The sequence below is a fragment of the Gossypium arboreum genome, chromosome 5, assembly GCF_025698485.1.
Source record: "Gossypium arboreum isolate Shixiya-1 chromosome 5, ASM2569848v2, whole genome shotgun sequence".
Lineage (NCBI taxonomy): Eukaryota > Viridiplantae > Streptophyta > Magnoliopsida > Malvales > Malvaceae > Gossypium > Gossypium arboreum.
Window position 1 is genome coordinate 26,604,317 of NC_069074.1, and position 60,948 is coordinate 26,665,264.

General features: G+C 32.5%; 5 protein-coding genes, 1 long non-coding RNA gene and 1 other non-coding gene across 7 annotated transcripts; 4 read left to right on the top strand and 3 right to left on the bottom strand.

Moving 5' to 3' along the window:
- The first annotated feature begins 21,973 nt into the window (after positions 1-21,973).
- Positions 21,974-22,080, top strand: LOC128293520 (small nucleolar RNA R71). The gene has a single exon (XR_008283701.1). It is a non-coding gene; the product is annotated as a small nucleolar RNA R71 (small nucleolar RNA).
- An 11,540-nt stretch (positions 22,081-33,620) lies between these two features.
- LOC108465949 (transcription factor MYB93-like) lies at positions 33,621-35,031 on the bottom strand. Its single transcript, XM_017766327.2, has 3 exons — positions 34,825-35,031; positions 34,595-34,724; positions 33,621-34,492 (listed from the first exon to the last, which is right to left on the bottom strand). The coding sequence occupies exons 1-3, from the start codon at positions 34,955-34,957 to the stop codon at positions 33,778-33,780; spliced, it is 978 nt and encodes a 325-aa protein (XP_017621816.2). The 5' UTR covers positions 34,958-35,031; the 3' UTR covers positions 33,621-33,777.
- Positions 35,032-39,763: 4,732 nt separating this feature from the next.
- LOC108481915 (protein WHAT'S THIS FACTOR 1 homolog, chloroplastic-like) lies at positions 39,764-41,305 on the top strand. The gene has a single exon (XM_017784989.2). It carries the CDS (start codon positions 40,057-40,059, stop codon positions 41,200-41,202), a length of 1,146 nt encoding a protein of 381 aa, XP_017640478.1. The 5' UTR covers positions 39,764-40,056; the 3' UTR covers positions 41,203-41,305.
- Positions 41,306-41,781: 476 nt separating this feature from the next.
- Positions 41,782-44,356, top strand: LOC108484444 (signal peptidase complex-like protein DTM1). Its single transcript, XM_017788233.2, has 2 exons — positions 41,782-42,353; positions 44,003-44,356. Exons 1-2 carry the CDS (start codon positions 41,917-41,919, stop codon positions 44,088-44,090), a joined length of 525 nt encoding a protein of 174 aa, XP_017643722.2. The 5' UTR covers positions 41,782-41,916; the 3' UTR covers positions 44,091-44,356.
- Positions 44,357-44,795: 439 nt separating this feature from the next.
- Positions 44,796-45,388, top strand: LOC108481216 (multifunctional methyltransferase subunit TRM112 homolog A). The gene has a single exon (XM_017784381.2). It carries the CDS (start codon positions 44,898-44,900, stop codon positions 45,270-45,272), a length of 375 nt encoding a protein of 124 aa, XP_017639870.1. The 5' UTR covers positions 44,796-44,897; the 3' UTR covers positions 45,273-45,388.
- A 320-nt stretch (positions 45,389-45,708) lies between these two features.
- On the bottom strand, positions 45,709-46,156 carry LOC128293069 (uncharacterized). Its single transcript, XR_008283107.1, has 2 exons — positions 46,029-46,156; positions 45,709-45,948 (listed from the first exon to the last, which is right to left on the bottom strand). It is a non-coding gene; the product is annotated as an uncharacterized LOC128293069 (long non-coding RNA).
- Positions 46,157-47,314: 1,158 nt separating this feature from the next.
- LOC108457519 (uncharacterized) lies at positions 47,315-50,014 on the bottom strand. The gene is made up of 6 exons (XM_017756647.2): positions 49,748-50,014; positions 49,410-49,552; positions 49,267-49,340; positions 48,477-48,612; positions 48,073-48,354; positions 47,315-47,793 (listed from the first exon to the last, which is right to left on the bottom strand). Exons 2-6 carry the CDS (start codon positions 49,527-49,529, stop codon positions 47,548-47,550), a joined length of 858 nt encoding a protein of 285 aa, XP_017612136.1. The 5' UTR covers positions 49,530-49,552; positions 49,748-50,014; the 3' UTR covers positions 47,315-47,547.
- Between the last annotated feature and the right edge of the window lie 10,934 nt (positions 50,015-60,948).

Sequence of the window (60,948 nt, forward strand, 5' to 3'; positions counted from 1 at the left end):
TAACATATGCAAGCCCATTTGGGAGACTACTCAACCCACCAACCACTACACTCCACCCGTACCAGCCATACACTCCATGTGGGAATAGCTCAACCCACCCAAATTTAACACTCCTGATTCTTGCCTTTTGCTCGATTAACGATAAATTGAGGCAAAGCCTCCAAGATCGTGGACAAGCCACTTTCAGTACTTCCTCCGTCAATATCCCAATCCCATGCATCGATAATAACAACATGGCATGCGAGAATTAACAACATCAAACATGCATTTAGGTCAATTTAACCCTAGGGTATTTGGTAATTTATCTACTAGGGTAAAACTATAAATTTTCCACTTTTAAAGGTATTTCAGTAATTTATCTATTTTAGGGTTTTTCATGCATATTCCTACTTTTCATGTACTAACAGAATCACGCATCGAGGGTTCTTACCGAATTGGGCCGCTGGCCCATCATTCCAATTTTGGCCCATTAAGCCCAAAAATATCGAGGGCACGTAAATCATGCACTTTGCGGTCCAAACATTGCAGCTTACCAAAAACATTAATCGATTTACCTCACGAGCATTCGCACACTTTCAAAAATCTACAAAATACCGGTTTTCGGCATTTCGACTTTTCGCTTTTGCCGATCTAGACTAAGAAAGAGGGTGTTAGTTACATACCTGTTTGCGACGATATGCTGACGAAATCCACACACGAACCGCCTACAATTGGATTACTAACACGTTAATCTAACTATTCAAATACAAACTACGTATTAACCCCTTACAATATTTAGCCAACCACACCTACTAATCATAGTAAGCTTATAAGAAATCAATAAGCAACTCATTAACAAATTTTTGTCAATGTTTACCACATAATCATAATTTCACTGCAAGCTATCTTCCTGAGCAACAGTCACTAAATTATTTATAACTGGAGCTACGAAAATCCAAATCAAGTTCTGTTAATTTTCCCTGAAAATAGACTCATATATCTTCTATCCATAAAATTTTCAGAATTTTTGGTTTAGCCAATCAATACCAGATTTTTCTCAAAGTTTCCCATGTTTCACTGTTTGACTAATCTGACCACTCTTCATTACGAATCAAATTTCTCATTGTACAGAATTCAAAATATGTTCTTGTTTATTTCATTAGAAACTAGACTCAATAAGCTTTAATTACATAATTTATTCAGCTTCTAATTCATCTCCCACAATTTATGGTGATTTTCCAAAGTCACGTTATTGCTGCCGTCCCAAGCAGATTTATTACCAAATCACTCCTTCATACATCTATCTTGCATGCATGTTATTTAAACATATATATCACCAATCAATCATCACATATCTATGATTTTTACTTAAGCATAATCTCCATTTCATCATTTTAAAGCACAACATGTTAGCCAATTTTTCCCTTTAGCATCTAAGGCACATGCATGCTCATTTGTTTGGCTCAACTTCACATATCTTCCATTTTTCATTAAAAGAACATGAAACAACAACCATTTCCTTCATTTTAATTCATGACCAAATGCTCACAACACAACCAAAAATCAAAATATACTTCAAGAGTTAAGGTAGAATCAAGAAGAACTCATGAACCTCAAAATAGAAGCAAGGTACCAAGAACTTACCTTCAATTTTCCTCCTCCTAATGACCGAATACTCAAGAGTTTTCTCCTCTCCTTTCTCTTCTCTAACTTTCAGCTATGATGAACAAAGATAGACAAAACTTTGTTCTTTTCACCCCTTTTTCTTTTAATAAAACTTCATATTTCATCCATTTAATTCTTTAATACAAAAGACATGAAATTCTTATTATGAAACATTTACCTAACCCATTATCATGAAACATTTACCTAACCCATTATCATGGAACATTTATCTAACCTATTATCAATTTGTATCAATTTGTACCATAAATTATGGATATCAAGTGCACATTTTATCTACAACAACATGATGGCTGGCCACTTCATGTAAAATGGGAGGTTTGTCATGCAAATCCTCCTATTTTGCACTCCTATTTATTTGGCCACTTCAATTTAGCCTATAGCATTTTCAAACATTTTCACATAGGTCCTATTTCATAATTTCGCTCCCTTTTTCTTATGGAACAAAAATTAACTAAAATTACCGGGTTCTATCTTAAGCTTGGGCCTTCTAGAGGCCCACTAACATAATTAAACCTATGCCAACATTCACAGGATTCCCGAAAATTGGGGCGTTACACTTTTCTTTGTTTGTTTTTTTTGTTTTATTTAAAGTAAATCAAATCAAAATAGAGAAATAAAATAAAATAAAAAATGAAAATACAAGAAATCGCCTTTTTTTCGACTTTAAGTTTATGTTTTCTATTGATATTGTGTCTGGAAAAAATACAAGATGACTATTGTGGTTTTTATAACCCGATTACACAAACTGTTGGTTTTTATTTTTGTTTGTTTCTTCGTTGTCTTGTCTTTGTTGTCTTTTGCGTTTTTGCGTGTTGGCTTTTCTTTGCAGGTGTCAGAGGCGTGCGATGGTAGGTGACAGATGAGCCTCGAACAGTGGTGGCGTGTGGCGGAGTGGCAGTAGCGCCAGGGCTAGGTGCTAAGGTGCGGCACAACTTGGATTAGGGGAGTTAGGATTTTCTGTTCTATTTAAAGTTTTGAGCCAGTTGGCCCTTTAGGGTTCTCTAATTATTGGGTCATTTGGGCTTATATTTTTTTAGGTTTTATTTTATATACTAGGCCAGACCAAATATTACAACAATCATAGAATAAAATTCAAAGATTTTATATGTGCATTCTCACCTATAAATAACATGCATGCACCTACTCTGAATTTTAATAAAATTCATAGCATTGCCAATAATATATGATCTATTTAGTAGAGGTAATACTCACGTGATATATTAATTAATATTAATGTATCATTTAATTTTAAAATAATAATTGTTTGGTAAATTTGAAATTTTATACACTTAAGTGATTTTTTGTTTCGAGTTGGGAGATAAATAAAACACACTTTGAAGTGGTATTTAAATATCATTTGTATTAACACTTTTTTTTATTTTTTTTCCAATAATACCCTCATCTAAAATTCAAAAGTACACATTTTTTTATTGTTGAATACTAAAGACAATTCTACTGATCTTCTGCTCCCTTCTACTACCATTGTTGTCAAACAAAGGTAAAAAAATTTGTTCAAATTTCATCATTTGTGAGGCGAGATCAAATATATTTATGAATGCCAAGAGTTTTTAATCATAAATTTTCATTGTTTATAACCCATTATCAGTTTTTTTTTTCATATTTCCTCTATAAACAAGTGTTAAGGTCTTCAATTCTCAATTACTGGTATGTATTCTATAATCCACTCTTAATTTAGTTAAAAGTTAACCATTTCCACACGAATGCTATATATATATATATTAAATTTAAAGTATATATTTTAAATCTGTGTTTTCTTAATTTCACATGTAAAAACTTCATAGATTACAGATCTAACTAATCTCATTTTTAGCCTACTACTTATATTACTGTTGCCTTGGTTGGACCATTAGCATCTCATTAAGTTGTAAATTGTTATGAATCTATCTAATCCTCCAATTGTTTGATAAATAATATTGTATGTTGTTAAACAATCGTAGGTATTTCATAAAGAATGCCTTATTTGAGTATTAATGTTCAAAGAAGTAAGAATGGATGTTTTAAGTTGATTGAGTCTAGGAATCAAAGGAGAATGATACTAGTTGTGTTAAGTCATTGGATTAAGATGAAAACACTAATAAGTTGTTACTTTGTTAACTTAATCATGAAAAAAAAAAGCTTAACTTCTTATAGGTCTAAAATTAAGTTCTACACTTTGGATTTTTTCAAGAAGCAAGAAGAAATTAGAGATTTTGCCCATGGTGATGAGCACACATGTATTGGTGAATTAACAATGTCTATAATTGACTTTTGTAAGTTGTGTGAGTTATTACAAATAAAAGAGGGGTTAAGGGACATGAAAAACTTCTTGGTCGATGAGCAAGTAGCAATTTTCCTAATCATACTTTCTCATCACATTAAGAATAGAACTTGTACTGACATGTTTCAAAGGTTGGGTGAGACAGTGAGTAGGTATTTCAAAAAAGTCCTTGTTAGTATCATTAAACCCTTGTTGAATTGTAGAATTTTATTTCAACTAAAAAAACAAACTCCTAATCTAAGTAGGAATACAGGGGGCCACAACCCTAGTTAATAATACTAAGATTTGTCATCCCACCCTTTTACATAAAGGGCTTTTGGGTCTCTTCCATATCAAATCCAATTACAAGTACCTCTTAAGCTTTTAACTCAATACTTTATAATTCGATCCAACCTGATATTTATTTTTCTATATCCCAAAATAAACTTTAATATATTTCTAATTAAATATTTTCTCAACCTAATTCTAATTCCATTAAAATCATTAAGACTTTACCGTAAAAGAATCTATTAGAAAATATATTTAGTATTTCTTCATTCAACGATTCACAATAACCAAATGATTTATTTCTATTTTCGAACTTTATTTAATTCAAAAACATAAATTTATCTTCAGTCATTTTCATTTTCATTTCGGAAAAACTACATTCATGTCCAAACAATTTTAATGAACTAAAAAATATTTATTTATTTTATATTTTCTTACATGGCCAACATATCCTTTCTTTGATATATGAAATGTATCACAAATAAAATAAAGTGAAATCATAAAATCAATCGAGTATATGAAATTTATCATTATTTTTATGAAATATATATATATATATATATGTTTGTATGTACGTATGCATGTATAAAGTGATAAAAGACTTTCCGAGGAATATTCACTTTCAAATTATCGTAGATATAAAATTCATAAAAGTTAAATGATAAAAAATTTATTTTTATTTACTTACATATAGAGGTGTGCATGGGCCGGGCCCAACTAAAAATTTAGGCCCGTTTGCTGGCCCCGGGCTCGACCCGACCCAAAAAATGGGCCTAAAATGTTGCCTAAGCCCGACCCGAATAAAAATGTTAAAACCCGGCCTGCCCATATTAATTTTTATATTATTTTTATATAATTTTAAAATATATATAAACTATCAAAATACTAAAACATCAAAATAAATATTTCTCAACATATTGAAAATAAATTTTAAAAATATGTATACTTAAATAACACTAAAATAGATTCAACTTAACAAGCAAATACTTCTAAAATAATAACAAAATTAATGATGTGTTTAAAATAATAAAATAAATTAACAATAAAATAAATTTTATACAATATCCAAACAATAACAACAAAATAGTAAAATAGTAGCAAAATAGGGAGAAAACAATAAGGAAATAATATTAAAAAAATAGATTTTTTGTCATGTAGTGAATTCGAGTGGGGCTGGGCTGGACCCGGGCCCGGGCCAAAAATGCCTTACCCGAGGCCCTACCCGTTTTTTAAACGGGCATAATTTTTTTGCCCAAGCCCATTTTTCGAGCATATATTTTTGCCCAAACCCTCCCAAATTTCGGGTGAGCCTTCAGGCTAGGCCAGGTTGCCCGGCCCATGCACACCTCTACTTACATATAATATTAAAATTAAATTAGCTATATATATTAAATGATAAAAATTAAAATCAATATAATAAAAAATTAAATTATTAATTTGGGTTTTAATATTAGTGGGTATTGGGTTTAATGGGTTTTGGCTTTAAAAGTATTAAGTTTTAATGGGTATTTGGGTTTAAGATTTAAATTTGAGCTTGGGTATGTACATGGGTTATGGGCTTATGGCCTTAATCGGTTTATTCAATATAAAATGTCAAAACCGAAAATCGTTACCAAGTATTTCGGTTTAGTATTTTTTTGCACACCCTTAGCAATTTACATACATGTTACTAGGTTGGGAAGGGTCGGCTGCTAACGGTAGAGTTTTTCGAGATGCTTTGAGTAGGAGGAATGGTTTAAAAAGGCTTACCGATATGTGTTTCTTAGGGTATGATGATAATGAGACTTCATATAAGGCAGACCAACTTTAAGCAAATTTTTTTATTTAAAATGTAACTTTTAGACATTTTGTTTTATAAATCCTTTTAGGTTGTTATCACCTTGGTGATGCAAGTTACATACTGTCAAAAGGGTTTTTAGCCCTCTGTAGAGGGCAACAGTATTACCTAAATAAATGGAGGCGTCACTATCAACCTACCACTCCTGAAAAGTTGTTTAATATGAAGCATGCTTCCGCAACGAAATGTAATTGAAAGGTGCTTTGGTCTTTTAAAGATGATATGGAGTATACTTAGGAGCCCCTTCTTTCTATCCCATTAGGACAAATAGTCGAATTACCTTAGCATGCTACTTGTTGTGCAATTATATTCGGAAGGAAATGTCATATGACTTTTTAGAATGTAATGATGAAGCTTCATGTCGTAAGGAAGTTAGGGATGATGCTAATTAAGCATTAGTTTCTGTAATTGAGCCTACAAATGAGTGGAGCATGTGGAGCAAACAACTTGCTATGGAGATGTTTAATGATTGAAGGGCTACTCTATTAAAGAGGCGAAGTAATAGAAAATTAAGTTGAATTTAATGTTAGGAATGTGCAACAAATATAGAACTAAGTGTTTTTTATACATGAACTAAGTTTGGTTGTCTATGTACAAACTATATTTTTATAAATATTTTATTTATACTTTCATGTAGTTTGTGCATTTATTTTTATGAGATATCTTTATGTTTCTATATTTTTCATTTTAGCTACACTTGATTTAATAGCAATTATAATATATTATGTTAATCCAATTTGACATATATATAAATATATATAGAAAGAAAGAGAGAGAATGGCAGGTCCAGAGGTGATTCAAATGTGAGAATTCAAGTAGCAAGTCTATTTAGAGACACTAGACAGGTAAATAGGATAGAATTTTGGTACAATGTCTTATTGAATTGTACCATATAGGCCGCCACAATGTTGTTTGTGGCTTTGGACAAGGGTATTTACCTATATTTGAGAAAGTTATTATAACACCTCCTAACCCTAAACCGTCGCTGGAACAAGGTTACGGGACATTACTAGACCTTTCAAACAATTTACGAACAATATACAAATACTTATTAGAAGTGAATCAGGACCAATTTGGGTGCTCGTAAAAATTTTCGTGAAATTCTAAAATTTTTCCTAAGTACAGGGCTCACATGCCTGTGTGCCAGGCTGTGTGGACTCAAATAACCCCTTTACAATAACATAACTAACCCTGCAAATTTTAAATCACAATCAATTCAAACCAATATCACAACTAATTCAATTTTAATATACAAATGCATTTAAAACATATGAAGACATTATGATAATCTATTCACTAAACATTCACAAGCAACATTAAAATTAGTTTAGAAATTTCATTCTATTCCATTTCAAAGTTTATTATCATTTGTGCCATTTTGTCTTCTTATCATTTCATATGACCATTCAAAACAACATATGTTATCTTTTACAACCAAATCCACCATAACAAAAATACATAACCTAGGTACATACCACATTTACCAAAAAGAAATATACATCACCAAGTTTCTGAGGTCGGGATCGGCTCTGGATGCTGGACCGGAACGTTTGGCTTCTACTAACCTGCACACAGAAACAACGGTACGCTGAGTATGGTTATACTTAATGGTATTACTATAATTCAAATTATTAAAGTAAAGTAACAAATAAACATATCAAATTATATAACAATTAATTCATAAATAAACTATTTCATATTTAACTTTCACTTTTTAACAATAGCAACTCAATTTGGCTATTCATCAATTTGATATCAAATAACATCTCATTTGAATATCAATCACTTCATGAACCTTTGATTCCTTCATTTCCTTTTCATTTCTTAATTTCAATTCACATTTCATTTTATAAACAAAATCATTCATTTCCATTCAATTTTCCTATTTCATTTATTTACTCCTATTAACAAGACTCGGACTTTACGGATATACAGATCCAACCAAACACTCCAGTATGGCACCCAATGCCTCATCGAATAGTTCGAAGCAAATAATTGACACCCAGTGTCTCATCGGCCAAGCCGAAGTAAGTTGGTACCCAGTACCTCATCATATCTATCCGAAGTAATATAATGACACCTAGTGTCTCATTGACTCAAGGTCGAAGTATCCCTGAACACTTCCAATCCTATGGCATGCCAACTTTATCCGACTTAGCCCAACTAGTTAATAGGGTTTCCATTCACTTTTTAATTTCAAATTCAGTTTAAATTCAATCACCATTCAATTCAAATTCACTTTTCCACTTTCTAGTCAATATTCTATTTAATGCCAATACATATTTATCATTCAATTCAATTTCCATTCGATTCAATAATAACACTTACCTCATAATTCACTTACCATACGCATAATTTAAATTTAACATTTGATAATAAATAGCTTGAATTATAGTAATACAAACCGGATATTTTTTCGCAATCCTCGTCCACTTTTTCCTTCCCTTTCTTCATAGATGTCTCCGGTGTAACGTTGGCTACGAAAAGTTAAATCAATTTAAAATTATTAATATAACACTATATCACATCAAATACTTAAATTTCCTATTCAATTTTTACCTTAATTCCACTTTAGTCCTAACTATATTCATCCATTTTTCTATTTCAATTTATACTATATTTTTACTCAAATTTCAACTAAACTTAAACTTAACTATCTAATTTTCATCATAAAACCCAAATTTTGAATTTCTTGCAATTTACTCCCTAATACTCAAAATTTATAATTTATTTCACAATTTAATCCTTTATCCAATTCCAACTAAAAATTCTATCAACTAACTCCTAATTCATCAATTTGTTCAACATGAACTATGTCTAAAAATCTTATATCTTTCAAAATTTTAACATAAATCCAACAATACTTTGTTCTAAGACTCCAAAAACATCAAAATTATAAGAAAAAGGAACTAAATTGACTTACCAAATTAAGCTTGAAGCTTTAGAACCCATATTCCTTTTTTTTTTCTTTTCTCTTTTCTTTATTTCTATTTTGTTTCTATTCTGTTCTTTCCTTCCTTTTTGTTTCACTTACTTTATTTTATTTATTGTATTTTTTATTATTTAATTAACATAATATTATAATAATATTGTCGAAACCATTTTTTGAAAAAGGGTCGACTTGATTTTGAAAATGAAAAAATGGGAGTCGCCACCAATCCTTTTTATGAGGTGTGATCGGATTACCTCGTGATCGTTTTAATGTTTGATTTACTAAAACAACATTTTTTTATTACAAAATTTAGAAAACGGGCTCAGGGGTCGTTTATGTACGAGGAAGAGTTAGCACCCTCGTAACACCCAAAATTGGTACCTAGTTGATTAATTGGTCTCTTAGTGTCGAAAGTAGAAAACCTGGAGAGAGTTTTAAAATACGATTCCTCTTTGTATTAATGTTAATTTTACAAAAATGCTTAGATAAATTGAAATAGATATTAAAGACCTTCTTATCTCGAAGTAATGACATATCTAGTAAGTTAGGACATGACATTTTAAACCCTCGAGAATAAGCTTGTTTTTAACTTTCAAAACTCATGTATTTTAATTTTAAAAGGATATTCAGTTATTTTTAGATCAAACGAGAAAAATCGAAACCTTGTAAGTTAGGGCATGATCTCTCGGATCTCCTAATACTAAATATTGCCTTTATTATTATTATTTTTTTAGAAATTCTTATCTCAAGGTAACAAGATGTCACATCCAGTAAGTTAGGAAACAACACCTCGAATTCTCGAGAATAAGCTTTTATATTTAAAACTCATGTATTTGATTCTAAAAGGATATTCCACTAATTAGGTTAAACGAGGAAAAATCGAAACCCAATACGTTATGGCACGACTTCTCGAATTTTCAAATACAGAACATTGCCTAAAAAAAATTCCTTTTTTATGTATAGCGCAAAAGTAACGTAGCACTTAAATTTTAATTTATTTGGGTATGGTGTAAAACGGACAAGCATGTTTGAATGTAATACCTAGCACAAATATTGGCATGACATAAAATAATGGATAACAAGTGAATACATCAATAGAACGGAAATATTATACTAGTAAATGATGATAATGGACTACGATGATAGAATAAATAAAAATAACAATTCAATGATAATAATAACAATAATTATAATAATAACTATCATAATTAATATAAATAATAAGAAGAAGAAGGAAAGCAATATATGTAGTAAAGAGAACGAAAATAATCCAATTTTTTAAAAATATATATAAAGGGTAATAAATAATAAAATAATAATAGATAATAAAATTGTAATAATAATAAAAGTATAAATAAAATAAATAACAAAAGAAAGTAAAAATTAAAAAGAAATAAAAGAACGATAATCAAATCAATACAAGAATTAAAATAAAATATAAACGAGTAATATATATATTAATAAATAAATGAACAAACGAATAAGTAAAATAAAAGAATAATGAATATATATAAACAAATAAATGAATAAATAAACAAACTAAAAAAGGGCTTAATTGACATTAAAATAAAATTAAAAGGTATAAAATGCAAATAATAAAAAAATAGGCTGATAAGGACAAGAATATAATGCGTTGAAACTAGCAGGGACTAAATGGGAAAATATCCCTGATCCTTATACGGATTAAATTAAAAATGAAATAAAATTAAATGGGCAAATTTAAAAAGGAATTAAGACCAAACTAAAAGGCGCGTAAAGGAACGAGGACTAAATGAGAAATTATCCTTGTTCTCCAAAACGCACAGCTTTAGTAAAGACTAAAATGAAATAAAAGCAAAATTATCGGGCCAAATTAAAAGGAAAAAAAAACAAAAAGGATCTAATTGAAACAGGCAAAAAAAAGCGGAAGGGCCGAATGAGCAAATATCTCTTCCTCTTAAAAACGCGCGGATCCTCAATTCGAAGCGAGTCGGGTCTCGGGTCCCTTCTCCCAAACAACGTTGTTTGGAGTTTTAAAGGGGTTGAGCAAAACGGCGTGTTTTGCCAGCCTATATAAGTCATATTTTTTAATAAAAAAAAATCATTTCCTCCTTTTCTCAAAAAAAAAACAAGAAAAGCTCTCCTCCCTATTCTCTCAAACTCTCCCCTTTTGGCCTAGCTCCGGTCACACCGTCCGCCGTCGTCGACCCCCGCGCACGATGGCCGAAGCCCAAAAGGTAACTTTTTCTCTTTCTTTTTTTATATAACTGACCTATATATAAAATAGTTTTAAAAAAGAAAATATAAAAATATAGGTATATGTATATGTAGTTTAGAAGAAAAAATAAAGGAAAAAAATAAAAGGATGATAACCTTCTAATATTCGAATCAATCTCCTCTTTTTTTTTTTTAGAAAAATCTCCCCCTTTTACATTGGTGTTTCGTTCTTTTATAGCCGAAAGTGTCACAAATATAATATGTTTTTGCTTTTCTTTGTTACTGTTTCCTTTGCTATTTTTCTGTTGCTTTTGGTTTTCTTTCGCAGACCTGCTAGGAGTCAACGGGGGGCTACTTTGGCTATTCTGGTGTAAGAGCCACAGACGAGCCAGGGATGGTCAGGCCTCGGGCATTGAACGTGCTGGCGAGACACGTGGGGAGCAGCGCAAGATTGCTAGGGTTTTTGACCCTTTTTCTCTTTTGCCGAAAATGTTCAGTTTTTGGGACATTTTGGGCTTGTTTTAGTTTGGGTCAGATATGTTTTCGTTTTGGGCTGTTTAGGGTTTGGGCTTGTTTAAAAAATTGGACTGTAATAGACTGTTTAATGTCTATTGGGCCCAGGCTAAAATTGGGCTCTACAGCTGCCCTTTTTTACTCATTGTCATGTAACGATAATGGAGTAAAGACTTTTAAGAATGACCAATTTGCCCCTTCTTGCCGAATCTCGACTTATTTGATGCTTCTTTTCTTCAAGTAGCTTCATTCCAATCCACAATATCTTTAGGGGTATATGCAATACCCCTCACCTGTATTCGACGCCGGGATAAGGTTCGAGGCATTACCGAGGATTAACACTTGTAACACACTATTTGGGTCGCAAATTTTCTCTCAAATTTAAAACCTTTCAACCACGAATATCGCATCCCTTATATAGGCTTTCGAGGCCTATAACATACCTAGAGGCAGTGCGGAACAAATTCGGGCACGTTCGGTAAACCTTGGGCTCCTCAAAAAAATTTTCCTTGTCTTAAAGTGTCACACGCCCGTGTGGCTTAGGCACGCCCATGCCCTTAGTCCGTGGGCAACACTGACTTTTAAACACGGTCATGGCACACACCTGTGTGGCCTGCTCGTGTACAATATTGACTTTAGGACACGGCTATGGCATACGCCCGTGTGGCCTACCTGTGTCCTATACTAACTTAAAATTTTAAGTGCAGGGGACACACGGCTATAGTACACACCCATAGGAGGGAGCCGTGTGTCACACACGGCCTAGAAATACGCCCATGTGTCTAACCGTGTAGACTCTAATAGGCTATTTTCCAAGCCTTTAGTCACTCCTTTCTACTACTTAGGCTTAGTGGCTACCAAATTCAAAGTAAAACATAATTATACACTTGTAGATGAACTTGACAGAGCTTGCTGTATAGAAACCTCATATCATTGGTTTCATACGTGAAAGGTTATTTCCCATTTTATACTTATGGGTTTTCATGTTATTGTAACGCATTTAAAATTTGGCTCGTTTTTATAAGAACATAAACATGCAAAGATTTATGGGTCATAGCCTACTTCAATTAAGCCAATTTTTATGGCCATATACAAAGAGATAAACATATTTTTACATGCCTTCATTTGGCAAAGCAAATGACACATATAACAAAATACTCAAAAATCCTATACATGCCATTGAACAAAATAGAAATGTCTTTATACTAAAGCTTGTCTAGTTGATAGTGTGTTGACTCTCCAATCGTCTTCCAATCCTTATGAGTCATCTAGCTCTGTGAGACAAGGAAAAAGAGAGGGGTAAGCATTTACATGCTTAGTAAGCTTGAATAACAGGAAAGTAAACTTACCAAATAATTAACATGCATCCATGATCGATGAGGAAACCAAAAAATATGAAATGGTTCCCTATTACATGCACTCAATCAATGGATTAGTAACATAATCAAGCATCATGTAATTTAACTAAATGAGCTCATCATTCAACATCTCATTCACATTTACATCCCATGTTAATTTCGTGGGTTTCTAGGAAATCTCGATGGAATACCCATTATCCGTCAATTCATACGAATGATCATTTTAGATATGCACTCTCGCGAACCTCACACCTTATGGCGGGATTACCAGTCCAGGGTAAATCCCCCATTTTATGAACTCATAAAGTGATGTCGGGATTACCAGTCCAGGCTAAATCCCTTATAACAACAAACACCGTTAATGAGCTCGGGTCTAAATCACCAGTCCAGGCTAAATTCAGACCCTAATCGGATTATCCGTCTGAGCTAAATCCATAATGCACACATATTCTTCGGGAGGTTTGATCATTCAAAGGAACACTCGTTCGGGCTAGATCCTTTTTATAATTGAGATCAACGGATTACCCGTCTGGGCTAAATCCTTTCTGTAATACATGCAGGATCTCAAATCACATATAATTACGGATTACCCATCGAATTCCCTTTTTCAACCTCAACTGAGACTTTTAACAACAATTCTTTATCAAGAATGCATTTCATGAATATTCATACTATCAAGAAATGAATTTATCATACATTCATAAATCATACAATTATGCATACTACAAGTTTACTTGTGTTATCCAAACTTGGTATTCGTTTCGATGTCGTGTTTCGGGTATTTTGAAACCTTTTGTTTTCCTCGATCGACCTCCAGAGTTTGTTCCTCGGGGCCTATAACAATAAAAATAGATTATTAACACTCGACATTATACATTTCAAGTTTAAATTCCACCCCCGGTCGAAATGAACGTTTTGCCCCTAACCTTTCACATTTTTACGATTTAGTCCCTAGGCTCGTATAATGAAACGCATGCAATTTCTACCTTACTCAAGCCTAGGCGAACACTTTTCCCTCTTATGGTAGCCCATATTTTCCATTATTTTCTCATTTCTACACACATTTTACAACATTTGCAAAATGGTCCCTATAAGGGTTTTTCATGAAAATCACCTAGGAAAAGTTGTTTAACACACATCAAACTTTCATATTCCTCCATAAAACATCAAAATACAAGTAACTCATGCATGGGTAAATTTTTAAACATGAACCCTAGCATGAAATATGGGTAGAAATGAAGAGAGCAAGTTACCGGGATTTCAAAAATACAAAAAATATTAGAAACGGGGCTTGGATGCACTTACAATTGAGCTTGGAAAGCTTGAAACCCTAGCTATGGTGACCCTTGAAGTTTCGGTTGGATGAAGGAGAAAATGAGCTGATTTTGGTTCATTTTTCCCGTTTTATTTCATTAAAATGACAAATGACCAAAATGCCTTTAAGCCCTTTCTTTAAAATTTCATCCATGTAAGCCTATTTTTGTCCAAAAATTTAAAAATTGGGTAAATTGCTTTCCAAGACCTTCTAATTTGTAATCTAAATCAATTTCATGCAAATTGCTTCTAGAATCCAAGTTTTGCAATTTTTTCAATTTAGTCCCTAATTTTCCAAGAAACGCATATTCTAAATGATCTGGTAGTTGTTTTAATTCCAATTTAGTAGGTTCTTCAATAGAGGGCTTTAATTTTAATTTATTGTTTACCTCAATACCCTGATCGTGAGTTCTCATAGGCATTAGCTTGCTATTCATCTAACTCGTTCAGCTACATCAATCTCTTTTCACCTGCGAGTTTAGGATCAAAGTTCAGAAATTTTATAGCTCAGAATGCTTTATGTTCTAGTTCAAACGATAAATGATAACTCTTCCCGTAAACAAGTCTGTAAGGAGATGTTCCTATGAGGGTCTTAAAAGTAGTTCTATAGACCCATAAAGCATCATCTGTTTTCTTTGCCTAATCATTCCTATTTGACTCTACAGTCTTTTCTAGGATACGTTTAAGCTCTCAGTTAGCGACTTCAACTTCTCCGCTAGTTTGGGGATGGTAAGGAGTAGCTGTTTTGTGGGAAACTCCATATTTCTTAAGGGTTTATCAAATTGAGCATTACAGAAATGAGTACCCCTATCACTGATAATTGCCCTAGGTGTTCCAAATCGAGAGAAAAGTTTCTTAAGCAACTTCACCACCACTCTAGCATCATTGTTAGGTAAGGCTTGGGCTTCTACCAATTTAGACATATAATCAACGGCTACTCATATGTATTTATTCCTAGGGAATGGACCCATGAAATTAATACCCAATACATCAAATATTTGACATGAAAGCCTGTAAGTTTGAGGCATTTCGTAACTTTTAGAGATATTACTTGTTTGTTCGCATTTATCACAAGAAGTAACATACCTATTGGCGTCTTTGAATAGTGTGGGCTAATAAAAACCTAATTCGAGTGTTTTATGTGTTGTCCTAGTCCCACTGTAATGTCCTCCAGTCGGTCCTGAGTGGCAATGTTCCAAGATTCTAATTGCTTCTGACTTCGTAATGTATCTTCTAATGACTTGATTTGCACATATACGAAAAAGAAAAGGATCTTCCCAAATGTAGTTTTCACATCAGTAAAGAAGTGTTTCTTTTGTTGATGTGTCAACATTTTTGGCGCAATGTTAGCAACAAAACAATTCGCAATGTCTGCGAACCGAGGTTCCTCAGAGTCAGATATAGCAAAGAGTTGTTCTTAAGGGAATGAGTCGTTTATCTCATGTTCGCCAAGTCCCTTGAGATGTGAGTTTTCTAATCTAAATATATGATCTGCTGCAAGATTTTCTGCTCCTTTCTTATCTTGAATTTCTAAATCGAATTCCTGCAACAATAGAATCCATCTTATTAGTCGAGGTTTTGCATCTGTTTTAGTAAGGAGGTATCGAAGAGCTGAATGGTCAGTGTAAACAAAAACTTTAGATAATATTAAATATTGTCTAAATTTATCGAATGCAAAAACCACGGCCAACAATTCTTTCTCAGTCGTTGTATAATTTTCTTGTGCGGCTGTCAAAGTTTTGCTAGCATAGTAGAACGGTTGAAAGTGCTTGTCTTTCTGCTGTCCAAGAACCGCACACACTGCAAAATCACTCGCATGACACATTAGTTCACAGGGTAAATTTCAATTAGGTGCAACCACAATTGGGGCATTGATTAATTTATACTTAAGAGTATTAAATGCTTCTAAACATTTCTGACTGAAACTGAAAGGCACATATTTTTCTAGTAAATTCGTTAAAGGCTTAGCTATTTTAGAAAAATCTTTAATAAACCTTCTATAAAATCCAGCATGACCTAAAAAGCTTTGAATAGCCTTAACTGAACTAGGGGGAGGTAATTTCTCAATAGTTTCGACTTTTACTTTGTCAACCTCGATTCTCTTGCTAGTAATTTTGTGGCCTAACACAATCCCTTCACGAACCATGAAGTGACATTTTTCCCAATTCAGTACTAGATTTGTTTCTTCACATCTCATTAGCACTCATTTTAAATTTTTAAGGCAAAGATGGAAAGAGTTACCAAATACTGAGAAGTCATCCATAAATACCTCCATAATGTCTTCAATGAGTTCATCAAAAATGGCCAACATGCATCGCTGAAAAGTAGCAAGAGCATTACATAATCCAAAAGGCATTCATCGATAAGCCAACGTACCATATGGACATGTAAATATCGTTTTCTCTTGGTCCTCATGAGCTATTGGGATTTGGAAATAACCAGAAAGTCCATCTAGCAAGCAACAATACATATCCCCAGATAATCTTTCCAACATTTGATCAATGAATGGTAAGGGAAAGTGGTATTTTCTTGTGGCATCATTCAATTTCCTATAGTCAATCCAAACTCTCCATCCTGTGACTATTCGTGTTGGGATTAGTTCATTCTTCTCATTAGCTACAACAGTCATGCCTCCTTTCTTAGGAACAACCTACACAGGGCTCACCCAAGAATTGTCAAAAATAGGATAAATAATTCCAGCATCTAGAAGTTTAATTACCTTAACTTTTACGACTTTTTTTCATGTTAGGATTCAATCGTCATTGAACTTGCACACAGGGTTTATATTCATCTTCCATTAAAGTTTTATGTGTGCAAAAAGAAGGGGTGATCCCTCTTATATCAGAAATCTTCCAAGCTATGGCTCTTTAATGCTCCTTTAATACTTGGAGGAACTTGTCTTTTTCGGTTGGTAATGTGGAATTATTTCCAAAAAACGCATATTCTAAGTGATCTGGTAGTTGTTTTAATTCCAATTTAGTAGGTTCTTCAACAGAGGGCTTTAATTTTAATTTATTGTTTACCTCAATACCCTCGTAGCTCTTCTCTCTCAATGAAGGCTCATTGGAATTTAGTTAAGCTTTTATCTTACTTGTCGTAGAATCATCATCATTTACCTCATCTCTTTGAGCAAGACACAGTTCCAACGTGTCCTTATGTATGATTTCCTGTAAAGAATCTTGAGTAGCATGATCAATAGAGTCAATAAAATAACATGATTCATCCTGTTCCCTAGAAAATCTCATGGCATCATAAATTTTAAAAATAATCTCTTCGTCACTTACCCTAAGCACAAGTTTACCATCACCCATATCAATAACAGCCCTAGCAATGGCTAAAAATGGGCGACCTAAGATTAAAGGCACCTTAACATCCTCATCCATGTCAAGCACAACAAAATCAACAGGGAATATGAATTTATCTACTTTTACAAGTACATCCTCTACCTAGGATATTTAACAGATCTGTCAGCTAGTTGAATACTCATCCTAGTAGGTTTTGGTTCCCCAAGGCCAAGTTGCTTGAACATTTTGTAGGGTATCAAATTAATGCTAACTCCTAAATCAGCTAGCGCTTTCTCAACATTTAAACTACCAACTAAGCAGGGAATAGTAAAACTTCCTGGATCTTTCAGTTTGGTTGGCAGTTTATTTTGGAGTATAGCTGAGCACTCCTCGTTGAGTTCCACTGTAGACAATTCTTCAAACTTCCTTTTATTTGTTAGAAGCTCCTTAAAAAATTTTGCATATGCAGGCATCTACGAGATAGCTTCAACAAAAGGTAAGTTAATATGTAACTGTTTAAAAACTTCAAGAAATTTACCGAATTATGCATCCATGCTGTCTTTCTTCAAATTTGCTGGGTACGGGATTGGTGGTTTATATTCCCTCAACACTGATTTTTCATTATTTTCGGGTTTTACCCCCTCATCTTCTTTTCTGTCAGCTTCTGGTGGCATCTTCTTTTCAGATTCAGCTAACACCTTCCCACTTTTTAATATAACTACTTTCATATGCTCTTTTGGATTTGGTTCGGTGTTACTAGGTAGACTCCCCGGTGGTCTCTTTGAAATCATCTTAGCCAGCTGTCCTATTTGATTCTCGAGCCCTTGAATTGATGCTTGCTGATTTTTAAATACAGTTTCAGTGTTTTAAAAATGAGTCTCCGCTACTGAAATAAACTTTGTCATCATCTCCTCAAGGCTCTGCTTTTTCTCTTGCTGGTAAAGTTGTTGTTGGAAGCCTGGAAGGGGTAGTGGCCTCTAATTGCCTTGGCCTCCTCATGAGAAATTTAGATAAACCTATGTAGAACCAAGTAAACCATCAATTTTTCTATTCAAAAGTTCTACCTGATTGGAAAGCATATGTAACGCCCCAATTTTCGGGAATCCTGTGAATGTTGGCATAAGTTTAATTATGTTAGTGGGCCTCTAGAAGGCCCAAGCTTAAGATAGAACCCGGTAATTTTAGTTAATTTTTGTTCCATAAGAAAAAGGGAGTGAAATTATGAAATAGGACCTATGTGAAAATGTTTGAAAATGCTATAGGCTAAATTGAAGTGGCCAAATAAATAGGAGTGCAAAATAGGAGGATTTGCATGACAAACCTCCCATTTTACATGAAGTGGCCAGCCATCATGTTGTTGTAGATAAAATGTGCACTTGATATCCATAATTTATGGTACAAATTGATACAAATTGATAATAGGTTAGGTAAATGTTCCATGATAATGGGTTAGGTAAATGTTTCATGATAATGGGTTAGGTAAATGTTTCATGATAAGAATTTCATGTCTTTTGTATTAAAGAATTAAATGGATGAAATATGAAGTTTTATTAAAAGAAAAAGGGGTGAAAAGAACAAAGTTTTGTCCATCTTTGTTCATCATAGCTGAAAGTTAGAGAAGAGAAAGGAGAGGAGAAAGTTCTTGAGTATTCGGTCATTAGGAGGAGGAAAATTGAAGGTAAGTTCTTGGTACCTTGCTTCTATTTTGAGGTTCATGAGTTCTTCTTGATTCTACCTTAACTCTTGAAGTATATTTTGATTTTTAGTTGTGTTGTGAGCATTTGGTCATGAATTAAAATGAAGGAAATGGTTGTTGTTTCATGTTCTTTTGATGAAAAATGGAAGATATGTGAAGTTGAGCCAAACAAATGAGCATGCATGTGCCTTAGATGCTAAAGGGAAAAATCAACTAACATGTTGTGCTTTAAAATGATGAAATGGAGATTATACTTAAGTAAAATCATAGATATGTGATGATTGATTGGTGATATACATGTTTAAATAACAAGCATGCAAGTTAGGTGTGAAAGAGTGATTTGGTAATAAATCTGCTTGGGACAGCAGCAGTAATGTGACTTTGGAAAATCACCATAAATTGTGGGAGATGAGTTAGAAGCTGCATAAATTATGTTATTAAATCTTAATGAGTCTAGTTTCAAATGGAATAAACGAGAACATATTTTGAATTCTGTACAATGAGAAATTTTATTCGTAATGAAGAGTGGTCAGATTAGTCAAACAGTGAAACATGGGAAACTTTGAGAAAAATCTGGTATTGATTGGCTAAACCAAAAATTCTGAAAATTTTATGGATAGAATATATAAGAGTCTATTTTCAAGGAAAATTAACGGAACTTGATTTGGAGTTTCGTAGCTCCAGTTATAAATGATTTAGTGATTGTTGCTCAGGAAAACAGCTTGCAGTGAAATTATGATTATGTGGTAAACATTGACAAAAATTTGTTAATGAGTTGCTTATTGTTTTCTTATAAGCTTACTATGATCTGTAGGTGTGGTTAGCCGAATATTGTAAGGGGTTAATACGTAGTTTGTATTTGAATAGTTAGATTAACGTGTTAGTAATCCAATTGTAGGCGGTTCGTGTGTGGATTTCGTCAGCATATCGTCGCAAACAGGTGTGTAACTAACACCCTCTTTCTTAGTCTGGATCGGCAAAAGTCGAAATGCCGAAAACCGGTATTTTATAGATTTGCGAGTGTGCGAATGCTTGTGAGGTAAATCGATTAATGTTTTAGTAAGCTGCAAAATTTGGACTTGCAAAGTGCATGATTTACGTGCCTCGATATTTTGGGCTTAATGGGCCAAAATTGGAATGATGGGCCAACTGCCCAATTCAAGAACCCTCGGTAGTGATTACATTAGTACGTAAAAGGTAGGAATATGCATGAAAAACCCTAAAATAGATAAATTACTGAAATACCTTTAAAAGTGGAAAATTTACGCTTTACCCTAGTAGATAAATTACCGAAATACCCTAGGGTTAAATTGACCTAAATGCATGTTTGATTGTTGTTATTTCTCGCATGCCATGTTGTTATTATCGATGCATGGGATGGGATATTGACGGAGGAAGTATGAAAGTGGCTTGTCCACGTATTGGAGGCTTTGCCTAAATTCTTTGATAATCGAGCGTAGAAGGTCGCAATGTGGAGTGTTGGGTTTGGGTGGGTTGAGCTATTCCCCACATGGAGTGTATGGCTGGTACGGGTAGAGTGTAGTGGTTGGTGGGTTGAGTAGTCTCCCAAATGGGCTTGCATATGTTTACTTGATGTTGCATGTATTTTGAAATGGGCCTATGGGCCATCATTATTATCTGAATAAGGGCTAAGGCCCGTTTATTGTAATCTAAAAGGGCTCGCCCAGATACCACTATTACTGAATGGGCTTAGGCCCAATGGGCTTGAGTGACTTGGGCTTTGAATGGGTTTTCCTTACACATTGAGTTTCCCAAACTCACCCTTTTATTTTCATCCACGCAGAAATCCCCAACCATAGTGGGCTTGGAGTCGTGAGGGAATTTGAGTGGCCACCGCTCGAAAGTTTGATTTTCTTCCGTGAATGGACATCCTTTTATTTACGTTTGAAGTTTTGGGCTTTTAAATGTAATAAGGCCGCTTAATTATTTTTGATGGTTTTAATATGTATTACTAATATAGGTAATACTTATTTTAACTGTTGAAATTGGATAGCTTTAGGCGCGTTTTCAAAAACAACAGTTGATTTCAAAATAACACGACAACAAGCAAAGCTTCCTTAATGAAAGTATTTTTCCAAAATTAATCACTTTTCCTAAAATGACTTAATCAAATCGGTTTCCTAGAAATATCCATAACGTTAAGGTGTAGCAATGGCGGTATGCATGTCTAGGATTGGATCCGAAGGAGCTTGGTATTAAGCGATCAGATGGACTCACCACCTTTTTCCGGTTTCCTACCGTGCACGACTTCCATTCACTTTAACCCTTAATGAATTAATCTTTTGAACATCAAGTACGATTTTCTGGACTTAGAATGGAAAACTTTTTTTTAAACATTTTTGATGTGGCATGTCAGATCCGGCCATAACTTCTGGGCCGGGTTTGGGGTGCTACATTTAGTAATCGAATCAATATTAAAAACGCCGGCTGCATTTGTTGGTTTTGTCCTCATGACTTGCCACTGATAATTATTCAGTGACATCTCTTTTATGAACTTATAAGCCTCTTCAGATGCCTTATTATTGATAGTTCCACTAGCAGCTACGTCAATCATTTGTCTAGTCGAAGGATTCAAACCGTTGTGGAAAGTTTGAACTTATAGCTAAAGAGGCAACCCATGGTGAGGGCACATTCTCAATAGATCCTTGTATCTCTCCCATACGTCATAAAGAGTTTCTAAATCCATCTGCACAAAAAAAGAGATATCATTCCTCAGTTTAGCCGTTTTAGCTGGCGGAAAATATTTAAGTAAAAATTTTCCAGTCATTTGTTCCCAAGTGGTGATTGACCCTCGCGGTAACGAGTTCAACCACTGTTTAGCCTTGTTCCTCAATCAAAAAGGGAAACAACCGAAGGCAAATGGCATCTTCAGAGATGCCATTGATCTTAAATATGTCGCAGAATTCCAGAAAATTTGCTAAATGATTGTTTAGATCCTCGTCCTGCAAACCATCAAACTGAACAAACTATTGTATCAGTTGAATAGTATTAGGTTTCAGTTCAAAATTATTTGCAGCAACAACAGGTCTAACTATACTCGATTCAGTTCCTGTTAAAGTAGGTTTAGCATAATCATACATAGTACGAGGAGCGAGATTCTAATCTACTAGATTTGCAACAACTACAGGAGGTAACGGATTATTTTGATTTTCAGCTGTCTCCTCGGTATTAGTGTGAATATCGCCCTCTTGCTCTTCCTCTATGCATTGTAGGCTTCGCCTTATTTCTCTTCAGTTTCTGTGAGCTGTGCTCTCAATCTCACAATCAAAAAGTAAAGGTCTTGACGGGTTTCTTCTAGTCATAAACTATAAAAACCTGCTAGAAGTAAATAAAAGAAAATTTAGTAATTAAAATAAAAACAAAATTGAATTGCAATAAAAATAAAAAATGGCTAAAGTAATAAAAATTAAGTGTTCTTAATATCTTAGTCCCCAGAAACAGCGCCAAAAACTTGATGGTCACGACACTAACTAAAAATTTGACTTAAGGCAAGCGCACCTATCGAACAGTAGTATAGTTATGGTGAGACCGAAAATATCGTATCCACGAGGACTAAATGTACTAGTAATTACTATCTTTTTATTATCTAGCCTAAGAATTAAAGGATGTTTTTAAACTAAAACTAATTATCTAATTAACTAAGATTACAACAGAAATTAAAGTTGAAAAATACTTTTTAGAAAACCGATGAAGAAGACAATACCCAAGGAAGAGTCCATCTAAACTTCACTTATTACTTCTAAATTAGACGATTTATTCACTTGACTTAATCCATAGAAATCCCTAGTTTATGTTATTATCTCTCTCGAGACTAAAAACAACTGACTCTAGGTTGATTAATCGAAATCTCTTTCTAATTAAAACTCCTATTGCCGCATTAACTCAATCTATGGATTCCCTTATTAGATTTGACTCTAATCTGGCAGATTTATGTCGTCCTATCTCTAGGATTGCATGCAACTCTGCTTAATTATGAACGATCTACTCTTAAACAGGGACTTTTGCTCCACTGAATAAGCACATCAAAACCTGAATTAATATCCTGGAATATTAAAGTAAGAATTAGAACTCACAATTAAGAATAAGAACAAGTATTTATCATATAATTCAAATAGTGATAAGATCTATCCTAGGTTTCAACTCCCTTAGGTATTTAGGGAGTTTAGTTCATAATAATGGAAAACAGCTCAAAATTAGGAAAATAACAAAACATAGGAACCTAAAGAACTTTTAAGGAAATTGAATGGAGATCTTCAGTCTTAAGTAGATCCTACTTCCGAGCTGATTCCGATGGCTGTCCTTGAGTATTTTCTACCTTTCACTCTGCGTGTCCCTTTTGATCCTCTTCTAGGGTGTTTATATAGACTTTGGAATGCCCAAAATAGCCCAAAATTAGCCTTTCTCGAATAGAATTAGACTTTGGCTCGATAGGGACACGGCCATGTGCCACGTCCGTGTGAAGGTGCTCAGGCCGTGTGCAATTCTGACTCGGTTTAATGTCAACATAGCCATGACACACGGGCGTGTGGCCTACCCGTGTATCACACACGGGCGTGTGGATTACCCGTGTAGAAGTGCCTAGACCATGTTGAATACTGAGATAAGTCTATTTTGTCCGTTTTTGGCCCATTTCTTGTTCTTTTCAACTTCCTATGCTCACCTAAGTATAAAACAAGAATATAAAAGATTAGGAGCATCAAATTCTCGAAAACTTATGATAAATCATCTAAAAATATGCCAAGCATAGGATAAAAATATGTATATATTATGGTTTATCAGTTACATTGAGCATTCGCATCATACCATTTCGGGAACGGAGATTGCATGGGTTTCGAGTAGAAAGGGGATACCATATGTGCATCAAATAGATTTTGATACAGCTCTCTATATGACATTGGGATGGGTGTAAACTGGAGTCTTTCTGTGTTTGGCCTCGAGTTGGATTCTTGCCTGAAGGGGCCTTGATAGCTAGTAGTTATGACCCTCGGCTGGCCTATAGTGACCGATTTGGAATACCTTTTTCTCATATTATTCATTTCATTTTCATTTTTCTTTGGGGTTGACCTCTTGGCACTTTCTCCCGCGTCTATCTTCCCGCTCCTTATTGCGTTTTCAATCATCTCACCAGATATTACTATATCTAAGAAGCTCATGGTAGCGCTTCCCAACATATGGGTAATGAACGGGGTTTTCAAAGTATAGATGAAAAGCATTGTGGTTTCTTTCTCCAGAAGAGGTGGCTGGTCTTATGTCGCTATCTCTCTCCATCTTTGGGCATATTACTTGAAGCTCTCACTTTACTTCTTTTCCATATTCTGCAGTGTAATTCTGTCTGGTGTCATGTCTGTTACATGGCTGTATTGCTTCATAAAAGCCTGTGCCAAGTTCTTCTATGAGTGGATTTTGGCACGGCTCAGCTGGTCGTACCATTTGGCAGCCGACCCAATCAGACTATCTTGGAAGTAATAAATTAACAGTAGATCATTATTAATGTATCCTGTCATTTTTCGGCAGAACATCGTGATGTGAGCTTCAGAACAACTAGTCTCAATATACTTTTCAAATTCTAGAGTCTTGAATTTCGGAGGGAGTACTAAATCTGGGACCAAACTCAGATCTTTAGCGTCAATCCCGTAAGGGTAATCAGCATTCTCCATTGCTCTAAGTTTTTCCTCCAACCGCCTGTACCGATCTTCGAGTTATTTTGGCAGTTCCACTCTTGCATTTTCTATTTCTACCATTCCGTCTAGATCAGGAACTACATGATTGGTTGGATTATTCCCCGGATTAGAACCTGAGCCCGTCGAAAAGTTTATCGATGCAGAAGTACTGGTCTGATACTGTTGGGGTTTGATTGTAACAGGTGCCCTTTGTGGGTACGTCTCTGGTTGTACTTGAGTGTTTATCAGGTTAAAACCGAGGGGATAAATAGGATCCTCATTATCATCCCCTAAGTTGACTGCAGTGTTCTTCCCTTTTTCACGTTCTCCAGTCAGTAACTATGCCAATTGGCTCATCATATTTCTTTGAGATTCGAGTATCTAATCCCTCATCTCCTGTTGTACTTTCACTAACTGTTCTTGCAGTTGCTCTTGTAACTGGTCCTGCATCTCTTTTCCAAACTGTTCCAATCTTTGGTCCATTTCTTTGGTTTTGGCACGAGTACTATAACGATGTTCAGTTGGTTGAATCTTGTTGGTTTTGAGATTAACTGAAATAATTTCATTTAATTAGGCTCTTTTTGTGAAATTTAATGCATATGATACAATAAATGCAAATGCATGAAATGAATGCAAAAAGAGGCATTAATTCTGATTCAATTTTTTTAGAACAACTTTACTAGAAAACAAATTTCTTTACATAAAACGGATTACATATACAGTCTTGCCCTAATACTTAAAGCGAATACATCGATCCTTTTCTTCATATCTGGATGTTAAGATCAAATCTCGTGAATTTTCCAATGGATGCCTCTACTAACTCCTTTCTGCTTAATCTGGACTGCGACCCATTACTCACTCAGCCTCGTGATGCTTGTTAGCTTCTTTAGGGAAATCGGGACGTTAACTACTCTCGAATAATCTTTTTCGTCTTGAATCCTCGAGCAACGAAGCAAAGTCATGTACTCCTCCGTCAGACTATCACCCTTCTCTCGTTGTGTTACCCTTATCTCGTTGTGTTTACTCGGACCATATTCGAACAGCTGCATTATCCTCCACTTTATCAAAAAATCTATTTTTCATGATAAACTCTCTATTTAGCAACTGAATGTGAATCAACACCTCTTTTCTATGATTAACTATGACAGCCCAATTTCAGTGAAATCGGAATAGTGGTTTCGGGACCATAAATCCGAGTTCGAAAAATGAAATTATTTAAATTTCATAAAATGATAGGTATTATGATAGGAATATTGCATGAAAATTTTTATCAAAAAATTTTATCAATTATGTATTTAATTGCAAAGAGGACTAAATTGAATAAAAATATCAAAGTTGAGTTCTAGGAGTTATAAGGATTAAATAGCTATAGAATTAAAAGTGAGAAGTCCTTATATGGCAATTAGACCATCGATGAAAAATATGTAGATATTTTTAATGAGTCATCCACAGAAAAATTAAAAACGGTTAAGAATTAAAATGGAAATTTAATTGAATAAAGTATGATAAATGATTACACAAAATTAAACCCATTTTATATCATCTTCTTCTTCATAAAATACATGGAAACCCTAGGAGAGAGAAAGGAAACTTTTCAAGCTTGAATTGGTAAGTTCTATGTCCTGTTTTTAGTAATTTTTATATTTTTGAGATCGGGAAAGCTTAATTTCTTTCTTTGGGTGATTAAATTGAAAGAAAACCAAAGTTTAGAAAATTACCCATGGATGATTATGCTGTAAATTGAAAGTTTTTGATAGAAAATGAAAGATTATTGATAGATAAACCACTTTTACAAAGTGATTTTTAGTGAAAACATGTGTAGGGACTAAATTGCAAAGTAGTGAAATTCTTGGAAAAATTCTAAAATTTATGAAATACATGTGCTGTAAAAGTTATATTGGAATTTTGAATAAGCTTGGAATAATGAGCAAATTGCATGAATCTCAATTTCTGAGCCTAGGGACGAAATTAGAATTAATTAAAAGTTTAGGGGTAAAATGATACTTTTGCCTAAAATGTGAAATGAGCTTAATTGAATGTAAAAATCATAGAATTGATGATTAAATTTATTTATATAGATCCAGAAGTGTTGAACAAAGAAAAATATCGAGGGAAAGAAAAAGTCTCGGATTAGTAAATACGATCAATTGTCAAGATAAGTTCGTATAACTAAATTAAGCATATAGATGTGTTGAATTGATTGTTGAATTATGTACATCATGATTTGTAATTGGTATGTACAAGTAATAAACCAATAATGATTTGTAATTTACATGTAAATGATGAAATGTTACAAGAATCCGTTTGAATATTAATTTCCGATTGGACAGGTGATTGCCGTTTATACGAGATCCTGCATATGTTGCAGTAAAGGTTGTTCCGAAAGGATAATATTTTGATCTTATTATGAAAAGGAAACGTATCCCGAAAGGGTGATACTTGAAAAGGACTTATGTACCCAAGTGGTACAACTTGAAAAGGTTATGTACACCTTGTGTGTACACTTGAAAAGGTTAGGTATACTTTGTGTATACCATATGAAAAGGAAAGGTATACTTTGTGTGTACCACTTGGAAAGGAATGTAGACCTCAAGTGTAAAACTGGAAAAGGAAAGGTCCATTGGAAATCCAATAATTCAGCGGTAACGACGTACATAGTGATATAAAGAGAAATGGTATGATGAGCTCATCTGTGTATTTTAATATTTTTGAAACTAATCAATTGGTTGAATGATTGTGTATAGGCCTTATTTGCTAATTGAATAAGTTAATGGACATATTACTTAATGTATGAATTACTTGATGAACATAAAGGGTAAGTGTATTTTGGTTATATGAACTTACTAAGCATTAATGCTTACTAGGTTTATTTTCCCTGTTTTATAGATATCACATCCAGTAAGTTAGGAAACAACACCTCGAATTCTCGAGAATAAGCTTTTATATTTAAAACTCATGTATTTGATTCTAAAAGGATATTCCACTATTTAGGTTAAATGAGGGAAAATCTAAACTCAGTACGTTAGGGCACGACTTCTCAAATTTTCAAATGCAGAACATTGCCTAAAAAAAATTCCTTTTTTATGTATCGCGCAAAAGTAACGTAACACTTAAATTTTAATTTATTCGGGTATGGTGTAAAACAGACGAGCATGTTTGAATGCAATACCTAGTACAAATATTGGCATGACATAAAATAATGGATAACAAGTGAATACATCAATAGAACAAAAATATTATGCTAGTAAATGATGATAATAGACTACGATGATAGAATAAATAAAAATAACAATTCAATGATAATAATAACAATAATTATAATAATAACTATCATAATATTAATATAAATAATAATAAGAAGAAGAAAAGCAATATATGTAGTAAAGAGAACGAAAATAATCTAATTTTTTTAAATATATATAAAGGGTAATAAATAGATAGATGAATAAATAATAAAATAATAATAATAGATAATAAAATGTTAATAATAATAAAAGTATAAATAAAATAAATAACGAAAGAAAGTAAAAATTGAAAAGAAATAAAAGAACAATAAACAAATCAATACAAGAATTAAAATAAAATATAAACAAGTAATATATATATTAATAAATAAATGAACAAACGAATAAGTAAAATAAAGGAATAATGAATATATATAAACGAATAAATGAATAAATAAACGAACTAAAAAGGGCTTAATTGACATTAAAATAAAATTAAAAGGTATAAATTGCAAATAATAAAAAATAGGCTGATAAGGACAATAATATAATGCGCTGAAACTAGCAAGGATTAAATGGGAAAATATCCCTGATCCTTACACACTGCGTTTCAACTAGCAAGGCCACGGATTAAATTAAAAATGAAATAAATTAAAGGGGCAAGTTTAAAAAGGAATTAGGACCAAACTAAAAGGCACATAAAGGAACAAGGACTAAATGAGAAATTATCTCTGTCCCCCAAAACGCACAGCTTTAGTAAAGACTAAAATGAAATAAAAGCAAAATTATCGAGCAAAATTAAAAGGAAAGAAAACAAAAAGGATCTAATTGAAACGGGCAGAAAAAAACAGAAGGGTCGAATGAGCAAATACCCTTTTCTGCTTAAAAACATGCGAATCCTCAATCCGAATCGGGTCAGGTCTCGGGTCCCTTCTCCTAAACGACACCGTTTGGCATTTTAAAGGGGTTGAGCAAAACGATGCATTTTGCCAGCCTATCTAAGTCACATTTTTTTTAAAAAAATCATCTCCTCCCTTTCTCAAAAAAAAAAAAAAAAAGCTCTCCTCCCCTTCTCTCAAACTCTCCCCTTTCGGCCTAGCTCCGATCATGGACAGCCGTCTGCCGCCATCGACCGCCGCCCACGGTGGCCGGAGCCCAAAAGGTAACTTTTTCTCTTTTTTTTTATATTACTGATATATATAATAGTTTTAAAAAAGAAAATATAAAAATATAGGTATAGGTATATGTAGTTTCGAAGAAAAAATAAAGGAAAAAAAATAAAAGGATGATAACCTTCTAATATTCGAATCAATCTCCTCTGTTTTTTTTTTCAAAAAACTACCCCTTTTACATTGGTCTTTCGTGCTTTTATAGCCGAAAGTGTCACAAATATAATACGTTTTGCTTTTCTTTGTTATTGTTTCCTTTGCTATTTTTCTGCTGCTTTTGGTTTTCTTTCGCAGGTCTGCTAGGAGTCAACGGGGGCTACTTTGGATATTCTGGTGTAAGAGCCACAGACGAGCCAGGGGTGGTCAGGCCTCGGGCGTTGAACGTGCTGGCGAGGCACGTGGGGAGCGGCGCAAGATTGCTAGGATTTCTGACCCTTTTTTTCTTTTGTCAAAAATGTTCAATTTTTGGGCCATTTTGGGCTTGTTTTAGTTTGGGTCAGATATGTTTCCATTTTGAGCTGTTTAGGGTTTGGTCTTGTTTAAAAAATTGGACTGTAATGGACTGTTTAATGTCTATTGGGCTCGGGCTAAAATTAGGCTCTACAAATATAATATAAAATATCTTTTACTTAAATTATAAATAAATACATATTTATAATACAAGTGTACATATATATATTATTACCATTACACATGTATAATTTTATCACCATACATCTGTCATTATTTTATTTATTTGTAATATAATAATGTTATAATATAATTTTATAAATTAATATACTATACTTTATAACTAAATAATATATTTATATACTTTTAAACATAATAAAAATCTAAGACTATCATGTTTGCCGCCTCATGTAATGCATTAGGCATAATTGCCTATTTAGTCCCTTGTATTTTCTTTTGATCTTTAATTAAACTTTCACACATATTTCAATTTAGTCCTTTTTTCCTAATTATTCTTAATTCTAGCTAATTCACCTAACTAAAACCTAATTAAACACACAACTAGCTTCGGAAATATTTTTAATAAATATTTATGAACCCGTTTCACTAAAATGAAGGCCCAATAATGTACTTTTCTGATGCCGTGAAATTTGAGTCATTATAGTTACAATCGAAATTCTCACATTTTGCTGTCAAGGCTAAGCTTCATATTGGTAACAGGCTAAGAACATTTAGGAAGGAGTGGTCAATTGTACATGTCATGATATATAGCAAGCAAACCAATGGCTTTGGATGGGATAGAACAAGGAAAGTGGTGACAACAGAGCAAACGGTCTAGGATGAATTCCTTAAGGTGAATTTATAAATTATGATTATATATGAAATTTGTGTTTATATTTGAACGCATTTAATAATTTTTATATGAATATGTATGCAGAGTCAGAAGAATGCAGCCCATTCAAGAATAGGACATTGCCATATTTTGAAAATTTTAGTGTGATATATGGTAAATACCATGCCATTGGAAATGATGCCCAAACAACAAATGACATAATTGAAGAGCTAGAAGAAAATTTGATGATAATGGTGGAACAAAGAACAATGCAAATGATTGGTGTAGGAGAAGATGGCATGATTGGAACTGAAAATGTTGAGTATGAAATGATTTTGAAGACAATGGCCAGTCAAGGTCCACATCTCTTAGCAAAGGCCAAATTAGAAGGGTTGAAAAAGCTAGAAAGAGTAAAATAGGCTTGAATTCTAATGATGGAGTTGATTTTTTAAGAATTGCTGAAGTGTTGGGAAGCAAAATGGTTGGAGCTGCAAAGGAATTGACAAAGAGAATAGGGACAAAACACTTAATTACTTAGAAGTCTATGTAGTTGTGAGATGAGTTGATGAAAATAACAGGACTATCCAAAGCTAAAAAACTTACTACTTCAAGGAAGATTCCTAGTAATCCAATCAATATGGTTATTTCCTTCACTATCCCAATTGAATAGAAGGAGATATGACTAACAAGATTGCTAGCAGAAGGAAATTAGTGATATGACATTTCAAATATATTCACGTGACTTTTGTTGTATTTTGACTTTAGTCTATTGATGATAGATGGTGCGTAATGACATTTTAAAAGGTGAATATGCTATAGAATGATGAAAGTAATAATAGACATGTAAATATGCTATGAACTAAGTATCCCATAATTTATGTAAAATGCACTAACTTTTTAGATTGTGTATGAGACTAATATTATCTTATTAATTAGTTGCATTGCTTTTGAGTTGATTGAACGCGTTTTTGTTTTTGTTTTTATTTTTATTTTATATGGTTTTAATATATTAGTCATATGTTATCATTTTGACTCTTTTCTATTCCATATTTTTGTTTATATTTATATATATATATTTAATTGTGATTAACGTGGCAGTTGCTTTAATATTATAATTGTGGGTTCATGAAATTTGTACCGAGATTTGATTGAAAAATCAATAAATTTATTAAAATAATATAATTTCAATGGTTTAATAAAGAAAATATTTATAAGTAAACAACTTGGTCATATCACACATTATAATATATTATTTTAATAAAATTAAAAATATAAAATATTATTAAAAATTATGAAATACATAAAAGGTAAGATTGTAGATTCATAAATAATACTGATGTTTTACGGCAAACATAATATAACAATAGCAATAAATATCATTATTCTCAACAACCAGACTCCTTGATATTATAATATCTATATTTCATTTATCTTTTTGAAACTTGTGTGCTATCTTCTGGGGGGGAATGAAAGAGCATTAAACAGAAGACTGAAACAGTTAATAATCAGCGATGCCAAGTCGCAAAATGTTGTGAGCTCCCTCCACTGGTTCAGGAAATAGCTGCAAATTCATGTCAGTCGATGATGCGGCCTTCGCTAGATAGTCTGTTATACGATTATTGTCTCTTAGAGACATGTCTCAAATGTACACTTCTCTTTTACATTAATCATGCTAAACCGGATATACATCAGATATACAAAATTTTTTATTTATATTAAACTTAAAAGTTGATATTTTTTTCAATTTGGTTCTTAAACTTAGATTCCATTAAAATATGATAATATGTTGCTTCAAGATAGTGCTACTTCATCATCTAAATTGTTTTTAAAAATTATATAAAACCTAAAAAATTTGGATATTATTAAAAAATTAAATTTTTTTAAATAGTTTCAAGGACCACATCGAAAAATCTATTAAGTTTTGAGACTAATATGAAGAAAAAATTAAGGAACTAAAGTAGAAAAAGCAGCCAAATTCAGAGACTAAACATTGCTTTATCCCTATTTTAAAATAAAATTTCAAGATATTTAAGACATGGAAGGAAATGAAGATTCTTATAAATTTGATTGGTTGTACTTTATTCACGTTTTAATGCTTTTAAATATTTTTGGGTTATATTTTATATTAATTTTTGTAGGTTAAAATATGCTCTAAATTTATATACTCTTCGTACATTTGAAATTTATTTCTTCTATTTTTAGATTTTAAAATTTAAGTCCAAGTTTTATAACACCGTTAAAATCTTCTAAGTAACTTTGCTAGTGTGAATTTTAAAATGAAAAAATATTCACTTAGTAATCATATAACAAAAAAATATTAAAATGAACTTGAATTTAATAAAAGAATTTCAATCTTGTCAATAATTACACTTACAATTTAAAAAGAAATTAAGGGACTAAATTCTAAATTTGTAAAAAAAAAAAAAGAAGAAGCATATTTTAACATTACACATTTTCTTTAAATTAGGTTTTGATTGTAATTAGAGTAGTTAGAGAAACTTGATTTCTTTTCTCTCAAGGGATTGACTATGTAAGTCTCACTTTCAAATTAACCAATCCAATACATAATTAACAAAGTCATCATAATAATTAAATTAAGAGGTAAAATAAATATTAAAAGAAAAATTAAAAAACACACGTCAACTACTTAATGGAGTCTCTTGCACTCCTACTTAATGCTCTTTTTATGATTACTAAATGAAAGTAGCAGGTGTGGACTGAAGGGAAGGCTCCGTAAACTATAATTATATAACATTTAATTCAAGCCTACCATTATTTAGAGATGAAATTGTATAAAACTATAATTTAAGGTATTTTTTCATTATAAAGTTATAGTTTTATGTAATCCTTTAAACTACTTATATTATTATTTGCATAGTACTAAAAATATTATTTTAATATTTATATTTATATTTTTATACTAATTTTAAACTAATTATAATTATAATAATAAATTTAATGATTGAATTATACATATGGAAGCCTGAAATGCAGTATATAGTTATCTACAGTAACAAAAAGAAATATTCAAAACCCAAGACACTCAAAGACTTAAATTTAAAAAGAAAAAAGAAAAAACATCTATGAGATAATGTCCTGCATGAGTGAGTCGTCGAAATAGAGATCAGACCAGTAGGGAGAGGCGGCGCCACCATTGTAGCTTGAAGCACTGCTTGCATCTCCCGGAACATTGCTAACCGATGCATCGGCGGCGCCCGCCGTTGCCGGAGGGGACGTTCGGGAACTTTGAAGAGGACACGATGCTGCTACTGAGTGATCGATTAGGTTATCTCCTTGGCTGACGATAAAGTTGGAGCAATGGCCCATCTCATCACTGTTGGATGAGGTTTTCTTCTCATTATTCAACGATGTTTGGAGACCGAAAGGGACTTGTTCTTGTGGTGGATAGTGGAGCAGTTGAGAGGTTTCGTTGTTTCCAACTGAAAACTGGGTTGAATTTAATAAGTTGAAACTTTCCATGTCTTCTGCTCCAATGGTGGTGGCGCCACCGTAGTTGTCGTTGGACGCCATTGAAGCCGTCGAAGATTGGAGAAGAAATTGCAGGTATTGAAGCTTAGCCAACTGAGCAGCCTCAGCCTGCAATGGATTCTCCAAAAGGTCTCTAAGGCTAGCCAGGACCATCAAGTGAGGCAAGCTCGAAAAGATATCAGTTCTTGGTTGATGGGTCATTGGATCAATCCCCATTTGAATCAGCTTTTTCTTCAAATGAGTGTTCCAAAAGTTCTTGATTTCATTATCTGTGCGCCCTGGCAGATGTGTAGCAATGGCTGACCACCTTTCACCATTAAAAACCAAAATAAGAACTCAAACAAATTACAGAGAAAATCAAAGCTGATATATAACCCTAAACCATATATATATGCAGTTTTAAAATTACTTGTTCCCAAGAATGGAATGCAAATGCAGGATGGTTTGTTCTTCATCTTGAGAAAACTTGCCCCTCTTGATATCAGGCCTTAAGTAATTTGTCCACCTTAACCTACAACTCTTCCCACATCGGTTGAGACCTGCAATAGCGCATTTTAACAACCCTATTATATATCTATTCAAAGAAAGGAAACCGTGAATGGTTACCATTAGGGTAAACTTAAAATTATAAATTATTACCTGCAAGCTTAGGCAAAGCTCTCCAGCTGCCATGGCCGTGGTTCTTTATGTACTGAACCAGCTTTTGATCTTCTTCGGGAGTCCATGGACCTTTCTTCAGACCATCTTCATCACAACAAGGAGATCTTCCCATGATTTTTTTTTTTATCCTTTATTTCTTCTTTATTTGGTTTTCCAAATTGCTTGATTACTTGCTTTGCCTCTTTTACCACCATAACTCCTGAGGTATGCTATTTATACAGATTCTTTTACTACTCAATTTCATCTTTAATTAGTATTAAAAAAGCTATATTACAATAAGTTATGCAATGCATCATGTTAATAATTTATATGTGTTTTAACAGTTTTAATGAAAGATTTATAGATTGGATCCGAATTTAATGAGTTTTTAATTTATATTACAAATTTAGGCCTTTAAATTTTTAAAATTTTTAAATTAGTAAAGATAAAATTACACTTTGCCCTAAAATTATAAAAATTGATTTAATTATTTAAAATTATAAAAAATAGACTATAAAAATTAAAATTTCATTCGCCCTTAAAAATTTGTTTTGGCTTGGTGATGATTTAGATGACCAGAAAGAAAAATGATAGACAAGCAAAATATTTTTTTTTTTTGAAAATTTTTAATATAGAAGCATCTAATATAAACATTATGTAAAATAAAATTTTCATAAGTTTATAATCAAACTGATTTTTTAATATAATCAAATTGAATATAAAAATCGTATTTTATTAATTAAAAAACTACAGTTTAACCGAATTAAAAGTGAATTGATACATAATGACTTAAATTTCAATTTCTTGAGAACCTTTTATCACTTAATTTTGATTAATTTTGCAAGAATAGAAATTATTTTTGAAAAATGTTTAAATTTTCAATATATATATTAAATGACCCGGTGAAAATTTTAAAAAATTATAAAAGATAAAATAATTGGTCGTTTTTCACAAAGAAAATTAAAATACGATTTCGTGAAAACGTGGACGTGGGAAATTGGTCAAAGAGGAAAGCATTCCATGCACGCAAAGGGAAGGAAGAAGAATATTGTTTCGTCATACATTTTTGTTGTGTGTTGCAACTTTTGCATGGCTTCAAAATTCTATAACGTCGGAGTATTATTTATTTTAGATTTCATGATGAATAATTAAAAGTAATTAACAAATCTACGTACCAGATTCAACATATATATATATATGATTAATTTACACAAGAAATATTCGATTAAATCACAACTTGATTGATATAGACATTGTTGTCAATGCAGAAGGAAATGGGTTCGAGTGCGTTAAAACACATTATTCTCTTATTTATGAGTTAGGAAAGAGGGACTATAAGTAGTTATAAGTATTGTGTTAAAAAGAGTAAATATGATCGAAACCTATAATTCTCAATTAGGATAGTTGCTGAATAGATGCAATGTAACAAATCATTATTAATAAAATTATCCAAAAAAAAGTAAAAGAAAAAAAGTGAAAATTAAAATAATTATTCATCAAGATAGCTATCTAATTTTCTTATATAGAAAAGACAATTGAGGATATTTTCACCCGGGGACTACACATAGTTAGAGGAGAAGTTGGTGAAGCAAACTCCCCAAATCAACACCAGTTCTTTTTTTTTTTTTTTTTTTCTGTAAATATAAGTAAACGATGGTATTACTTGGATTCTTTTTTTATTAATTATTTGTGTTCAATATTTACATCCGAATATGAATATGTAAAAATAAATCTTAATTATTTTTGAAAGAATTCTTATCGGAAAAAATAAACAGATCAAATTATATTTAAAATATTTTATCGTGATTTAATCAGACTCAATTTATAAATACTTTTAATTCGAACTGATATTCATACTCTAAACACATCCATCACTTTGTTGAAGAAAGAAAAGCAAACAACCAAAATTGTATTTTTGCTCTTGTAATCATTCAATCAATGGTGGGGATTTTTTTATATGAACATTGCAGAATTCCACTAAAACCTCTAAAAGTATTGAGTCTCAGATGTGAACTCAATCTACCCACTACTAAATTCTTTTCATTTCTTATAATATTTATACTTAGACATTCGTACCCACAAAAATATTAATCTTACAAATATTTTAATTTTTTATAAATATATTCGCATCCAATTTTTATATTCAAATTCAAATAATATAATTTACACAAGCAATGAATTAAAAATCTGGAGAGCAAATTAGGCAAAGAAATTAAGAAATGGGAAATAAGAAGTGGTATTAGTTATTGATGAATTAATTTCTTACTTGTGCAAGATTGGGAACTTACCTTGTATCATAAGCTATATTAGCTCTTTCAAACCTAAACTCTTCTTTCATTTGTCAATGTAGTTAGTGTCAATGTCAATTGCCAACAGCTCCCACACTGAGACAGACCTCTTTCTTAATTTTCTTGCCATAAAAATTTCCCTTTCTTCCTTAACAATCTCTAATCAATTTTTTTTTTTTTACGGATTTAGATAAATTGAATTCAAATATTATAATTACCCTATCCAATAGGTTCAAAATCATTAGATATTGGTTCTCTAAATCCACATTATTTTGTAAATAACATATCTAAATATATTTTATTCTTAAAATAAATATTAGTAACAACCTATTAATTTAATAACAAAAATATTATGTTGTAAGCATAAAAATTTAGATTCGATTCTACTTAACACGTTCCCTGCCCTCAATAATAAAAAATTTCAAAATAATATTATTTAATTTGGATTCAAAATTAAATAACAATAATTTTAATTATCATAATTAATTATATAGTAACACCATTTAGATTTGGTACTTCAACCCAGGTTCCTTTGTCGGGTGGACCAGAGACTGTGATTTGAATAAATAAAGCAGTGATGTCATATGACAAAAACCTTTAAAATTTTTTTTTTCAGTTTTAAAACTTTCAATTGTCAGTTAAACAAACTGATTTGCTTCTTTCATCAGGTTTCCAACCAATGCATCTAAATATCCTCGTTGGCCGACACATCGTTACAACTGTTTACGAGCCCGGCCGACGGCCTGATTTTCGAGTCTGAGTTTTGTTTATTTTAACTCAGTTCGATAGCTTATTTTACATGTTAATAAATTATTTAAATTTAAATTAAAAATATTTTTTATTATTTACGTTTTTTTTTCGTTTTAAGTAAAAGTTTTCTAGAACTCCACCATTCTTCCTTAAAAGAATATTTAAAAATTTGTAGAAATTTTTTTTATATAATTAAGACAACATAAAACGCAACACTGAATAAGTTTACAAGATGACTACATAAAAAAACAAAAACAAATCAAAAAGACCCGAAATAAAACAAGAGAGCTCCCAAGCACTCTCTTCAATTGCAAATCAATGCTCAAAACAATAGGCAACATCAATCCAAGATGTTCTCACCAAGCACACCACCATTAGCCAACTTATCCGTAAATTCATTGGCTTCCCTATTGTTGCGAGCACTATCCCACATATAATCAAGGTTTCTAAAAATAAGAATGAAGTCTAAAACACCTTTCAGATGACAAGATGTTAAAACAGATAAATTAGATTAAATATTGATGCTATTAATTCAATTAATTAGACCAAGGAAATTAAACTTTTAATGATGATTTGCAACATACTAATAATATCTATACCAAATAAACTTTCAATTTCCGATTTAAGCTACTAATCAGATTTTTTTTATATATAATTTTTTTTAATTTTCCTTTGTTTTATGTTACAAATATTTAAATCCCACAATAGCAATTAGCCTCTCTGTAATCCACTTTCGTAAGTTTCACAACAAAGCGTGACGAAGATGGCTTGTGGACTAAGCCTTGTGGGGATGGGATGGGAACAGTTGGAAACCCATTTCATAAAACTCGTGTTTAAGTCCCTAATGGATCACCTAATGTAGACCATTTCAATTTTTTGAAGATATAACAAGAAATCTTGCCTCACTTTTAAGTTAAAGCCTATGAGAAATACCCAGATTCCATAAATTTAATATTAGATTTTTAAATCTCTGTTTTAAGCACACTTTTTATAAGATAATATTCCATAAATTTAATATTGACAATCTTGCTAATTCATTCTAAAATGGAAACAATATTATTATATAATCCAAAATATGAGGGAAAGCAGGAATTTGGTGATATAATTTCCAACATTTTCTCTGGAGATTACATACTCAAGCAGATGAGACAAGCCAACTACTGCCAATTTTGGCTCAACTAGTGCACGATAAATTATAAGGATTTTAAATATGTTGTGAAAAATATCAAGGAAATTTGTATATCATGTGAAGCAATGAGTTGGTTTGTTTTATGCTTAACTAGGACTAAAATATGCAGGCCAGTAGTTTGGAGTTTCTATATGCTTTATTTGGATTTAGATGTGAATATCAAATATATATATATTGATACAAATATGTTTAATTTTATGTATTTAAAAGATCTTTGAAGAAATATTTATACCATGTGGATGACAGAGGAAAATATAGGGAGGAAGAAGATGATGATGTGGATAATTCTCAAAAAATATATTGTGTAGCCGCTGAGTTAGAAACAGGTGTGGCATTGGAAGACAATATTAGTAATGATATTAATGACAGAGGAAGTTCTTTAAAAGGTTGGGTCGAGGATAATTTATGGGCTCAAGGAGGGTAGCGGTAAGAGTAGGTGAAGAATTGGAAAATGTTGGGAGATTTGGCGTTGAATTCTCGATAGATAATGGAGTTAACCATAGTTTGGAGGAATTGGTAAAACCAACGTTGGTCTTATTGAAGTTGATGATTTTAATTTTATGGGTTGTGTGGGTGATGCGAGAATGAAATGTTTGGTTTTAAACGACGCACCTGGGCTTGATGTTATTGAAGGTGATAAGCCCGGCAGGAAGTAAAATGAGCCGAGACTGTGGTCAAAATATTGATGTTTAGGGTTTTTTTTTTTGGGGGGTTGGGGTTTAAGGCTTTCTCTGTTCATTGAAGTTTTGACTCTGGCTGTAGTCAAGGTTTTGTTTGACTTGGTTGATAATGTTGGAAGAGTTTGGGCATATACAATCGAGAAAAGAAGACGTTCCTGTCTTGATTGATTGGGGAACAAATATCTAAATCTTTTTTTCCTGCCATATCTGGTTTTTTGTTTATCTCCAACCGATTCTTTGTGGTAATTTTGGTTTTGGACTCGCACACCAACTGTTCGGGGTTTTATCTCAGAAAAAGCAACGCCTTTTATTTTATTACTTGATAATGAAGAGAAGATCCATAATAACGTTATCATCTTCAGCAATCCGGTGTCAAAAATCAGACTTCATGTTTGTTTCAGTAAGGCAAATATCAAATGGAGGAAAGAGATCAAAGAAGAAAATATACCACAGAGACTATCAACTTGACAAAGTAATGGATTTGCAGAAGAAACCATCTTTAATTCTTCAGCTAAAGTCCATTATCCAATCTCAAAATCATCAACGTCTTCTTCTTCGTGACCTCGAAAAGGAAGTTGGGTTTGTGGCAAAATGGAATTTCATGTCCATCATTGAGAAGTACCCTTCAATATTCCGTGTTGGTGGTGGCTGTGGAAAAGAATTCCCTTTTGTTACCCTAACTGGAAAAGCCGAAAAGGTTGCAAGAGAAGAGGGTGAAGCAAGGAATTTGATGGAACCCATTTTGGTTAAGAACCTCAGGAAGTTGTTAATGTTGTCTATTGATTGCAGGGTGCCATTGGAGAAGGTTGAATTCATTGGAAATGAACTTGGCTTGCCTCATGACTTCAAAAAGTCATTGATTTTCAAATATCCTGAATACTTTTCCATCAAAGTTATCAATGGTAGAGCTTATCTTAACTTGGAGAATTGGGATTCTTCACTGGCAGTGACTGCTCGTGAGGAGAGATTCGCACGTGAAAGGATGTTGCAATCAGCTGGTGGTCAAAATAAGGTTCGGATCACGAAAGATGGTAACTATCTTGGTCCATTCGCATTTAAAATGTGTTATGCTGCTGGTTTTAGACCGAATAAGAGTTATCTTGAGGAGCTTGGGAAGTGGCAGAAAATGGAATTCCCTTCTCCATACTTGAATGCAAGGAGATTTGAAGTTGCGGATCCAAAAACCCGAAAAAGAGTGGTGGCTGTGCTTCATGAACTCCTCAGTTTGACCATGGAGAAGAGGATGATATCTGCCAAACTGGACGCATTTCATTCAGAGTACCGATTACCGTCCAAGTTAGTGCTATGTTTGATAAAGCACCATGGTATATTTTACATTACAAATAAAGGTGCAAGGAGCACTGTATTTCTTAAAGAAGCATATGATGGTACAAATTTGGTAGATAAATGTCCTATCCTGATGTTTAATGATAAGTTTGTTGCACTTAGTGGTAGACATGTAACGTTATGAATTATAATTAGGTTGTTACTTAACAGATGTGGGACAATACCACTTTGCAACCATGTTAATTTATGATGTCAATGCAGTTGACATAGGAGCTGATAATTGTAAAGTGTTTGATGTGGATAGTGAAAACCAGGTAAGGTGGAATTTTTTCTTAATCTTTCCTCATCGAGAATGGACTATGGATGGCACCATTTTCTGCTATGAGTTACTAGTTTTGCTTATTTGATAAAAACTGAAATCACTTACAAACGGAAGTAGAGGCAGAAACAGAGACAGCTTTCTGCACTTAAAAGCACTTCAGAATCGTAAACTTTTTAGTTCCAAATCCGACATTCACAGGGCAACATAGCTTCAGCGGATTTTATAAGAGAATTCAGCAAGGTACTAGAATGAGAAAATGAATTATGGGGTTTTGGGTGGTTTAGGTACGCTGGGTCATGAGCTTGACTTGATCATTGGTGGGGTTAATTTTGGGTTGTTCTGGGCCAAATTTTGGGTAAAATCATTTAGCAAATAGATCTTATTTTTTTTGTCAAAGTTCATTTTTCGGACATATATTGATACCTAAACTCTTTCATTTTACGGGTGGGTCTTCGGACCTAAACGGGTGATTTAGTCTAAGCATGATTCATCAGACACGTCACTCTCAGGCAGAGGGTGGTAGGGGAGCACACGTGGCACGTTACAGATTGGGAATACTATACTCGATCTCAGACAATGGCCGTGGCAACTACGCAGTTAATGCTTTTAAATAAAGTGATGAAACCGTTGAGGCGATGGGGCATTAAATCCGCTGCTATTTTGTTTCCTATTGGATACTTTCATGAATTTCAATCTTCTACCAAATTAGAACACCACTATTTCTCCATCCTTCCTCATTTTTCAGTGCCGCTATCTTCTTCGAATAATCAAATGGCGAACGAAGGTGCCTTAAGGTCGGCTATAGTATGGCTATCGGTGATCATGGTTTTAGTTGGGTTATTCACGTTTTCTTTGAAGAAAATTATGGTAACTTACGCGTTTGGGATGCTCGGAATTAGTGGGATACTGTTGCCCGACTGGGATTTCTTCGATCGTGATTTTTCTCGCTGGCCTTATCCGGTTACTGCCGACGAAAGAGCTGCTCTTCAAGCTCGAAGATCTGGATTCAAAAGGTTATTCAATTTTTCATTTCTTTTTCTCATCTTCCACTTCATTTCATATATAATATTGGAAGTGGAACTAGGCCTTTCCAAGGCTTTAAGTTCACTTCATATATGTGAATTCTCTACCCTCCATTAACGATCACTTCAAGGATCTGCGCCGGTTCGACCGGATACGCGGTAAATAAATATGTATGATCTGTATTCGAAGCACGTGCCAAGGTTTTGCGTGGGGTGTTCGAATATCTACTTGAAGTGAGTGGATAAAGAAATTAGAACTTTATAGAAAAGAAAAATGATTAAACTATACAATATTGTAACTCAATTATAAAATATATATTATTTTAAAATAAAGAAGTTTGTAATTTAAGCGTTTATATTATATAATTCAATCATTTTAGTCACTCCTGTTAAAATTACAGACAATAAGTTGACATAGCAGCTAAAAAGATTGATATAATAACAAATATAGCCTCAACTTTTATATATTATATCAATTTAATCATACTTTTAGAAAATTAGCCCTCAAATTTAAAAAAAAATTCTCAATTTGATCTTAATTTTAAAAATTTAAAAATATATAAAAATATATAAATATTTTCTAAAAATATAATAATAAATTTTAATTTTATATTAATATATATTAATAAATTTAAATTTTATTATTAAAATTTTGAGAGCATTTGTAAATTTTTAGGGTTAATTTTTAAAATTATGATTAAATCAATATAATATATAAAATCAATAGCTAAACTTGTTATTATAATAATTTTTTAACTATCATGTCACTTACCGTTAGTGATTTTAACGAGAATAACCAAACTATATAAAGTAGGTGCTTAAATTGTAATTTTTTTAATTTTAATGCTTACAATATTTTTTTTATAGTTGAGTGGCTATCTATGTAGTTTACTCAAAAATATTTTATACTTTTATAGAAAATAATGAAATTTCAACTCAGGGTCTATCTCTTTTTTTGGCGAAAATTAATTTTTGAAAAATAAATTAACTCTTTAATAAATTTGATATTTTGTTATCAATACGTGTATATAGAGAGAATTAAATAGGTAAAAAGTGAATTGCTCCATTTTTATTTTCACATAATGATGTGACAGATGAATTAATAAATAACACGAAATATAGTATGTCACGTATATCTTATGTTGACGTGGCACTTGTTTAAGTACATATTAAATGTGGTTTTAAAATTTTGATGTATCATTATCAATGAAAGTAACTTTTAATTTATTTTAGAAATTTTTATATGTAATAATCTAATTTACTAAAAATTGTATAAAGTTATTCACCCTTAACATATCAAATATAAATTATTATTGTTATTATTATTATTATTATGACTCAAAACTGACAATATTAACTATAAGGCATGGTATGATGGCTACTCATATCATCTTTTAATCATGGGGTAAGTGGATTTGATCTCCATTCATGAGAATGGATCACATTTCATGATGTTATTTTAGTAACAATTTGTTAGACCGTATGGTTATTGTATTTATTATTTTACAATTATATAAAAATTTCTTATATTAATATTTTTGAAACATTAATATAATTATGTAATTTTCGTATTCGTTTGACGTTTTACATGATATTTTAATTATTTTTTTCATGCCCTCTAAATGTCTGTTTATGTGCAGGTACAGGATTTACCCAATGAGACTAATTATTTACACCACAATTTATAGCATTGGCCTTTACAAGTGGTGGATTTTCGTATCAAGTTAAATCAAGGAACTCTACAAATACTTCTTTTTAGTATTATTATTATTTTAGGTCATCATCATCATCATTATTTATTTATTCAACAGAGTTTTTGGAGGAGTTAATTTCTCAGTTCATATTGTGTACAGTTGTGACGATTGAGGACATAACAAATAAGTTGTGCAGGTGTATTGTTGTATGGATACCTTGGGTCTAGCTGCTGGACATGCAGGGACTATGATGTTTTTTGTGCCATTTATAGTCAAATTATTTTTTAAACTTCTTTTAAATGTTATCTATTATTTTAAAGATTTAGAGTTGTTTGTTATGATAAGTAATGGACAAATCATTTAAAATTGAAAAATAATTTTTAATTACTTATATATTTGACCAACAAAAACTTGTTTTTATACACTAGCAGCAATAAACTTATTTTAACTCGATGTTAGTAACCATTATTCGGAATGAGCTAGCGGTAAATAATATCTACAGTGAAATTAAACTCATTCAAGATTGGTGTTTTAAAGATTAGGAAGTAGTTGCAGCTTTATTTCTAATATTAATTGTGATATTTAATAATGCCTTAAAAAATCAAAGCCTAATGACCTAAGGTCTAAAGTGGGCTAGAAATAATTCAGCCCAAACCTAGATTGGGCTTAAGAACTAGGGCTTAATTTCAACAACACCGAACATGTTAAATTACTATAACACCCTCTACGTACAAGGAGATATATTGGTCTTTCCACAAGAGAAAATCCAGGACTTTAGAAGGCTCTAATCTACCCAAGAATTCGAAAACAAAGCGAAAAGACTGAAGAAAAGGAAAAAGGTATGAGATTGTTAACTCACAACATGTTGTCATCGAACATCAAAGGGGTAACTAACGGTTTCCCTCTGAAGATCCAAGTGGAGAAAGTGGTGGAGAAGCAAGTCGAGATCAATCACGATTTCCTTAGGAACATATTTCCGAAGATCGACTGGAAAGCCTTCTCCGATGCTTCCAGAATCATGGGTTACGACGAGATGCCGGAGGAGCCGCCGGAGCCGTCGGTGTTGGAGTCGAACGTCGAGTTTTTGGGGAAGTTCCATCATGCCCTCTTGGAACTTCATCTCGAGGAAGGTGCGCTCCTTTGCCCCGAAACCGGCCGGAAGTTTCCTGTTAATAAGGGGATTCCGAATATGCTTTTACTTGAGGATGAGGTTTGAGGATATGGTTGGTGGTCGATACGGCTACGTTTTGGGCATTGAGGGTTGTTAATTAGGGTTTTAACACTTGTTTTTTATTTTTTGCCTTTGTATGGAGACGAATTGTGTTGATTCTAGTCTTTTGTATGGAATCAAATTAAAAATTGGTGAGATTAGTAGTAAAATTGAATCTGTGATTGATGATTCACTCAATATTAATGAAGTATTTTGAAAGGGGAAAAAATTATACATAGACGCGAATCGGAAGAATTTTGAAATACATCTATGCTTAAAATGAAAATTTTCGAACGAGTGGAAACCTATGTAAATTCGTTTGGCAAATTGATGATCTGGAAACAAACAACCGATTTTTTTTTCAAAAATCAAATGGATGCTTTTCGCAACTTCCGTATGTCAAAATGACTGAAAATTTTTTGAACTTATAAAGCAGAAGCTAGTTTGTTCAGTAATTAACAAAAGGAAGATACACCATCAGCAGTGAAAGGTATCAAACGCTTGCTTTGTAAAGAAACAGGAAATCAAAATACCGAAGACCACTTGAAGAATCAGCTCCGTCAGTCCACGCAGTTTGATTTTGTTGATCTTCAGTCGTTCCTTGACAAACGCCACCCTCAGATTTTCGATTTCTCTTATTATCTTCTCCTCCTCCAACGTCGAGTCATCAGATCAGAATTAACTTCGGATATCAGTTTTGAACCGTGTTAAAACACAAATTCGAGCAAAAAATTGGCGGGAGGCGGGGGATTTGTGAATTACCTCAGGTTCATCGTTGACGCGATTGACGGATGATTTGAGAGAAGAAAGTAGAAATGCAGCTTTGGCACATCGAATGGCAATCTGTAATTTTCGAGCTTCGTCTTGAAATTCCCCTTCGGTTCCTTCCATTCTCTATTTCTCTCTAAAATCAAAATGAATCGCTGGTTTTGGAATTTAAACGAATTTTTTACCGGTGCGGAGCAAGGGAGCGAAAACCTGGTGTTTTAAACCTTCTTTTCGGGTAAACTACAAGTTAACAGCTTACATTCACTCACTGAAATTTCAAAAAGCACTGTATCATCACTATCGATTTATTACGTTAAGCATGATTTGTATTTCATCAAATTTAGTTTGAGCTGATTTAAGTTTCACTCTCAAAGATCTAATTATTCAGTTACACTCATTCAATTATCATGTTGAACTTGCATATTTGTGCTCGTGCTCGAGCATTAAATAAAAATTTTAAAAACTAGATAAAAATAAGGATAAATTATTAAAATAATTAATTTTATTTATCTCAGACTACATTTTAATTATTTAAGTTATTATATTATAACATTTTAATCACTAAATTTTGAGCCGTTAAATGTTGTTAACTGTATAACAATAAGCTAACCTAAGACAGTAAATCATCATTTCAAACAAAAAGTTTAAATTAATTTATACAATTAATCATTATATATATTTTTTATTTTGAGCCATTTAATTTTTATTTTATTTTATTTTACTTCTCCTCTATTTTCCTCCCTTCTACATTTCTTTTAACATAATTTTTTATATTTTCATTATATATATTCTTTTAATTTTCTTTTTATTTTATTTTATTTTACTTCTCCTCTATTTTTCTCCTTCTACATCTCTTTTAACATAATTTTTTATATTTTTATTTAAAATGATAATTTAACGTCCACGCCAATAACTAAAATATTACAATATAATAATATATATTTTAAACATAAGTGACTAAAATATAACCTAAAACAAATAAAATGACTATTTTGATATTTTACCCTAAACATAAATGCAACTAAAATTAAAAGCTCTCTTAAACATACGTATTACTCAAGTACTAAAATACTCAATAAAACAACCAACTAAATTCAAAATGTCAAACAAAAAAAAAACACTAATTTCAAGCATTTTTATGCCGTACACACACAGTTGCAAGCACAAGCGTAAAGTGTCTCTATTACGACTTTTGTCCTAATTGTATTTAAAGCTTAGCGCGGTCAATTACTCACACCAACAATATAATGATAATCGATGTACCAAAAAGAGCAATAAAATTAAATCTGCAACAGCCCAAGACCTTTACTAAATCGGGACTGAAAAACACAAAGACTATAGACAAACAATGCAATTAGCAACGGTCCATAGCTCAATTTGACATGTTATAACCTAAAACATAATTACCAAAACCCATTGAAAAAAAATGTCAAATAATATAATCACACCCCCATTGAAGAGATAACCGAAAAACACCCGGAAACAACAGCAAACTGACAGGGTTAGACCTAAGTTAAACCAAAGCAATGCTGCTTTCACCACCTGGGGGCTTGCGAACACCACCAAAGTAGTCTCGAGACTCAACCTTTCCATCAGCGAAGATGTTGCTGCCGCTTATCTCCCGCATTTTCGCCATACTAAGTGGCTTCTCGGCAGAACCTGGCGGAACGTCACCCTTAAATATGTCATTACCCGAAAGCTCAGCCAATTTCTGATTAGGAATTTTCTTTGCTGTCTTAACCCTGGCCTCATCGCTCGACTAGAAAATGACATCCAAGTTCATAAATCAGTTAGACTTTTCCGAGTTTATTGATGCAAATCGAACTAAATGGCAAAACTTAAGTACTTAACGATTGCAAAAGGCAATGCAGTCCCCGTATAAGCAAAAATTGAATGACAGAAATGTAATTCGCCTATTAATTAAACTTTCTGCTATATGATATATAACTAGCTTAGGTGCAATCAGTTGCATTGAGTACAATTCGCTCTAGCATTGTCAAAACTCAGTAAGGACTAAGGAGTTTTAAGATGTACTTACATTATGTGTATGAGATTCTCCCAAGTCGAAACTGTCCTTCAATGCCAATGCACGTATGGTTGTTGGCCTCGGCAAAATTTCAGGTGGGGGTGCAAAGATGTCGTGTCCGCTAAGCTCCTTGCACTTTGCATCTGAGAGCTGCTTCTTCAACTTTGAATCTTCGCTTTCTAGCGTTCCACTTAACTCACGCTGCTTTGCCACCTCAGGAAGAGTAGTTGGCTTCTTAGGAGAAATAGTCTCTTCCTCAGCAAAAGAAATGTGACTAATTCCAGCTAGTGCTTGCTGACAATGCCGAACATCAAAACATTTAACTAAAATGTTAGTTGACACGAATATAGCATGTTCTAATAGATTACAGTATATCATCATAATAGAATTAGAAAACGAAAGAATTGAATGGATACCTGGTACATTCGTAATCCTGTCTTGTTGTTTGAAGCAGGATTGGCACTGCCTGGTTCGGACTCATCATTTTCTACATTGGCTGCAAAAATACCACTACCAGTCATCTCCTTCATTTTATATCCAGAAGGAGGTTTCCTGGAAACATCACCACATTTTGCAGAGATAATTAGATGAGCAGCAAGAAGAAGATACAAAATTCATCAAGTCATATATTCATTTTCTCATTCTAGTGCCTTCCTGAATTCTCTTATAAAATCCGCTGAAGCTATGTTACCCTGTGAATGTCGGATTTGGAGGTCCTTTGGTCATATCTCATATAACAATGGAGCAATGAACAATTGAGACAGGAAGAACGAAAGAATCAAAACTCGAATTTGAACAGAGTTCTACTTGGAATTTCAACAAACAAACGAATCTTAAATAACGGATCCTCGCAAAGCATTATGCAATTACGAGCAGTAAGAAATTTTATCCAATCCAGGAAGACATGATCGATTCAATACGATAGAAATAGTTACAGTTGGAACAGTTAGATCTCCAACGGTTAATACGGTTAGATCAGAACGGAGATCCGATGGATCACGAATTAATGGTTGATAAATAGCAGCTAATAAGGAAAGAAGTCGCGAATAATTGAACGGATCAAACATGAAAATTTTAATTTAAGCGCAGATTTGAATTCAATTTTTTTTCTCTTTTTATTTTAAATTTCTCTAAACTGTATTTGACGGATTATATTTATAACAACAATCGAAGAGCTGAAAAATTTTCAAATAAAGCAGATCTCACCGTTTGTTTAAGCTTTCAAATTCTTCATCAGTTACTTGACCTCCAAACACCACTTTTCTGATCCCATCCGACGGCTGCCATTAATAAAAAAAATCAATAAAAAATAACACAAATTCACCAGCACAATGAAGAAGAAGAAGTACCTGGTGAGGTCGGACGGAGCGAGCGGCGGAGGTGTCGGGGTCCGGCTGAGGAGTCTCAGACCAAGTGAGCAGATCTGCTGTAGAAGTATGTGGCTTCCTAACTGGAGTGCTCCTCTCCATTTTTTTCCCTCCCACTCTCAAAACTACACGCAAAGAAAAAAATGGAAATGCTTTCAATTTAATCAAACAAAAGCCTTTGGGTTCCTCTATTCTTACTCCTCCTCTGCAACAACAGCAAAAGGAGGGCAGTAGGGTACTGTTTGTAGAGCTGTGAAAGAGTGAAGAGGAAGTATGAAAACAGGATCTGAGAGATAGAGAAAGGTAGAAAGTGACGAAACCTGTCGAAACACTTGAAAATCTCTTGATCTGGAACTTTCTTTTTGTGCCTTTTGCTTTGAAATTCGATCTCACCCTTTCCCTTTTCGTTTAAATTTTCATGGATTTTCATAAATGTCCGTTTGAATTTTTTTTAAAATAATAATAAAAAGAAAAGGTAGAGTAGCTGCTACTCTACTGATTTTTGAATCTTGTACCGCCTTCCTCTCCATCAAGTATCTAAATTTGAAATTCCAATAATTCTAGTATTGTATAGATTAGTTTGTCGTATTTTAAAATATTTTATGAGCCAATATATATGGTACATTGAAGTGTTTTTTTTTATTTTGTAAGTAATTTTAGAAAAAATTTATGTCTTATTTTTAAGTCTAAAAATTTCACTAAGTATCAAATATTATTCGTAAATTATACCTTTGCTCAATTAATTATGTTTAATTTTTGTCATTTAACTATAAAAAGGTTAGAAAAAATATCAGGAATGGCCTTGTACTTAGAAGCATTTTACATTTTGATCCTCTATTAAAAAATAAGTAAATTAACCTTTATATATTTTAAAAGCGTGCAAATTAACCCCTATGAACATTAATTTAAATGGTTAATTACTAATTTGGTCCTTAAACTATAACTAAGATATTATTCTGATTTCTTAAAATTTTTCTTAACAATAATTCAAAAATTAAAAAACTTAAAATAAATATAAATTATTAAAATTATATTAAAATATTAAAAACTATGTTAAAATATTTTAAAAATAAAAATTATAAATAAAAAAATCTAAAATTTAAAAAACTTAAAAATTTTATCAAAATTTTAAATCGAAACCTAGAAATCATCGTTTTTATAAAACTTTCTTCTCTATTCTTATAAAACCCAAAAAAATCAAAAATTTAAAAATATATGGAACTGAAACAACCAAATGGCAAGGGAAACATCTTCAGAGAGAAGTAGAAAACCTCTCAAGAATCAAATGGGGTTTTAGAATATTAATTTTGTTGGAGATGTTCGTATAGTAATTTTTTTTTTTTTTTGGATGGATCAGTTCAACATGGTGATTAAGTTTAATTTTTATGGTTTTCGTTTGACATAATTCACCAATGGCCTGCCGTTTGTGTGAATATTTGAACAAATATATTTTGACATGTTGACCTCCGCTGCCATACTATTGTTTGGTTTCCTTTTAAAATTAGAACATCTCAAAAGTTTTCATGGAAGCAAAAATGTTTTCGTTGGATGAAAACCATAATTTTTTATATTTTTAATTTTTAGAAGTTTTCTATTTATAATTTTTATTTTAAAAATATTTTAATATACTTTTATCATTAATATTTATTTTTAAGTTTTTTTAAATTAGAATTATTGTTAAGAAAATTTTAAAAATCAAAATGATATTTTAGCTATAGTTTAGGTACTAAATTAGAATTTAACCATTTCAATTAACGTTTCACATCATCATTTAATAGATAAAATTTAACGATGGGCTAATTTGTACATTTTGAAATGTATAATGATTAATTTGTCTATTTTTCAATAGAGAGTCGAAATGTAATCCACCTAAATACTGAAACTTTCCTAATATTTTTACCATCGAAAGTTATAACATACTCATCCATATTATCAATTTATAGTTTTTTTTCATTAACTATTAGACGACTAATTTAGTAGCACAATATCTAGAATTATTCATAGCTCCTCCTCAACTCATAAATAGGAGGACAATGCGCTTCAGCGCTCTCGAACCCATATACTCCTATATTGACAACAATACTTATATTAATCGAGTTAAGATTCAATCGGCTAGTCTTAGACTATAGTTACAATACCAAGTTTTAAATTTTTCATAATTTATTTTTAAAATTATAAAATATTTTATAATTTATAATTTATATAAAAAAGTTATAAAACCTAATAAATTTTGATAGGAATTAATCATTCGTACTATCCAGTGTTCTTTCATCTATTTTATATCTCCACAATTAAACTTTATCTTCATACACGATGTTTGCAATAAAATTTGGATATTCATTTTCTTTTTTCAAGAAGGAAATTTAGATTAAAAAATTTGCTCATATCTTTTTATTTAAATGCTTGTTTATATTATTAAGAAAATTGCTTACATGAGTATCCTAACTTATTATGTAATACCCTTACCCGTATTCATTGCCGGAATAGGATACGAGATATTACAGGAGTTTACAAATTAATTTTTTTTTTAACTCAATATAACCCCTTTATAGATATCTAACATTCCCTGCAATTTTAAACCAAAAGCAATCCACTTCAACTAATCCAATTCAACATATTTTCAAGATAGATTAACGCATATAGATGCAAACATATTTATAAAATAACATCATCACATACCAAAATCAGGTTTGTTAACCATACCAATGACTAACTTTACATTCATTTTACGTTAACATTTACTTTATTAGCTTATACATGCCATTGATTTCAAAAATAAAGTTTCTTGATATACCAAAATCTTGAAGTTGATAGTGTGATGTGTCTCCGACCAAATCCGACCTCCGAGCTCTTAACACTACAAAACAGGGAAAAAGGAAATAGGGTTAGCACTTTGTGTTTAGTAAGCTCATGTAACAAGAATTATACTTACATAATATTTTGAATATGCAATAAACATTCAAATATCCATTCAATGCATTATTACCCTAACATGCACAAACTCAACATTTAAGTTAGTACAATAATTTCCATGTGTCAATAATATATATACCATGATTGATGACTCATCAATACCATGATTTCCATTCCCTTATTATTTTTTTTCATATTTATCCCATTGAATTTCTCGAAATTTTCGATGGATTTTCAGAGGTAGGCTTTTAGTGTACATTTCCGGGTCCGTCAATTCATATTCATGTGTGCACATTTCCATTTCAGAGAGCACACTCCCGCGAACCTCATCCTTACAGCGGGATTACCAGTCCAGGCTAAATCCCCGGTAATATAAACTCATAGAGTATTGTTGGGATTACCAGTCCAGGCTAAATCCCTGCAACGACAATTACTCTAATGAGCTTGGATCTGAATTACCAGTCCAGGCTAAATTCAGACCCTAATTCAGATTACCCGTCCGGGCTAAATCCATTTTCTACATATTCTTCGGGAGGGCTATATCAGAATAGGATCACCCGTCTGAGCTAGATCCTTTTTATCGTCAATTCCTTTTCAGAGATCCATCGAATTTTCCTTTCATTCAACCGAGATTTCTTCCCCTTTTATCAAATATATCAATGTTTCATCAATTTTCATACAATGAATATTAAAATCATATTCACATCAATAACATACATTTCAAGCATTTAAGAATATAATTCAAGTTACATGAACTTACCTCGAGACTTGTTTGTAAACAAAAATCTACTAATCCCGAACTTTTTCCTTTCCTTGATCTAGCTTCATATTTGAATCTTCTGGATCTAGATAAATAAATTTAATTATCAATTTAATACATTTCATGTTCATATGCAACATTCTCTATAATTCAACTATTATTTATAGTTCATTCAAAGCTGTCTACTTGAGTCATAGTCACTAAATTATTTTTATCTTGAGCTACAGAACTCCTAATTAGGATCCGCTAATTTTTCCTGAAACTAAACTCACATATATTCTTACCATAAAATTTTCATAGTTTTTGGTTTAGCCAATAAGTACAGTTTATTCTTTAAATTCACCCCTATTCTGCTGTCTGATAGTTCTGACCCTTCTTCACTAAAAATTAATTATCTCTTCATATAGGATTCAAATGATGTTCTTGTTTGTTTCTATTAAAAATATACTCAAGCAGGATTTTATACATATAAATTTAAGCCCATGATTATTTTTATTCAATTTTTTATGATTTTTCAAAGTAAGAACAGGGGAACCCAAATTCATTCTGACCTTATCTCACAAAATTCATTATATCTCAAGATTTACAAATCCATTGCTTACATCGTTTCTTCTATGAGAAACTAGACTCAATAAGCTTTAACTCCATTTTTTTTCATCTTCTAATTCTATTTCTAAAATTTATGGTGATTTTTAAAAGTTAGTCTACTGCTACTGTCCAAAACTGTTTTAGTGCAAGCTGTTTATTACCATTTTTCCCTTAGGCTTTAAATAAATGATAATTTAATCCCTACTCAATTAACCTCTCAATTGAGCTGATTTTTCTCAATTAACACTTTATTCTATCACCTTAAACTAGTTTACAACCTTTGGAAATCATAATTTTAGCACTAGACTTTAATTCCAAATATTTTCACAATTAGGTCCTAAAAATTAATTTCTATTGAAATTACCTAATAAAATCATCTCATAAACAAATTAAAGCTTCAATTTAATTCTATTTCATCATAAACTTACAGCACTCAACCATGGTGACTTTCAATTTCATCCATGAAATCAAAAACTATTGAATTTAATAGTAGGACATAGTTGTAAAAGTCTTAGAAACACAAAAATTACAAGAAATAGGCAAGGATTAACTCACTTGGTGCAAAAATTATGAAATACCAGCTTAAAGAACCCCTCCTATGGCGTTTTGGCTGATGAGAATGAAGAAAAATGAAGAGAAATCTAGATATTTCCTATTTAGTCCTATCTTTATTTAGTTAATTATGCAATATTCCAATTTTGCCCTTAAATTATCAATTTTCCTACTGATTTCATGCCCTTGCCGTCCAGCCCAAATAAATTTTGGGTCTAACTGCCTTTTAAATACTTTCTCATTAAAGGTGATCATGGGTCGGGCCGGGCCGGGCCCAGACAAAAGTTTAGGCCCATCTACTAGGCCCGGGCCAGTCCCAGCCCGAAATATGGGCCTAAAAATTTGTCCAAGCCCGACCCGAAATAAAATGGCTAAGCCTGAGCTCTGCCCGGCCCGACCCATATTAATTTTTTTTCTTATTTCATTAAATAAAAAATTTAAAAATATAATAAATCAAATATATTTAAAAATATAAAAACAAATATTAAAACAAATAAAAATGATACTAAAACAATTATTAAAACAATACACAAATTGACAATATAATAAAAAATTGTTATATTAAAATTTTAAAATGATTAAAAATAAAATAAAAATATATTAATATATGATTCGGGCTCGAGCTCGGGCCAAAAAACTCTTACCCGAGGCCCGTCCCTTTTTCTAAACGGGCCTCGTTTTTTTGCCCAAGCCCATTTTTCGGGCCTATATTTTTACCAAAACCCTCCCATTTTTCGGGCTGGCCTTCGGGCCGGGCCGGGCCGCCCGGCCCATGATCAGCTCTATTTCTCATTAGACACTTAAGCTATTTAATCATTCTAGCAACTTTTACACCTTTTCCAATTTAGTCCTTTTCATTTAATTACCTACCCAAACGTTAAAATTTTCTAACGAAATTTTAATACTACATCACTAACATTTTATAAATATTTATAAAAATATTTCCTACTCATTTTTACGAGATCAAGGTCTCGATATTTTGTTTTTACCAAATTCCTTCAATAATTCTTTTTTTCTAACTAACCACTAAATCGGTAAAATTTTTTTATCGATATTTTCATCTGATTTTCCTGTTATATAAATATTCATGCAAAAATATTAAAATAAATTTCTCTTTAAATCGGATTTGTGGTTCTGAAACCACTATTTCGATAACCTTGAATTTAGGCCATTACATATTAATTTAGAATAAATATATGTTAGATGCAATTATTTATTTTAAAAGATATTGAATATTCAAATACAAAGTTATTATTAATTCCAAAACTAAATTCATCTATCCAACATTAGAAATCAATATATTTTGAGATTTTAGCTTACTAAAAATCCACTATTATTTTTAGCAAAAAACTTGAGATTTTAGTGTTTTTTTTTTAATTAATAACGATTTTATGAATATAGATAACAATTTAATCCCTTAAAAAAGTTGTTTTTGAGTTGGCTTTGAATAAAGGGATTGAAAAGATATCATTGAATCTGATTCTTTGAGTTGGGTCAACATGATACGTGAGGGAGTGAATAATAAACATCTGTGTTACTATATTATCGAAGCAATAAGGGAATTTTTAAGTTTGAATATTTAATAAATCTTTGAAATATATTCTCCCAACTTTTATTTTTGAAATTTATTTTTTATATTTTAAAATTTAGGTCTAATTGTAAATCTGATTAAATTGCTTATATTAAATTTTTTGGTGTGGTATTTTGAAACCTCTTGATAACGGGACGTATTTATGAGGGTTGGCGCTGGCGGGCCCAACCCCCCTAAAATGAAAAAAAATTCATTTAGGCCCTTTAAAAATTTTAAAATCTTAAATTAGTAAATGTAAAATTACACTTTGGCCCCCCTAAAAATTATAAAATCTTGATATAATTCTTTAAAAGTTATAAAGATATAGACTATTAAAATGATGATATTTCATTTTTTTATCGTAAAAATTACAATTTAATTTTCACCCCCTAAAAAAAATTTTGGCTTTGCCTCTGCTCGGTATGTAACATCCCGAATTAGGGCCTAGTCAGAATAGTGGTTTTGAGACCACAAATCTGAGATAGAAATAATTATTTTATGATTCTTGTGAGGTTTATGTTATGAATGCATGCTTGTGTGAAAGTTTCATGAATAAATTCTATGCATAAAATGTCTAATTGCATTTTAGGGACCAAATTGAATAAAGTGAAAAACTTGTATTCTAGAAGCTTTAAGTATGAAATTGCATTAGATATTGAATTAGTGGGTCCTAATTAGCAATTTGACCAATTTTTATAATTTTGGACAAAAATGGACTACATAGGAAAAATGCGAAAGAAAAACCCTAAGGGCATTTTGGTCATTTGGTAATTAAAAGAATAAAAAGGGAAAAATAGGTCAAAATTGGTGTCCATCTTCTTCCTTCATTGCCAAAGTTTGCAAGACACCATAGCTAGAGTTTGTTCAACATTTTCAAGCTTGATTGTATGTGCATCCTAACCCCGTTTTTAATGTTCTTTGCATTTTTTAAGTCTTTAAAGCATGATCTACCCATTTCTAGCTATATTTTGAGCTAGAGTTCATGTACAAAATTTAACCCATGTGTAACATGCAAGTATTTTGATGATTAATGGAGGAATATGAATGTTTGATGCATGGTAAACATCTTTTACTAGGTGATTTTTAGTGAAAACACCTAAACAAGGGACTTGTTTGTAAAAGTGTAAAAGAGAATAGTAATAATGGGAAATAAGTGAAAATATGGACTGATATAAGCTTAGTAAAGGCTCGGCTAGGCTTGGGTGACCAAGAAAATGCATGCATTTCATTTTACGAGTCAAGGGACCAAAGTATAAATATGTGAAAGTTTAGGGGTCAAAGTGTAAAATTTTAAAAGTATGATTTATGGACCTATTTTAACAATGTAAATAATAAATAAGTTAAATTTGGCATTATAGATCAAGAAAAACGTAAACCGGGACTTGATCGAGGAAAGAATAAAGTATACGATAATTAGGCTCGATTATCATCATTTTGTATCGAGGTAAGTACATATGCAAATAATATGGTGTTGTAGTATGTTTTAATGCTTTAATATATTTTAACAAATGTTTTATTGTAATTACGAGTTATATGCTTGCTGATTGTTATGAAAGCATGAACATTATTACGATCGTTATCCACAACGTTACGAGCAAGTACGATTGAGATACTATATGCAAGTGAGGAAAAATCTTGTTTGAACCTTAGAAATAGTTTAGGATACAAGTGACATGTCACTAAGACCTAAGAAGTCCGAACTCGTTAAGTAGTCCGGGTTCGTGAGATATGTGGCATCTGAGCTCATTGAGAGGTCCAAGTTCATTATGGATGTGTTACATGTTATGTGGTAGCCTTGGCTACATTTGTAAATCTGGCACTTACGTGCAAGGTTTTCGCATATTCAATAGTATTCCGAGTGTTCAACGGGTGATGTAAGGAATATAATGAGAGTCCCGATGAAGACATATGAAAGAGGTATGGTTATGGATACTTTACGATGAGTACAGATATGTATGCTAAACCTATGAGTAATGTCTTAATAAAAATAGATCTACGATGAGCAAGTATACATGTGCATATGATGAGTAAGCAAAAAGGTTTGAATGATGAATAGTCTTTATGTATATGTTGCTATGTTTCTGCATGTTGATTCCTTACTACCATTTCATATTATTTATATGTGGACTTACAAAGCTTTAATGCTTACTCCTCTCTTTTTCCACCCTTTGTAGTTTCTCCAAGCTAGCGCGGGGATCAGAAGCTGTCAGAGTATTCGATCACACTATCAAAAGACTATTGAGTATAGTGAAATTATTATTTAGAGTATGGCATGTATAGGGAACTTGGTCATTCTGTGATATGTGTCATACTATTTGGCCAAATTGTGAAGGCCTATGATAATGATGATTCATTTTGTATTGGCCATGTGATATGGCTCATATTTGATCATTTGGGTTGTAATCTAATTACCCATGCATGCATGCACTAGTGTTTTGATGGTAGGATATGTTATTTCTTGGTGAGTGCATGATAATGATGTGATATGTTGTTGATCGATGAATGTATGGTAAAGTACGAATCTGGTGCTAAAGAATAATGGGTGACCTAATAGCTTAAAATGATTATATGCTTGATGCTAAATTTGAAGTTATGGTAACAAGTTTAATAATGCATGAAATTGGTGTGGAATGCATTTAAATGGTACAACAAATGAGTGTGAAATAGAATGACATTATGAAGATGTGAGAGTACCATGGTGGAGAATATTTGAGTGCTTAAATATGTCATGTTGCATGTTATAAAGTATGTTTGAATGTATGGGTGATTGTAGGTGACTATTGGCTTGGAAAATAGCCTTTAAATGGTCTACATGGGTAGACACACGGGCATGTGTCTAGACCGTGTATGACACACGGCCTACCCCATGTACACGTTGAATGGTTGTGAGTCCCATGCACCTAAAATTTCTAAGACAGTATGCATGGTAGTAAACACACGAGTAGAGACACGGCCGTGTGTCTCAACCGTGTGGAGGACACGGCCTAGCACAAGAGCGTGCGCCTTAGCCGTGTGCCCCTAAATGAGCAATGACGTCATAAACAGAATGTTCAGGTTTTTGGACACGAGCGATGACACGGGGTGTCCAGGTCGTGTTACGGACATAGGCCAGAGACACGGGCGTGTGCTAGGCCATGTGAAAACCCATGTAGGTTCGAAATAAAAAATAAATTCTAGAAATTCCACACGGGTATAGGACACGGGCATGTCCCAAAGCACACGGGCGTGTGAGGCTTAAACTTAGAAATTTTTCTTAGATTTTTTTTTGTTCTCGGTTTAGTTCCGAATTGCTTTTAATGTATGTTTTGGACATCGCAGGTCCATAATAAGAATAATATGATCTTGTTTGATCGGTTTTAATTTGGAATGAAATTTTATGATCCATATTTTTTGAAGATAACCTGTTTATATACGGTAATGCCTCGTACCTTTTCCCAGTCTCGGGTACGGGTAAGCGGTGTTACACGATAGTCATGTAACTGGAAATAATAATGTTATAGTGAATCTGGATATAACAAAATAATTTTCACAGTGTTAACAGTTAGACCTGAACTTTGAAATTTGAAAAGTAAAGGAACTAAATTATTAGAAATAAAAGTATAATAACTAAATTTTAAATTTATGAAGAGTACTAGATGAACGTAAGTGACTGCCTGTATCGCTTGCTCCGTTTAAGTTGTTACCCGATAGAGAATTGCATCGCAAACCAAAAGGTTGACCATTTTCAACTTGAATACGCGACAACATGGATATTCGGGACAGCTCAAACCAACAGAGATTATGCGGGTGGTGTAGGAACCCAAGTCGTACAATGACGTCATGTCCACATCGAAAGTAAACATTATAATATATGTCTTTATGAGAATTATTATCCATTGTTAATCTAAAGTAAAATTGATATTTTTTCATGAGAATTTTCAAAACAAAAAACATTTGATATTTCTTTTCAAATCAAATCTTATTGCTATCCTATGTGAAAAGAATCAAAGTAAAATTCTATTTTGATTAGGGTTTAATAGTACAAAAATTAGACTATGTACAAAGAATATTTAAAAGAACTTTCATTATCTTAAATGATACAATATACAATTCAGTAGTGTATATGCCGATCAGAATCTGTGCCACATCGAGGTGGTTAATGGTTATGCGCTAGATTCCTTCTAGGTTCAGCTTTCAAACGGGGTTGTGGTTGTTTGGGTTTGCCTGTGGTCGATGTAGATCCTTCCATTCACAGTTGTCATTATGCATCCTCTAGTCTATAAATAGGTGGTTGGGAAGATGACCCACCTTGACAGAACAAATATCTCAGAGGTGTTTACGTCACCTATGACGAATGAATGTAACTATGTTGAGTTCCATAAGCCGATTGGATAAAGACTGGACTCTCTTTCGGTGCCTCATGCATTGATGGACTATACATCATTATAGGCATCACCGTCATCGGGAAATAAGATGGCCCAGGCGTGTACCACATCGAGGATGGATGACCAACAGTCTAACCTGATATAGAACTAGAAGTAGAAAAATGTTGTGCAAATTTTGTGCTTGTGTGAAAATAATAAGGTTAGGATATAGACAAGAATAAGACGATACATACTGACTAAGGGGTGGTGTAGGCATTGATGCTGAGGTTGTCGGGGTCAGTTCTTGCGTGGGCGTTGATGATGGGCCTACCTCGTCACCCATTAGATTTAAAGGGCCTCGTTACGACCTACTTATATGATGATGTCGATGCCTTGCCTTTTTCCCGTACAAATATGACTTGCCATGGATCCTAAACCATGACACGTAGTCCGGATCGCATGCTAACTCCAGAACGATAATATTTTCACGAGTAAGTAAAAAATCATACCGATTATCCCACATGTTGATATATCGCAAGTGGAATATCGACCAATTCGTTTCTAGTAGTCGTAATTTGATACGATGCAGATTATCAAGCTCCTAAGGTGCCACGGGAATCTATTGTCTGGATCCGAACTGCCATAACACTCTATTCACCTCATGCATCTTAATAGTAGCGTACACTGCCAATTGAACCTTAATGTGCCAAGCATTGGGATTCACAAAGAATTCTTCAAGAATTACTGCTCGAATTGTTGGGTCCTCGTATGGTGTCCATTCAAACTATATGAACG

What these genes read in the sequence shown, in the direction of transcription:
- LOC108481915 (XM_017784989.2), top strand. Translation starts at nt 40,057, where the DNA reads ATGAAGAGAAGATCCATAATAACGTTATCATCTTCAGCAATCCGGTGT.
- LOC108465949 (XM_017766327.2), bottom strand. Translation starts at nt 34,957, where the DNA reads ATGGGAAGATCTCCTTGTTGTGATGAAGATGGTCTGAAGAAAGGTCCA. An exon ending in AGCTTTGCCTAAGCTTGCAG is followed by an intron (nt 34,725 to 34,824) that starts GTAATAATTTAT and finishes GCGCTATTGCAG; the next exon opens with GTCTCAACCGATGTGGGAAG. An exon ending in CATTCCATTCTTGGGAACAA is followed by an intron (nt 34,493 to 34,594) that starts GTAATTTTAAAA and finishes TAATGGTGAAAG; the next exon opens with GTGGTCAGCCATTGCTACAC.
- LOC108457519 (XM_017756647.2), bottom strand. Translation starts at nt 49,529, where the DNA reads ATGGAGAGGAGCACTCCAGTTAGGAAGCCACATACTTCTACAGCAGAT. An exon ending in GCTCCGTCCGACCTCACCAG is followed by an intron (nt 49,341 to 49,409) that starts GTACTTCTTCTT and finishes TATTAATGGCAG; the next exon opens with CCGTCGGATGGGATCAGAAA. An exon ending in TTTGAAAGCTTAAACAAACG is followed by an intron (nt 48,613 to 49,266) that starts GTGAGATCTGCT and finishes TGATGTTTCCAG; the next exon opens with GAAACCTCCTTCTGGATATA.
- LOC108481216 (XM_017784381.2), top strand. Translation starts at nt 44,898, where the DNA reads ATGAGATTGTTAACTCACAACATGTTGTCATCGAACATCAAAGGGGTA.
- LOC108484444 (XM_017788233.2), top strand. Translation starts at nt 41,917, where the DNA reads ATGGCCGTGGCAACTACGCAGTTAATGCTTTTAAATAAAGTGATGAAA. An exon ending in CGAAGATCTGGATTCAAAAG is followed by an intron (nt 42,354 to 44,002) that starts GTTATTCAATTT and finishes GTTTATGTGCAG; the next exon opens with GTACAGGATTTACCCAATGA.